The sequence below is a fragment of the Triticum urartu genome, chromosome 3A (assembly GCF_056163025.1).
Source record: "Triticum urartu cultivar PI428250 chromosome 3A, HENAU_Tu73, whole genome shotgun sequence".
NCBI lineage: Eukaryota > Viridiplantae > Streptophyta > Magnoliopsida > Poales > Poaceae > Triticum > Triticum urartu.
The window spans coordinates 649,247,536-649,319,624 of NC_141875.1; the positions used below are offsets into that span (position 1 = coordinate 649,247,536).

The 72,089-nt window shown below is 50.0% G+C and overlaps 2 pseudogenes; both read left to right on the forward strand.

The window, feature by feature from the left end:
• The first annotated feature begins 19,650 nt into the window (after window positions 1–19,650).
• On the forward strand, window positions 19,651–44,448 carry LOC147981071 (uncharacterized; annotated as a pseudogene).
• Window positions 44,449–62,785: 18,337 nt separating this feature from the next.
• Window positions 62,786–72,089, forward strand: part of LOC147981072 (uncharacterized) — an 11,303-nt pseudogene continuing 1,999 nt past the window's right edge.

The following is a 72,089-nucleotide window of genomic DNA, read 5'->3' on the forward strand; positions in this document are numbered from 1 at the left end:
CATGGTCTCATGGGCGTGTTTTATTTTGTTGAGTTGTTTCGACGTGGATAGCTACGTATTCACAGCAATCATAGTATTGCTCTGTTTATTGCTCTGTTTCAATGTGTGTACTTTGTTTTCCATTCCTATATATTCTGTTTCAATGTGTGTGTATATACGCTTTCCATTCTGTATATGTGGATGATAACAGCTAGATTCAAATTAGTATACAAAAACAGATAGAAAATGGAATTCATAATATATATATATATTAATTGTTCATTAGTTCATCACAGAATATATATATATAATATCATCAATGATGTCTACTACGTAACCTTCTTCCTGTAGACGTTGTTGGGCCTCCAAGTGCAGAGGTTTGTAGGACAGTAGCAAATTTCCCTCAAGTGGATGACCTAAGGTTTATCAATCCGTGGGAGGCATAGGATGAAGATGGTCTCTCTCAAACAACCCTGTAACCAAATAAAAAAGAGTCTCTTGTGTCCCCAACACACCCAATATAATGGTAAATTGTATAGGTGCACTAGTTTGGCGAAGAGATGGTGATACAAGTGCGGTATGGATGATAGATATAGGTTTTTGTAATCTGAAATTATAAAAACAGCACGGTCAATAATGATAAAAGTGAGCGTAAACGGTATTGCAATGCTAGGAAACAAGGCCTAGGGATCATACTTTCACTAGTGCAAGTTCTCTCAACAATAATAACACAATCGGATCATATAACTATCCCTCAACATGTAACAAAGAGTCACTCCAAAGTCACTAATAGCGGAGAACAAATGAAGAGATTATTGTAGGGTACAAAACCACCTCAAAGTTATTCTTTCGGATCGATCTATTCAAGAGTTCGTACTAGAATAACACCTTAAGTCACATATCAACCAAAACCCTAATGTCACCTAGATACTCCAATGTCACCTCAAGTATCCGTGGGTATGATTATACGATATGCATCACACAATCTCAGATTCATCTATTCAACCAACACAAAGAACTTCAAGACGAAAACAGTGCCCCAAAGTTTCTACCGGAGAGTCAAGACGAAAACGTGTGCCAACCCCTATGCATATGTTCATGGGCGGAACCCGCAAGTTGATCATCAAAACATACATCAAGTGGATCACGTGATATCCCATTGTCACCACAGATAAGCATGGCAAGACATACATCAAGTGTTCTCAAATCCTTATAGACTCAATCCGATAAGATAACTTCAAAGGGAAAAATTCAATACATTAGAGCTCCAGCTATAATAGCAAAGCTCGCGATACATCAAGACCGTATCACCTTAAGAACACAAGAGAGAGAGAGAGAGAGAGAGAGAGAGAGAGATCAAACACATAGCTACTAGTACATAACCTCAGCCCCGAGGGTTAACTACTCCCTCCTCATCATGGAGAGCGCAGGGATGATAAAGATGGCCACCGGTGAGGGATCCCCCCCCCTCCGGCAGGGTGCCGGAACAGAGTCCGGATTGGTTTTTGGTGGCTACAGAGGCTTGCGGCGGCGGAACTCCCGAGCTATTCTATTCCCCGATGGTTTTAGGTATATGCATATATATATAGGCGAAAGAAGTCGGTAAGGGGAGCCATGAGGGGCCCATGAGGGTGGAGGGCGCGCCCAGGGGGGGTGGGCGCGCCCCCTGCCTCGTGCCTTCCTTGTTGCTTCCCTTACGTACACTCCAAGTCTTCTGGATTGCTTTCGTTCCAAAAATAACTTTCCCGAAGGTTTCATACTGTTTGGACTCCTTTGATATTCCTTTTCTGCGAAACACTGAAACAAGGGAAAAACAGAAACTAGCACTGGGCTCTGGGTTAATAGGTTAGTTCCAAAAATAATATAGAAGTGTTTCATAAAGCCCATAAACATCCAAAATAGATAATATAATAGCATGGAACAATCGAAAATTATAGATACGTTGGAGACGTATCAGCATCCCCAAGCTTAATTCCTACTCGTCCTTGAGTAGGTAAATGATAAAAACAGAATTTTTGATGTGGAATGCTACCTAACATATTTATGAATGATATCTTGTTTATTGTGGCAAGAATATTCAGATCCATAAGATTCAAAACAAAAGTTTAATATTGACATGAAAATAATAATACTTCAAGCATACTAACAAATCAATCATGTCTTCTCAAAATAACATGGCCAAAGCAAGCTATCCCTACAAAATCATATAGTCTGGCTATGCTCTATCTTCATCACACAAAATATTTAAATCATGCACATCCCCGACGACAAGCCAAGCAATTTTTTCATACTTTTGATGGTCTCAAACTTTTTCAATCATCACGCAATACATGAGCGTGAGCCACGGTCATAGCACTATAGGTGGAATAGAATGGTGGTTGTGGAGAAGACAAAAAGGAGAAGATAGTCTCACATCAACTAGGCGTATCAACGGGCTATGGAGATGCCCATCAATAGATATCAATGTGAGTGAGTAGGGATTGCCATGCAACGGATGCACTAGAGCTATAAGTGTATGAAAGCTCAAAAAGAAACTAAGTGGGTGTGCATCCAACTCGCTTGCTCACGAAGACCTAGGGCATTTTTCGGAAGCCCATCATTGGAATGTACAAGCCAAGTTCTATAATCAAAGATTCCCACCAGTATATCAAAGTGACAACATAGGAGACTCTCTATCATGAAGATCATGGTGCTACTTTGAAGCACAAGTGTCGGTGTACAAAAAGAGGGGTACACTTTTTGTACCCCTATAACTCTGCACGGGCAGTCTGAGCCACGGGCACCACCACACTCAGCAAGGCAAGGGAGGTGAGCCAAGGTAAGGCCGAAGCTTAGGAGAAATAGGACGACGCCAAGACCAAGACCACAAAGAGCAAAGGGGACGAAGCGGACCCCCCCAGCAAGATCCTTGCCGGGAGGCGGTTTTAGCAAACCCGACAAGACCCTTGCCGTGGCAGCTCGCCCCACGCCCACGGAGTGAGTCACCCTTGAGTCCACTGCCCCCATAGGGAAAGGATTCGGGAGACATCCCCATGGTGGCATGCAGATCTTTGTGAAGGCATTCAAGATCAGATGATGATCCTTGGCGGGATCCCAGCCAAGGAGGACCACAAGGCCCCCGGCAAGAGCCTTGCCGGGGATGACAGCAGGAGCCATAGCAAGACCCTTGCCGGGGCCCCGGCAAGGCCCTTGCCAAGAACACCCGTAGGGCCACCATCAGGCCCACGCTAGTCAAACCTCCACTGCCGTTCGCATGCAGCTGCCGACCCAACCAGCTGGGCAGGCACGTGCGTGGCGGCATGCAGATCTTTGTGGAGACCTACCACTGCGCCACCTCAGCTGCCTGCCTGCCTACATGGCACCGCGGGCGCCGCTGGCCAGGGCGCATGTTGACACAAGAGGGAGCGGCGACGGACGAGAAAGGGCTCTCCCCCGACCCCGATAAAGCAAGGATACTGGGGCAAGACACATTAAATGCGCCTTTTCATGTAATGCGATGGATAACCTCGCATCACTGTTCCCTTTCCACCTCCTGTGTGCCACTGTGGCCACCCCATTCCTATAAAAGGAGGCCCGAGGCGACCAGGAGGAGGATTCGGCTTTTTGGAGCTCCTCACGCCCCATAGCTGGCTCAAGAACACATATATACAATCCACCAAAGCAGGAGTAGGGTTTTACGCATCCTCATGGCCTGAACCTGGATAAACGAACCGTGTGCTACCTGTTAGATCTCCTCTTCTCACGACCCCGCGCCCCGCAACCGTAGCAGGGATTCTTGTGATCCCATAGGTGTCGTTCATCACCGACATCTTTGGCGCGCCAGGTAGGGGGCGCAGTTGTGAGAATCGGCTTTAGCATTTAGTTCGGCGCTTCTTCATCATCATGGCGCCCAAGAAGAAGACGACGGTGGCGGTTGGCCTGTCGGAAGCCGGACATCCCGTCCCCACGCGGGCGAGCAGCGGACCGTCCCAGAAAGGACCCGGGGCGCCGTTCGCGAACACCAACACCATCCCAGCAGGCGGAGTTTGGGAGACGGCGATGTTCGTGCGCCTGGTAACGGGCCGCACGCCGCCATATCCAAAGACGGAGACAGGCCCTCCGCGGGTGGCGCGGGGCCTTCCAAGATTGCTACCGCCCCGCCCGAAGGCGATGCGAGGGCCTCCAAGACTCCCACGCCGGCGCCGACGGCGCGCTCCTCTCAAACGGCGCGCGTCGAACGACGCAATCACGCCGAAGACCCCGGGCGTCGCCGCGGGAAGAGCCCCAAGCATCACTCCAGGGAGGTAGAAGGCCTGCCCGCTCGCCGAGGCGCTGGTGAAGATTGCATGCGACCGCGGGGTCGTGATAGAGCTCCTTCTGACATGGTCAGAAGTCGAAGCGCGTCGCGATCCGTGCAGGTTTCGCTGCCACCAACGCTAGCAGAAGCCCTGGCGCGCGCGCAGTTGCTCCTCAATTTTCCTCCCACTACGGGGAAACTCGACGAATGGAGAGCCACTATCCGAAGCCTTGTTGCGGTGGCCAACAAAGATGAACCGAGTCCGGTGGAGCCCCCGGGTCGACGCTCCGACGGGGTCCCACGCACCAGTGGCAGGAAAGCCGGCGGCGCCGCGACCACGGTGCACTCGCCTCCTCCTCGCCCAGTACCGCGTACGCTAGCCCGTCGCGACGTTGCGGGCGACGAAATCTCCATAGCGTCGTCCGACCCACGGACCCACTGTGACCAGGGCCAAGTCCTTCGGGAACGAGAACATGAAGACGCTCGAACCACTATCGAGAACCGGCGCGGAGCGCGCCACCAGTCAGACAGGTGAGCAGGGCCTGCTGTGAACCACCCGGCACCGGAGAGCCCTGGAGGCCTACCTTACGAGGTAGGCTGTCCGGCTTATACCCGTGAGCTACGGCAGTTCCAGTGGCCCACTCACCGCACTTTCAAACCTGACATGGGCGAAAAGTACAGCGGCAAGACCCACCCGTCCGAGTTCCTCAGCATCTACACCATTGCAATGCAAGCTGCCGGAGCTCGCGACGATAAGGTGCTTGCGAATTACTTTCCGTTGGCTCTTAAACCCAACGCCATGTCATGGTTGATGCACTTGCCGGTAGACTCTATTTCCTCCTGGTCGGATTTGTGCCATGAGTTTGTGGGCGCCTTTACTGGAGGCCACCAAGCCCATGGCCAAGCGAGCGACCTGCACGTCATTCCCCAAAAGGGAGGCGAGAGTCTCCGCAAGTATATACAGAGGTTCAGCCAAATACAGTACACTATCCCTGACGTTCACCCTGCTGCCATCATCAGCGCGTTCCATCAGAACGTGCGTAACCGCAAGATGCGCGAAGAGCTGGCAATGAACAAGGTAAAAGATGTAGCGGAACTCTATGTTCTTGCTGACAGATGTGCCCGGGCTGAAGAGGGAAGGAAGTACCCCGGCAAAGACGCCGGCGTGGAAACCGACCCCTCAGATGAAGATACTGCCGCCCCGGCGAAGAAGGGCCGGTGCCGCAACAGGAAGCGCAAAGGTAAAGCCGTGCTCGCCGTCGAGGGATCTGGTGACACCGGCTCCACCAAGAAAACCAAGGCAGATGACCCCGGCAAGGAAATTGCCGTATGTGTCGCCTGCCGGCCCTTGGCAGTTGCCGAGAAGCCAGGAAACTCCGACAAGCGATACTGCAAGATCCATCGCACCAGAGGCCATGCTCTCCAAGACTGCCGACAGGTTGAGCTCCTCGCTGAGAAGCAGAGGGCTGAATATGAGAGGCGGGACAAGGAGAAGGGCCAAGCCGGTGCTGAGGGGTCCGGCAAGAAGCGTGACGGCCAGGCGGGCCATCGCGGCAAGGATAAACAACAGGAGAGGCTCGCCCGGGGCCGTGACAAAAAGCTAGAAGACGATGATCATGAAGAGGACGACGAATCCTGCGACCAAGAGTTTTAGAAAGCTACAGAGGCCATGTGCATCGACGGTGGCGCCTCGCTGTATACTTCTCACTGCCAGCTTAAACAGTGGGCGCGAGAGATTACAGCGGTAGAGCCGTCGTTTGATGCCCAAAGGCCGCTGAAGTGGTCCAGCACACCTATCATTTTTGACACTGAGGATCACCCTGATCGCACTACTGTGGTCGGGTGCTTGCCATTGTTGCTTTCACCAACAATACGCAACCTCAAGGTGACAAAGATGCTAGTCGATGGAGGGGCCGGTCTAAACTTGATCTCGCCTGCCGTGATCGAGAAACTGCAGATTCCTGATGGAGACCTCGAAGAGACGGGCATGTTTCAGGGGGTCAACCCGGGAAGAAGCCAACCTAAGGGAAAGGTCACGCTGCCCGTGCCTTTTGGAAGCGATCTGAACTACAGGACGGAGAGGATCGTGTTTGATGTTGCCAAGATCCCCTTGTCCTACAACGGGATCCTTGGCCGCCCAGCGCTGGCCAAGTTCATGGCGGCGTCACACTACGCCTACAATACCAGCAAGCAGTTGCAGCAGCTGCCACCACTAGGGCACTTGCTCCTGCTGCTGGGACCCCGGGAAGGTAGAAGAAGAAGAAGACCGATGAGACCTCGGACACCCACTCCGGCAAGCGCACCTCTTCGGAGTGTAGCGCTCTCGTCGAGGACGTGCCAGAGAGCTCCACCGACGGAAACAAGAAACCCAGGGCCATACCGCCGGGAACCAAGAAGGTTTTTGTCAATGAGGACGGCACGGGAGGGGCTTTCACCATAAGCTCCACCCTTGACGACAAATAGGAAGACACGCTCATCACCTTCCTGCGGGCGAATGTCGATGTGTTTGCATGGCAAGCTTCCGACATCCCCGGCGTTCCCAGGGAGGTGATTGAGCACCACCTTGCTGTCTGTCCTCATGCGCGGCCCGTCAAGCAGAAGGTCAGAAAGCAAGCTTTGGAACGACAAGAGTTCATCATAGAGGAGATCCAGAAACTAGAAGCAGCGGGTTTGGTAAGAGGAGTGCTCCATGCAACATGGTTGGCCAATCCGGTCGTAGTGCGCAAGGCTAATGGGAAGTGGAGGCTGTGTATTGATTACACAGATATCAATAAGGCTTGTCCTAAGGACCCCTTCCCGTTGCCGCGCATCGACCAGATTGTTGACTCCACAGCTGGGTGTGATCTGTTGTCATTCCTCGATGCCTACTCCGGCTACCACCAGATCTTCATGACAAGAGAGGACGAAGAGAAAACAGAATTCATCACCCCATGTGGTACGTATTGTTTCATACGAATGCCTTTCGGGCGGAAGAGTGCGGGTTCGACGTTTGCAAGGGCGGTCCAGATTGGTTTTGAACCCCAGCTCCATAGAAATATGGAAGCTTATATGGATGACATAGTGGTCAAAACCAAGGACAGGGCAACCCTCATACCGGATTTGCAAGAAACATTTGCAAACCTGCGCAAGATCAATCTCATGCTAAACCATGAGAAGTGCGTCTTTGGCGTCCCGTCCGGCAAGCTTCTCGGGTTCTTTGTGTCACAGCGTGGGATAGAGGCCAATCCGGAAAAGATCAAAGCTATAGAGCAGATTGAAGCACCCAAGCGAATCAAGGATGTGTGTCGGCTTGCTGGTTGCGTCGCCGCCATGGGCAGATTCATTTCCAAGTCTGCCGAGCGCGCCCTTCCCTTTTTCAAGATCCTGAAAAAGGCGGGCCCGATGGAGTGGACGCCAGAAGCGGAAGCAGCATTGCAAGATTTGAAGAAGTACCTCTCCTCCGCGTCGATACTAGTTGCGCCTAGGCCACAGGAGCCGTTGCTGCTATGCCTGGTGGCAACGAACCAGGTGGTCAGCGCCGCACTAGTGGCGTAGAGAGAGGTTGGCAACGAGGTAATGGCAGCGACAGAGCCCAACACCACCAATGCAGAGACGACACGACTAGTTGATGTGCCGCCGAAGAAGAAAATGATGCAGCACCCGGTCTACTTTGTTAGTTCCCTCCTGCAGGGAGCTAGATCAAGGTACTCCGGCGTGCAGAAACTGCTCTTCGGCCTTCTTATGGCCTCGAGGAAGCTGCGTCACTACTTCCAGGCACACGAGGTCACTGTTGTCACTCGCCTCCCTCTGCAACGGATATTGCACAATCCAGATGCAACGAGAAGAATTGTGGAATGGGCACTGGAGCTGTCCAGCTTTGGCCTCAAGTTTGAAAGTACTTCGACGATTCAGAGCCAAGTCCAGGCAGAGTTCATTGCAGAATGGACCGCAACACCTGGCGAAGAAGCCCAAGAGACTGCTCTCCCCAGCAAGGAGACAAGTTGTAGTTGGATCATGTACTTTGATGGAGCTTTCTCCTTACACGGCGCCGGGGCTGGCGTACTGCTTGTCGCGCCCACCGGAGAGCACCTCAAGTACGTGATCCAGATGCACTTCCCCAGGGAGGTGTCAACAAACAATACGGCAAAGTACGAAGGGCTGCTTGCCGGTCTTAGGATCGCGGCGGACCTCGGAGTCAAGAAGCTCATCGTTAGGGGCGACTCGCAGCTCATCGTCAAGCAAGTCAACAAGGACTACCAGAGCCCGTTGATGCAGGACTACGTCGATGAAGAGAAAGCTGGAAGAGCGCTTCAACAGTATATAGGTTGAATATGTTCCCCGAGCGGAGAACGATATCGCCGATTACTTGTCAAAACGCGCTGCCCTCAAGCTACCTGTGGAACCAGGTACCTTTGTGCTCCAGCTAACTCAGCCATCCGTTGATCCATCAACAGAGCAGAACAAGAGGAGGAAATCAGGACCCGGCAAGTACTTTCCCGCCGAGCTCCCCGGAGCCGCCGACAAGGATGTTGCCAGGGACACTGGGCCCGCCACGGGACGGCTAGCTCCGGCGGAGCGTCAAGCTCTTGCCGTCGAGACAGCCGCTCCTATAGTGGAGGAAACGCCTTTAGTCCTCGCCTTTGAGCCCCAGGCTCCAGCATGGGCACAATATATCGTCCGATTCCTCCAAACAGGGGAACTTCCTGAAGAGCAGGAAGAAGCGGAAAAAGTAGCCTGTCGCTCTACCATGTACCAGTTCATCGATGACGTCCTTTACAAAAAGAGGCCGAACGGTGTGAAATTGAAGTGTATCCCTCTGGAGGAAGAACTGGAGCTATTGGTGGAGATACACGGAGGCATATGTGGATCCCACATCGGGTCAAGGGCCCTTGCCGGCTAGGCATTTCGGCAAGGCTTCTTCTAGCCCACCGCCCTCCAGGATGCGACGACACTAGTCACCAGGTGTGAAGCGTGTCAGTTCCATTCAAAGAAGCTTCATCAGCCAGCTCAAGCCCTTCAAACCATTCCTCTCTCCTGGCCCTTCTTGGTCTGGGGGCTCGACATACTGGGCCCTTTTCCCCGCGCTGTCGGGGGCTTTGAGTACTTGTATGTTGCAATCGACAAGTTCACAAAGTGGCCGGAGGTGGAGGCAGTGAGGAAGGTCACAGCTCAGTCAGCCGTCAAGTTCTTCAAGGGACTAGTGTGTCGTTTTGGTGTACCCAACAGGGTCATCACCGATAACGGCACACAGTTCTCAAGTAGCACCTTCATGCAGTATATCCAAGACCTCGGCAGCAAAGTCTGTTTCGCTTCCGTTGCTCACCCATGAAGCAATGGTCAAGCTGAGAGGGCAAACGCTGAGGTACTGCGAGGCTTAAGGACCAAGGCCTTTGACAGGCTGCACAAGAGTGGAAGGCGCTGGATTGATGAGTTGCCGACGGTTCTTTGGTCGATCAGGATGACGCCAAATAGAGCCATCGGCCAGACACCCTTTGCCCTGGTATACGGGGCAGAAGCAGTTCTCCCCACTAAACTCATATACGGGTCACCTCGAGTGCTCGCTTATGATGAGCTTGGGCAAGAGCAACTAAGGCAAGATGACGCAATGCCCCTCGAGGAAGATCGTCTTTGGGCGGCTGTGAGAGTAGCACGCTACCAGCAAGCCTTGCGCTGCTACCATAGCCGCAAGGTTCATGCCCGAAGCCTTGAGGAAGGCGACCTTGTCCTTCGGCGCGTTCAATCGGCCAAGAATTCCAACAAGTTGACGCCAAAGTGGGAAGGCCCTTATCGGGTAATACGAGTCACCAGGCCCGGTGCAGTCTGCCTGGAGACCGAAGATGCCGTTCTGGTGAGTAACTCCTGGAACATCGAGCATCTTCGCAAGTTTTACCCGTAAGGCGCGGCTTGCCGGGCCCCCGGCAAGCCACCTTTTGTACAAGCATTGCCGATGATGCATGTAACCCTTTGTACAAAGCCAGGCGCAGACCCTGAGCACAAATAAATGAAGCGTTGGTGCCCTAAGTTATAGCATGCATGCTAGGTCAAGTCTCGTCCTTGGTTAGGGTTGATAGTGCTTAGCGTTGACTAACCCCTAGCTTAGAGGTCGAGTGTGCGTCTCTTTGTCTTTCTTTTGTCTTCTTTGGTTCACAAGACACACGGATATCCATGCCGAACCACTTGGGGAGGAAAAGAAGATGAACAGACCAGCATCTAGCCCCCGGAAAGCCAGCATTGCCGGGGGCTGCAAGAGCAAAGATTCACCCACGGCGAACCAGGGTTGCCGGGGGCTGCATCTTCAGATAAGTTCTTCATCCCTTATCATGCATTCCATTATGGACTGAGGTATGTGAAACCTCGTTTTCCCCTAAGCTACCATGCTCCCATAACTCTAGGCCCTAGGGCTCGTTCCTGGGGCCAGGTTTGGTAGTAGTCGCGGCAGCGAGAGGATGAAACAAGGAGCCTGAACCCACCTCATCCCTGCCTCCGCCAAAGGTGTGAGAAAGGTCGAGCGAAGTGGGGAGACGGCAAGGCCTGTTGCTGGGCAAGGAAATGTTTATCTTAAAGATATCAAGGATTTACTCCTTGTCGTGGGTTTTACCCACAAAAAAAATGACCCGACAAGCATCCCTTTTTCATTAAAAACATTCCACTCAGGTACAGTCCATAGGGAATGAAAAACATGAATGATGGGATTACAAGTTTTAAATTCAGCTAAGGCCCGAAGGCTTACAAACTAAAAAGAGATAAGGTGCCCATAATCCCTTTCTTGTCCCTCTACTCAGGAGGCAGGTCAAGGAGGCGAAAACGGCAAAAGGAGCGCCTAGGCGAGCTACGGGCGGCAGAAGACACCAAGAGAACATCTCGGTGAACGTCCGAGGGCTGGATGGTGATGGCGGCGCCGGAAGCAGAGCTCAAAGACGAGGCAGCAGGACGTCAGCACGCGTCGAAGGCGTCGGTGCCCGCGTACTCCGACTTGATGGCCTTGCCGCCCGCCCTCTTCCTCTTCCACAGCCTCCCAACGCCAGCCGCCCAAGGAGACGACCCGAGAAGTTCAGGGAGCCAGCGACGCGGATGATGGGGTCGCCGGTGCCGCACGGAGCGGCACCCGACACCTAATCGGACCCGTCATCCTGCCGCCTGCGACCCTCATCGTCGCTGCCGCTGTCCTCCTCGTCACTCGCACACGAGGAGGAGTCTTCACTATCAGAAGAGCTCTCCACGCAGCACCTTGCACGGGTCCCAAAGCACCCGAAGACCTTGACAGAGAGAAGGCCACCCTCCATCAGCTTAAAATGGAGAGTGAGCCCCTCCGTCAAGCGGTGGATATGGGCAAACGTCTTCCTTCCCCGACGAAGATACATCACTTGAGGGGTGGGGAAGTCGACGCGGGCCCGCGTGCCACTGATCCCGCAGCCCCTCATGCACAGCCACAACGACTCTAGTGGATCCAGCTCCATCTCCCACGCGAATGGAGTCGGGAGACGAAGGCGACGGCGAGGCGGCCGGCGCAGCCTGACAAAGAACTCGCAAGAGTCATCCCCAACGTGGCCCTCCATGGGGGGAGGAACTGCCGGCGGAGGCGAGGCCGGCATGCCGCCCCGTCCTCCTCTTCCCCGAGGGCCTCGGCCTCGCCCACGGCCTCGCCCCCTTCCCCTTCCCCTCGCGGCTGGCTCTGCCGCCGCGGGTGCAGGAGAAGGAGGGACGCGTTGTCGAGCGGCAACCCTTGCCGCCATCGTTGAAGGACCAGGATTCCCTCTCTCCATGACGGATGGAAGGGGGTCTGAACTTGAAGGAAGGAGGAGATGAAGGAATGCGGGACGCCATCCCCCCGTTCTTTATAAAGGAATGGGGTGAGGGCTCGGCTGCCCCGCTCAGCCAATCAAGACGCGGAAGGCGCAGGGAATTGGATCCGACATGCCGCCCCAGCCCGCGGCGGCCCGGTTTCCCGCCTCCACCATTCGCCATCCCAAGCGCATGAGAGCCACGTGGCGGGCGTGCAGGACCGAAGCGACGGGTGAGGCGACCTCTCCCCACCCCGTGATCGTGGGGAGTGGACGCCTTGAAGACCACGCCTCGGCCCCGTTCAGTAAATGGGCCGCGCCTCCATGCCTCCCTTCGTTTATGGGGAAGGCGCGAACCACCCCCTTTACTACGACGTGACGCATGCATGTAGAGCTCAGCCCCACGCATGCCGCCCACGTCACACACGCCTCCCCACACCGCGCCACGCGCGGGAGTCGTGGGAAGCGCAGTGCGCGAAGAAACTTACCGCGGTAAAAACCGCCCCGCTTGCCCGCTCACCGTTTTTGGGCCTAGCCCAACGACCCGATTGCGCTTACGTGTGGCCCAGGCCCGGGGGCTCCTGTCGGTGTACAAAAAGAGGGGTACACTTTTTGTACCCCTATAACTGTGCACGGGCAGTCTGAGCCACGGGCACCACCACACTGAGCAAGGCAAGGGAAGTGAGCCAAGGTAAGGCAGAAGCTCAGGAGAAACAGGATGATGCCAAGACCAAGACCACAAAGAGCGAAGGGGATGAAGCGGACCCCCCCCTCCCCCGCCCGGCAAGACCCTTGCCGGAAGGCAGTTTTAGCAAACCCGGCAAGACCCTTGCCGTGGCAGCTCGCCCCACGCCCACGGAGTGAGTCACCCTTGAGTCCACTGCCCCCATAGGGCAAGGATTCGGGAGACATCCCCGTGGTGGCATGCAGATCTTTGTGAAGGCATTCAAGATCAGATACACCCTTTAGAAGATGATGATCCTTGGCGTGATCCCAGCCAAGGAGGACCACAAGGCCCCCGGCAAGAGCCTTGCCGGGGATGAGAGCAGGCACCACGGCAAGACCCTTGCCGGGGCCCCGGTAAGGCCCTTGCCAAGAACACCCGTAGGGCCATCATCAGGCCCATGCCAGTCAAACCTCCACCGCCGTTCGCATGCAGCTGCCGACCCAACCAGCTGGGCAGGCACCTGCGTGGCGGCATGCAGATCTTCATGGAGACCTACCACTGCGCCACCTCAGCTGCCTGCCTGCCTACATGGCACCGCGGGCGCCGCTGGCCAGGGCGCGTGTCGACACAAGAGGGAGCGGCGACGGATGAGACATGGCTCTCCCCCGACCCCGATAAAGCAAGGACACCGGGGCAAGACGCATTAAATGCGCCTTGTCATGTAATGCAAGGGATAACCTCGCACCACTATTCCCTTCCCACCTCCTGTGTGCCAGTGTGGCCACCGCTTTCCTATAAAAGGAGGCCCGAGGGGACCAGGAGGAGGATTCGGCTTTTTAGAGCTCCTCACGCCCCATAGCTAGCTCAAGAACACAAATATACAATCCACCAAAGCAGGAGTAGGGTTTTACGCATCCTCGCGGCCCGAACCTGTATAAACGAACCGTGTGCTACCTGTTAGATCTGATGTTCTCACGACCCCGCGCCCCGCAACCATAGCAGGGATTCTTGTGATCCCATAGGTGTCGTTCATCACCGACAACAAGTGTGCTAAAAGGATAGTAGCACTGTCCCTTCTCTCTTTTTCTCTCATTTTTTATTGGGCCTTCCTTTTTTATGGCATCTTCTTTCTTTTTCCCTTTTTTTATTTATTTTTCGTCCGGAGTCTTATCCCGACTTGTGGGGGAATCATAGTGTCCATCATCCTTTCCTCACTGGGACAATGCTCTAATAAAGATGATCATCACACTTTTATTTACTTATAACTCATGAATTACAACTCGATACGTAGAACAAAATATGACTCTATATGAATGCCTCTGGCGGTGTACCGGGATGTGCAATGAATCAAGAGTGAGATGTGTGAAAGAATTATGAATGGTGGCTTTGCCACAAATATGATGTCAACTACATGGTCATGCAAAGCAATATGACAATGATGAAGCGTGTCATAATAAACGGAATGGTGGTATGTTGCATGGCAATATATCTCGGAATGGCTACGGAAATGCCATAATAGGTAGGTATGGTGGCTGTTTTGAGGAAGGTATATGGTGGGTGTATGATACCGGCGAAAGTTGCGCGGTATTAGAGAAGCTAGCAATGGTGGAAGGATGAGAGTGCGTATAATCCATGGACTCAACATTAGTCATAAAGAACTCATATAATTATTCCAAAAATCTATTAGTTATCGAAATGAAGTACTACGCGCATGCTCCTAGGGGATAGATTGGTAGGAAAAGACTATTGCTCGTCCCTGACCGCCACTCATAAGGAAGACAATCAATAAATAAATCATGCTCCGACTTCATCACATATCGGTTCACCATAAGTGCATGCTACGGGAATCACAAACTTTAACACAAGTATCTCTCAAATTCACAACTACTCAACTAGCATGACTCTAATATCACCATCTTCATATCTCAAAACAATCATAAAGAATCAAACTTCTCATAGTATTCAATGCACTTTATATGAAAGTTTTTATTATATCCCTCTTGGATGCCCATCATATTAGGACTAAATTCATAAGCAAAGCAAATTACCATGCTGTTCTAAAGACTCTAAAAATAATATAAGTGAAGCATGAGAGTTCATCTATTTCTTCAAAATAAAACCACCGCTGTGCTCTAAAAGGATATAAGTGAAGCACTAGAGCAAATGACAAACTACTCCGAAAGATATAAGTGAAGATCAATGAGTAGTCGAATAATTATGTAAATATGTGAAGACTCTCTAACATTTAAGAATTTCATATATTGGTATTTTATTCAAACATCAAGCAAAGCTAAAGAAAGCAAAATGACGCTCCAAGCAAAACACATATCATGTGGTGAATAAAAATATAGCTCCAAGTAAAGTTACCGATGAACGAAGACGAAAGAGGGGATGCCATCTGGGGCATCCCCAAGCTTAGGCTCTTGGTTGTCCTTGAATATTACCTGGCGGTGCCTTGGGCATCCTCAAGCTTAGGCTCTTTCCACTCCTTATTCCATAGTCCATCGAATCTTTACCCAAAACTTCAAAACTTCACAACACAAAACTAAAAAGAAAACTCGTGAGCTTCGTTAGCGAAAAAAAAACAAAACACCACTTCAAGGTACTGTAATGAACTCATTCTTTATTTATATTGGTGTTAAACCTACTGTATTCCAACTTCTCTATGGTTTATAAAATATTTTATTAGCCATAGATTCATCAAAATAAGCAAACAACACACGAAAAACAGAATCTGTCAAAAACAGAACAGTCTGTAGTAATCTGTAACTAACGCAAACTTCTGGAACTCAAATAATTCTACCAAAATAGGAAGACCTAGATAATTTTATTATTGATCTTCTGCAATTGGAATCAGTATTTTATCATCTTCTGGTGATTTTTAACAATTGTTTTTGTGAACAGAAAGTTTCTCGAATTTTCAGCAAGATCAAATAACTATCATCCAAGAAGATCCTATAGGTTTAACTTGGCACAAATACTAATTAAAACATAAAACCACATCTAACCAGAGGCTAGATCAAATATTTATTACAAAACAGAACCAAAAAGCAAGAAACAAGAATAAAATTGGTTTGCCTCCCAACAAGCGCTAACGTTTAACGCCCCTAGCTAGGCATGATGATTTCAATGATGCTCACCTAAAAGATAAGAATTGAAACATAAAGAGAGCATCATGAAGAATGTGACTAGAACATTTAAGTCTAACCCACTTCCTATGCATAGGGATTTTGCGAGCAAACAACTTATGGGAACAATAATCAACTAGCGTAGGAAGGTAAAACAAGCATAACTTCGAAAATTTCAACACATGGAGAGGAAACTTGATATTATTGCAATATGTAGAAGCATATGATCCTCTCTCATAATAATTTTCAGTAGCATCATGAATGAATTCAACAATATAACTATCACATAAATCACTCTTTTCATGATGCATACGCATAGAATTTTTATTACTCTCCACATAAGTAAAATTCTTCTCATGAATAGTAGTGGGAGCAAACTCAACAAAACAACTTTAATGTGCAGCATAATCCAATTGTAAATTAAAATCATGATGACAAGTTTCATGGTTATATTTATTCTTTATAGTATACGTTTCATCACAATAATCATCATAAATAGGAGGCATGCTTTCATCATAATAAATTTGCTCATCAAAACTTGGGGGACTAAACATATCATCTTCATCAAACATAGCATCCCCAAGCTTGTGGCTTTGCGTATCATTAGCATCATGGGTATTCAAAGAATTCATACTAACAACATTGCAATTATGCTCATTATTCACATATTTTATGCCAAGCATTCTAATGCATTCTTGTTCTAACACTTTGGCACAATTTTCCTTTCCATCATACTCACAAAAGGTATTAAAAAGACGAAGCGTATGAGACAATCTCAATTCCATTTTTTGTAATTTTCTTTTATAAACTAAAGTAGTGCTAAAACAAGAAACGAAAAGATTCGATTGCAAGATCTAAAGATATACCTTCAAGAACTCACCTCCCCGGCAACGACGCCAGAAAAGAGCTTGATCTCTACTACGCAACCTTCTTCTTGTAGACGTTGTTGGGCCTCCAAGTGCAGAGGTTTGTAGGACAGTAGCAAATTTCCCTCAAGTGGATGACCTAAGGTTTATCAATCCGTGGGTAGCATAGGATGAAGATGGTCTCTCTCAAACAACCCTGCAACCAAATAACAAAGAGTCTCTTGTGTCCCCAACACACCAATACAATGGTAAATTGTATAGGTGCACTAGTTTGGCGAAGAGATGGTGATACAAGTGCGGTATGGATGATAGATATAGGTTTTTGTAATATGAAATTATAAAAACAGAAAGGTAACTAATGAACGGTATTGCAATGCTAGGAAACGAGGCCTAGGGATCATACTTTCACTAGTGCAAGTTCTCTCAACAATAATAACATAATTGGATCATATAACTATCCCACAACATGCAACAAAGAGTCACTCCAAAGTCACTAATAGCGGAGAACAAATGAAGAGATTATTGTAGGGTACGAAACCACCTCAAAGTTATTCTTTCGGATCGATCTATTCAAGAGTTCGTACTAGAATAACACCTTAAGACACATATCAACCAAAACCCTAATGTCACCTAGATACTCCAATGTCACCTCAAGTATCCGTGGGTATGATTATACAATATGCATCACACAATCTCACATTCATATATTTAACAAACACAAAGAACTTGAAATAGTGCCCCAAAGTTTCTACCGGAGAGTCAAGATGAAAACGTGTGCCAACCCCTATGCATAGGTTCATGGGCGGAACCTGCAAGTTGATCACCAAAACATACATCAAGGGGATCACGTGATATCCCATTGTCACCACAGATAAGCATGAAAAAACATACATCAAGTGTTCTCAAATCCTTATAGACTCAATCCGATAAGATAACTTCAAAGGGAAAACTCAATCCATTACAAGAAAGTAGAGGGGGAGAAACATCATAAGACCCAACTATAATAGCAAAGAACGCGATACATCAAGATCGTATCACCTCAAGAACACGAGAGAGAGAGAGAGAGAGAGATCAAACACATAGCTACTGGTACATAACCTCAGCCCCGAGGGTGAACTACTCCCTCCTCGTCATGGAGAGCACCGGGATGATGAAGATGGCCACTGGTGAGGGATCCCCGCCTCCGATAGGGTGCCGGAACAGGGTCCCGATTGGTTTTCGGTGGCTACAGAGGCTTGTGGCAGCAGAATTCCTGATCTATTCTATTCCCCGATGGGTTTAGGGTATATGGATATATATAGGCGAAAGAAGTCGGTAAGGGGAGCCACGAGGGGCCCACGAGGGTGGAGGGCGTGCCTAGGGGGGTGGGCGCGCCCCCTGCCTCGTGCCTTCCTCGATGCTTCCCTTACGTACAGTCCAAGTCTTCTGGATTGCTTCCGTTCCAAAAATAACTTGCCCGAAGGTTTCATTCTGTTTGGACTCCGTTTGATATTCCTTTTTTGTGAAACACTGAAACAAGGGAAAAACAGAAACTGGCACTGGGCTCTGGGTTAATAGGTTAGTTCCAAAAATAATATAAAAGTGTTTAATAAAGCCCATAAACATCCAAAACAGATAATATAATAGCATGGAACAATCAAAAATTATAGATACGTTGGAGACGTATCAATCACATATACATGATGATACTTAACTACTAAAAGGTACAATGCATAAAATTGAAAATGAACAATACTAAAACTAATAATCCCTCCTGGGGCCAGTATTCCGACAGCCCATCTGTCAGATCACGGGTTCCGGCAAAACCCTCAAGGTTCGAACACTGGGGTGCGCGCGGAGATTTCCTCCCTACCGATCTACGCCCTAGCTTGCTATGATCTCGCGGATGAACTCGACAAACTCACAGCACAAAGGACACAATATTTATACTGGTTCGGGCCACCATTGTGGTGTAATACCCTACTCCAATGTGGTGGTGGTGGTGTATTGCCTCTTGGGCTGATGATGAATAGTACAAGGGGAAGAACAACCTCCTGAGGTTGAGTTGTTCTTGTGCTTGGCGAACTTGTGTGGGTGTGATGCCTCTCAATGAGTTATCAGATGCCCTCTACTGTGGTGGCTAGTTCTACTTATATAGGCCCTGGTCCTCTCCCCAAATATTGAGCGGGAAGGGAGCCAACAACGACCAATTTGAAAGGGGACAGCTAGTACAGCTTATCCTGACAAAAGCGGTCTTCGCTTGCGAAAGGCTCTGGTGGCGACGCCGTCTTGGGCTCCATGGTGACCTCCGTCCTGCCGTCCTGCTGGTCTTGGTCTCGTTACACTAATATGGAAACCTTTGCTTGTTGCCTCGGTACTCCGCGCCTGCGCTTGCCTCCTTAACACCAAAGAGGAAACAAGGACGCTGCGCGCGCTAGCGCCCGCCTGATCTTGATCGCCATGGCTCACGTCACGAGAACCTCGTGAGGATTGCCCTACACTGATTTCTCCGCTCCTCATGAGGCAGCCTGGTGAGGCCGCTCCTGAGGAGGTCTTGTGTCGTCTGCCCCGCGAGGCTTGGCCCCTCGCGAGGGTCTCAAATATCTCGTTGATGAAGATGGGCCGTACATGCCTGCTAGCATAGCCACGCCGTGGGCCGCAGGCAGGCAAGTCTGGGGACCACCATTCCCAGAACACCGACAGTAGCCCCCGGGCCCAACGTGCGCTCGGGCTTGGCTTTGAGGCGAAGCCAAAGGTCAAGCGCGGAGTGCCGCGTGCCCCAAAAGCCTGCGGCCTGGTCGACGTGTGGAGGTTGTTTGGACGTGGGCGTCTCCGCTTCCCCATGCTGCCTCGACAACTGCTCGACTTGACAAAAGGCTGGTGTGGACAACGCTTTCCTTCACTGTTCCCTTTCGCCTTGCCTTAGATCCCCTTTCTCGCTCCTCGCTGCCGATACCTCTAGATCTTCTCCAATCTTGCTCCGCATCTGCGACCAATGGCGCCGCACAAGGTCAAGTCCTCCTCGGCGCCGACTTGGTACGAGCCAGCTCTTGAAGCGCCCAACGTCACAGAGAAGAGCCTAGCCGCTACGCGCTTGCTGACGGTGGGGGAGAGCAACGAGAGGGGGAAGACGGAGCTCCGGCTTGCCTCTGACATGCCGAAGCCTGAGGGAAGCACCTTCTTCCCCTTCTTTACGAGCGGCATCGCCGCCGGGTTGGTTCCCCCCTTCTCTGACTACTTCTATGAGGTCCTCGGCCACTACGGGCTGCAGGTGTTGCACCTTCATCCCAACTCCATCCTCCTCCTATCCATCTTCGCCTACTATTGCGAGGCGTATATGGGCGTGATGTCGTCCGTGGCTCTTTGAAAGGATTGAGAAGAGGTGTCTAGAGGGGGGGGGTGATTAGACACTAAGTACCAAAAGTTGCAGTTTTTAATTTCTTTAAGTTGAAGTGGAGTTTTGGCACAAGTTTAACAAACACAATACATATCAAGAAAGCATACAACAAGTATATGAGCAGCGGAAAGTAAAGCATGCAACTTGCAAGAATGTAAAGGGAAGGGTTTGTAGAATTCAAACGCAATTTGGAGACACGGATGTTTTTGTCGAGGTTCCGATACGTGGTGCTATCGTACATCCATGTTGATGGAGACTTCAACCCACGAAGGGTAACGGTTGCGCGAGTCCACGGAGGGCTCCACCCATGAAGGGTCCACGAAGAAGCAACCTTGTCTATCCCACCATGGCAGTCGCCCACGAAGGACTTGCCTCACTAGCGGTAGATCTTCATGAAGTAGGCGATCTCCTTGTGCTTACAAACTCATGGGTTCAACTCCACAATCTTGTCGGAGGCTCCCAAGTGACACCTAGCCAATCTAGGAGATACCACTCTCCAAGAAGTAACAAATGGTGTGTTGATGATGTACTCCTTGCTCTTGTGCTTCAAATGATAGTCTCCCCAACACTCAACTCTCTCTCACAGGATTTGGATTTGGTGGAAAGAATATTTGAGTGGAAAGCAACATGGGGAAGGCTAGAGATCAAGATTCAAATGGTAGGAATGGAATATCTTGGCCTCAACACAAGTGTAGGTGGTTCTCTCTCAGAAAATGTAGGTTGGAAGTGTAGGTTCGTTTTGATGGCTCTCTCCATGAATGAAGAGCAGGTGGAGGGGTATATATAGCCTCCACACAAAATCTAACCGTTACACACAACTTGCCAAACTCGGTGGGACCGAATTGATAAACTCGGTCGGACCGATTCAGCAAATCTTGCGACCATTTGGATTTTCGATGGGACCGACATGCAACTCGGTAGGACCGATAAGGTTAGGGTTAGGGCATAACGTAATCTCGGTGAGACCGATTACACAAACTCGGTGAGACCGATTTTGGTAATAATCAAACCAGAGAGTTGGTCAGGTAAACTCGGTGGGACCGATTCGCTCATTTTGGTGAGACCGAAATGTTACAAAAGGGAAACAGAGAGTTTACATTGTAATCTCGGTAGGACCGATTATGCAAACTCGGTGAGACCGATTTTGGTAATAGATGCATACAGAGAGATTGCAATCCCATCTCGGTGAGACCGATTTGCCTAGGGATTGTGGTAGTGGTTATGACATCTGAACTCGGTGGCGCCGGATAGAAAGAATCGGTGGGGCCGATTTTGACTTTTGGTTTAGGTCATATGTGGATGTGAGAAAGTAGTTGAGGGCTTTGGAGCATATCACTAAGCATTTTAAGCAAGAGCTTCATTAAGCAACACCTCATCCCTCCTTGATAGTATTGGCTTTTCCGATCGACTCAATGTGATCTTGGATCACTAAAATAGAAAATGTAGAGTCTTGAGCTTTAAGCTTGAGCCAATCCTTTATCCTTAGCATCATGAAGGGGTTCCACATCCTCTAGTCCACGCCTCTTCACTGTTGAACTTATCTGAAACATACTAGATAAAAATGTTAGTCCAACAAGAGATATGTTGACATTAATTACCAAAACCACCCAGGGAGCACCTGTGCTTTCAATCTCCCCCTTTTTGGTAATTGATGACAACATACATCAAAGCTTTATATAAAGATATAGAGAATAGCAAGTAAAGCTTTGGCAAGACATGTAACATGCATAGGCTCCCCCTACATGTATGCAATCATGTAAATATGGAATATAGGAGTATGTGATTGCATAAACATGACAGAGTAAGCAATGTTTTACATGTATCTTGGCTATATGCATCAGAGCAAATGATGTGAATATGATAAATGTACCTTCATGCTCATGAGTCATTCTTGCAAACAGTATGTACATCAGCAAGAGTTTCTCATACACATGACTGTGATGCATATACTTACCTTGTGGTCTTGAGTTGGCTTAGGATGGGATGAACCTGCGTAAATAAGGTTAGATAACACAGATACACCTACTTGCCAGAGCAAACAAGAGAAACCACAAGAGTACCTAGACTGGGATGACATGTAGAGTGAGTACTAAGTACCACATTGGATATAGACATGTCCCCAAAGGCAAAGATGTGCAATAAATTCAAGGATTTCCTTCCCTTAGATGTCTTGCTCCCCCTGAATCTAGCATGGGATACTGGGAGAAGATAGGGAACAGAAAATTAGAGCAAAATCAAAGTTCAAAGAAAAAAAGAGTTAATGCAAATGAGCAAATATGAACATGTCTTTCCCCTTTTGAAGACATGTGACTTCTCTCCTCTTGAATACCAAGCATCTGGGGTCTCTTTCTTCCCTAGAGTATTCTCTCCCCCTATAGATATGATTAAGCTTTGATGTGATCTCTCTCTCCCCCTTTGACATCAATTTCCAAGAAGGGTTCTTCTGGATTTTTGTCATGATGGGTTTGGTCCTTGAGTCACAGAACAAAGCTGCAAGTTGAATGGGATGCTGGTCGAGGACAAGATTCATTAAGTGGAGCTGGATCAAAAAGAATGCAGAAAAAGTGGCAAGATGTCTTTCCTGTAGTGAAATCGGTGACACCGAGTTGTATGGTTCAGTTGTACCGATAGGATTCGGTTGGACCGAAAGCATCAAACCGGTGAGACCGAGTTCATCGCAGAGAAAACACTTGTCACCTCAGCTCACTAGACAAGTAAGATCTCACAAGGATTTGCAAGGAATTAACTGAAAGATTTGCAAAGAATTGGATGGAGGAATGCAGAACAAAAAATAACAGAAAAGAAACTAAAAAAGGAGTCTAGATGAAGTTTTTTTGAAGAGGGAAACAAATATGCATGAGACAAATTCAAGAGCACAGAAAAGAACACAAGAGAACTTCATCTAGAATTGGTCGGTGACAAAGTCACCTATGTTAGAGTATATTGACTTAGGAGTCAAGTGAGATCACTTGATCATAGGTCATACTCATCGTTTAAGCTCAAAATGGGGTTACCATTTTTTGTTAAGGCATCTTGATGTATTCAAATCTTATTGAGTTGCTTTATCCCATTACTTGGAGTAAACCGTCTAAGATGGAATAACATACCTTGGGTGGTGGTGTTGATCATGATCATGTAGTTGAACTTGTGTGGGTTGCTCAAGGTTGATGTAGCTTATCAAGAGTTGGGAGCACCACTTGGAGTTTGAGTTCTTCTTCCTACATGGGTTAGTTTTTGCAAGGAAGAGCACTTGTGTATCCAAAATGACAACCATGAAACTCAACATAAAATTTGTCAAAGGATATGTTTGAATGGTTGCGCGGTTCCTTGTCTTCATCCACCATTGTGTAGAGACTTGGTGATATAGAAATTGCTCAAGATGTGAGTGAGTTGCAATTTCATAGATTTAGATTCATCCACGTACCTACACGGGTTAGATAACATGCAAGGTGAAAATATATCCAAGACATAAGATAGTCAACATAAGAGAAATATCAAGGATTCGTCATAGGCTCATGCCTTGCATGTATCAAATGGAGTTCCTACTCCAAGTTTGAGGCATCAATGATGTTCAATTCACCTCTTAACCTGCAAAACACTTTCTCATCAAGTGGTTTGGTAAATATATCGGCTAATTGCTTATCGGTGCGAACATGCTTAATATTAATGTCCCCTTTGGCAACATGGTCTTGAATGAAATGATGACGAACTTCAATATGTTTAGTTCAAGAATGTTTCACGGGATTGTGAGCAATCTTGATAGCACTTTCATTGTCACAAAGCAATGGAACATGTTTCACATATATCCCATAATATTTAAGAGTTTGGGTCATCCAAATTAATTGAGCACAACATGATCCAGCAGCAATGTATTCCGCTTTGGCGGTGGATAAGGATATCAAGTTTTGTTTCTTAGAAGACCAAGACACAGGAGATCTACCAAGAAATTGACAAGTACCCGAATTGGACTTTCTATCAACCTTGTATCTGGCCTAGTCTGAGTCGAAGTAGCCAACAAGATCAAAGGAAGCCCTCTTTGGATACCAAATGCCAAAATTTGGTGTATGGATTAAGTATCTCACTATCCTTTTCACGGCATTAAGATGACATTCTTTAGGAGTGGCTTGATATAGTGCACACATGCACACACTTAGCAAAATATCAGGACGTGAAGTACATAGATATAACAATGAACCAATCATAGAGCGATAAACCTTTTGATCAACCGGTTCACTGTCTTTGGTTAAATCAAGATGTCCACTAGTAGGCATGGGTGTAGTCATACCTTTGCATTCTTGCATATTGAACTTCTTGAATAAGTCCTTGGTGTACTTCGTTTGAGAGACAAAGGTACCTTCCTTAGTTTGCTTGATTTGCAAACCAAGAAAGAATTTGAGTTCACTCATTGAGGGAGTCCTGGATTAGGGGGTCTCCGGACAGCCGGACTATATCCTTTGGCCGGACTGTTGGACTACGAAGATACAAGTTTGAAGACTTCGTCTCGTGTCCGGATGGGACTCTACTTCGCGTAGAAGGCAAGCTAGGCAATACGGATATGTATATCTCATCCTTTGTAACCGACCTTGTGTAACCCTAGCCCTCTCCGGTGTTTATATAAACCGGAGGGTTTTAGTCCGTATGACAACATACAATCATACCATAGGCTAGCTTCTAGGGTTTAGCCTCTCCGATCTCGTGGTAGATCTACTCTTGTACTACCCATATCATCAATATTAATCAAGCAGGACGTAGGGTTTTACCTCCATCAAGAGGGCCCGAACCTGGGTAAAACATTGTGTCCCCTGCCTCTTGTCACGTACCATCCGCCTTAGACGCACAGTTCGGGACCCCCTACCCGAGATCCGCCGGTTTTGACACCGACATTGGTGCTTTCATTGAGAGTTCATCTATGCCATCGCCAGAAGGAAGGATGTCTCGTCTCGTCTTTAAAGACGGTACTACTGTCGAGGGAGCTTTGGCTGTCGGCCAAACTCTCCGGCTAGGCGGTTTCATCATGACCGCCTATTCGGCCGTCACGCCGACGATGACTTCTCAGGTCATCGAAAACAGCCTCCACGTCAAATCGGCACTCGCCGAACAGATGGATCCAATAGAGCTCGCCTCCTTAAACAAGCTCTTAGATCGCATCGCCGCCCTGGGAGTCGCTACGGTCTATGATCGGATTGGGCTTTAACCTGATCAAAGGGAGATTAACTCTCCACCGGTCACCCATCATATTGCAGTGGTGGAGGAACAATGCGGCGACTTTTCCTTCATCTTGAGGACCAACTATGTCCGGGTTCCCGAGCTCTCGGAGCCGGACGCCCGTTCGTGGGAAGACAACACGCAATCCATGAACTTAGAGTCAGGCAGCGGGCCAGGGTCATCGGGTTACACCCCTGAACCAGAACTTTCAAAATTGGAAATTCCCCAGCCCCTGGATCCCAGATCAGGTGAGGTTTCGGATTCAATTCCACCCACCCACCCAAACATAAGCGATCTTTCCCACATCAAGCAAGAGCCCCAGGAAACAGTACATCACTACTGGGCCAGATTCCTCCTTGCGATGAACAAGGTTAAGGACTGTCGCGAGGAAGACGCAATCTTATTTTTCCGCAATAATTGCACGGACAAGGGAATCCTTAACGCCATAAATCGCCGTGAGATAACACGCTTCACTGACTTGGCGTCCATAGTATGGAAGTACTTTGCAATGGAAAGTGCCTGGAAAACCGAAACAAACTTTTGGGATAATCCGGCCCTGAACACAAACCCAGTCCGAAATAAAAAGGGTGCATTATCACAATACACCCGGGTTAACTACCAAAAAGCAAAAGCCCTCTACGGGGCAAGGAACTGTACTGGAGGGATGGCTCAACGGACCCTGCAAAATTCATAGTACAGCGGATGCAATACCAACGCACAACCTTAGAGCATGTTGGATACTCCGGTAGGTGCCCAAAAGTATTGAGGATATACTCCTCCCAAATACCACAGAGCACCATCCCGTGGACAACAATACGGTGTTAACGGTCTTTGAGACTGTCACACCCTAGCTAGTTTAAGCATTAGAGTGTGCATCATGTTTAATTTCCCTTAAATTTGAAATGGGGAAGACAGAAACCCCAGCACCCCCTGGAAACAACTAGGGTTTACTAAAATTATTTTCAATGAACCCAAAATGCCCTTCACAAAATGTTCATCATTTCTGGATTGGGCTAAAACCCCTGGCAAAAATGGTGCACTCTTTTCTAGGACATTCTAGATTTTCTGAATTAAATCATAAGTATTTGAATTTGGACATTTAAATGCTATAAAATAATTTAAATTCTCAAATAATTCTGGAAATAAGTGTGGGCTGTTGGGAATAATCTAAACAGAGCCCCTGATTATTTTCAGGATTTTTAAAGATGTCTAGGTATTTTTAATAAAGCCCAACAGTTGCAAAAAAATAGATAAAAGAAAACAAACAAGAAAAAGAAGAGAGAGAAACTTACCAGACACAGCCCACCAGCCCACCTGGCTCGGCCCAGCCGACTGGTGCTTGCCAGTCGTCCCCCTCCTCTCGCCAGGAGGACGAGGAGCACGTGGCCGGCGCCCGCGGCCACACGCCGGCCACCTCCTGCTTCCGCCGACGCCCTGGAGGCGTCTAGGAGTGCCACGCCGACCCCCACGTCCCCCTCTCTTTCTTCCCACTCTCCCCGTGGCCTCTCTCCCTCTCTGGCTCTCTCCCCCTCTTCCTGCCGAGAGCTGCCGTTGCTGCCGACAAGCTTCACCGCAGCCACCACCGTCCATTTGCTGCCCCGACATGCCAGGAAGCTCCGCCGTCGTCGACTGCATCAAGTAGGCCGAGCCCCATGCGCTCGCCCGCCCCGGAGACGCTGCATCGAGCTCGTTCTCAACTTCGGCCACCGGAGATCCCCTTCGCTGCCCCGCTCGCTCCAGCCCTTCCCTGAGCTCGCCGTTCGCTCCCCTGCAACCACTGTGAGCTCCGCCATCGTTTCCCCCTCTCCTCGCGCTCGTCCGCGTCCTCTAACCCCCCTCTGCCATCGAAGCTGAAGCTCACCGCCGCCACCGCATGTCGCCGTCATGGCCATAGCCATGTTTGGACGCCACCGAGCACGCCTTCGTCCTCCACGCACTCCCAGGAGCCTAACGCACCACTCCCCGCGCCACGCCGTGCCCCGTAGCCTCGGTTTCATCCTCGCCCGAACTCCGGCGACCGCCAAGGTCGTCGCCGGCATCGTTCCCGGCCTCCCCGAGCCCCACTTCCTCCACCAAACGACGCGGCTCGCTCCCCGCATCACATAGCTGCTCTCGGCCATCGATTTGGTCACCGGAGACGCAAACCAGAGCCCCTCCGCCGCGTCTGACGTCGCCGGCGTCAAGCCGCCAGCGAGTTTGACTCAGTTGACCCTTGTGCGGGGCCAGGTAGACCCCCCTGAGTCTATGACAGGTGGGGCCGGTCTTCTAATTAGTTTAGGATTAGTTTAAACTAAATTTAATTAGTTTAGTCACTGACATGTGGGCCCAGGCCCCACTGACAGCTAATTATTGTTAATTTAATTCTGTTAATTAGTTGTGACACTGACAGACAGGGCCCACCAGGCAGGTTTGACCTGGCCGACCCAGTTGACCCGCTGACGTCACACCTATGTCATGCTGACGCATTAATTCAATTACTGGAATTATTCTTATATAGGAAATTCCAGAAAATATCCAAAACTTCTAAAAATCATAGAAAATCAACCATAGCTCCAAATGCAAAGATTTATATATGAAAAATGATCAGAAAAATTCAATCTATCCATCTGTAATGGTTTCATGCATGACAAAACAAGTTAACCTTGTTGTTTAAGCAGAATAAGATAATGCACTAATAAGGCCATGTTTAATGAGCTAATATTTGAATCTTTCATTCAAATGAGTTCATCCCCTTCTGTTTTAGCTTCCATTAGGCCAAGACACTTTCATCTTGCCATGTCATAGCATGCATCATATTGTTGCATATTGCCATGTATTGATTATGTTCGGTGTGTCTTTCATGGTAGGTTCTGCCTCCGAGGATAACCCCGAGTATCCGTCTGAAGGGCAGTACCCGACTACCACTACAACAGGCAAGCAACCCATTGATCATTCCGATACAAACCCATGTTCTCGCTTCTGCTCTTGTTTACTGCATTAAGACAACACGATTCAAACTGCTGTGTGCTACGGTAGTTGAACCCTTATCCTCTGCATGACCTGTCATTGCCACAGTAACTAGATGAAACCCACTAGCATGTGTAGGAGTTGGTTGAGCCATGTATGTGATTCCTACTTTGCTATGCCTGCTATGCTTAGAGTTGTGTCAGGTCTGCTTCATCTGGGTGATGGGCTAGAGTGAAATATTTATGTCGGTAATGTGAGGGATGTGTTGAACATGTTTTGGTAAAGCTATCGATGAGAGGCCATGTAGGAGTACATGGTGGGTTGTTTCATTGAGACCGTCCATAAGAACTGAGATCTGTATGTGTGATTTAAGATGCAGTTACTACCGTACATTGGGCCCGAAACCAATTGACCCTCTCGGCTTCTTTATCACCCTAGTACTCCGTCGAGGAGTTGCAAATAGTTTCTGGTGTTTGTACGTTATGTGTTGGCGGCCGTGCGTAGCGCTGACCCTATGGGTGGGCTATGTTGCGGTAGATACACCATGGCCGGGTATGCCGGGCGCCCGTTTGGCGTCTCGGGACCCTGTTCACATTGTTTGGGGCCATATGTGGATACCTCGGCCGGACTCCCTGCGGATGGAACATGGATAGGCGATAAACCTGGACTAGAGACTTAAGTGTTTAGGTAGGCCGTGGCCGACACCCTCGCTGGGCTTTTGCTTGAAGGTTGCCGAGTACATGTCGTGTAAACGGCAGTAAGTGGTGAAAGCGTGTATGAAGAAGTATACCCCTGCAGGGTTAACATCATCTATTCGAATAGCCGTGTCCACGGTAAAGGACTACTTGGTTGCCTATACATTTCATAGACAAGCTAATGGATACTACTAAAATACTCAAGATAAGTGTGAGTACCGAGGATGGCCCTCTTGTAGGATGACGAGAGAGGATCCCCGGTGGAGTATTGTGTTGGTGAGTAGTGGACTCGTGTGCGAAAACTATTTTACTAGTGGAGTGCCGTAGGATAGCTTAGCCAAGAGTCAAAGCTGGCTTGCGGCAATAACCCCACCACCTTCTTGAGAATGAGCATGTATAGTAGGTTCTGTTGTAAGACTTGCTGAGCACCTTTGTACTCATGTTTGCTTAATTACTGTTTCAGACGACAACACCGCCCCCTCCGATGGGTTCTGCGTAGACCTTGACGTCGATGAGTGACTAGCCACCCAGGTGGTGATCCTGGCCATGGAGGGCCCTATGTAGATAGACAGGCTTCGAGAAGCCTTCTTTCTTTCTAGTGTCTGTACTCAGACTAGTTGCTTCCGCATGTACTTGTATGATTGTATGACTTGAGTGTCGGGTCATGTGACCCCTATCTGTATGAACATGTTATGTATGGCTCTCTAGAGCCTTTAAATAAAGTACTTGAGTTGTAGAGTTTTGTTGTGATGCCATGTTGTATGTACTCATATCGGGCATATTGTATGTATGATTGAAATGCTTGGTATGAGTGGGATCCGACAATCTAGTTGTTTATCCTTGACAGCCTTTCTTATGGGAAATGTAGTCTAGTGTTCCTCGAGCCATAGTAGTCCGCTACAGCCCGGTTCACCGGAGTCCTGCTAGCCCAGCACTACTGCTCAGGACACTTGACTGGCCGGCATGTGTTTCACGTTGTTCCTATGTCTGTCCCTTCGGGGAAATGTCACGCGGTGACATCCGGTGTCCTGCCTAGCCTGCTATAGCCCTGGTTTCCCCGGAGTCCTGTTAGCCCAGTGCTACAGCCCAGAATCACTCGCTGATGACCGACATGCTCGATGTGATTCATGTATGCCTGTCTCCATAGGTCTGTGCCGCTTTGGGTTCATGACTAGCCATGTCGGCCCGGGTTCTCTGTCATATGGATGCTAGCGACACTATCATATACGTGAGCCAAAAGGCACAAACGATCCCGGGCCATGGTAAGGCGACACCCGTGGGATACCGTGCGTGAGGCCGCAAAGTGATATGATGTGTTACCAGCTAGATCGATGTGGCTTGGAATTGGGGTCCTGACAGCGACCTTCGCGGCAAATAATAGACGCAAGCGAACACTCCGCAGCATGGCCGAAATCTGCCACGTAGCAGCAATAAATCCTTGGAGTGACACGGCTATTACCTTCAGTGCCAGTGACGAACCTAAATTCTGAACAGCCCGAGCACCAGCCGCACTGGTCCTCAGTCCAATCGTGGACGGCTTTCGACTCACCAAGGTACTCATGGACGGCGGCAGCGGATTAAACCTCATCTATGAGGAAACTCTTCAAAAGATGGAAATAGACTGGAGCCGCATTGAGCAAAGTAGCACAACCTTTAGAGGAATCATCCCTAGTCGGGAAGCACGCTGTGCTAGGAAAATCACACTAGATGTGGTATTCGACACGCCAGATAATTACAGGTCCGAAGAAATTACATTCCAAGTGGCCCCGTTCAGCAGTGGTTATCACGCTCTTTTAGGACAGGAGGCATTCACAATCTTCCAAGCCATACCACATTACGGGTACATGAAGCTCAACATGCCTGGGCCCAACGGAATCATCACTCTCGCCAGCGATCCAGACATAGCACTCCGCGCCGAAAACAAAACAGCCGCTTTGGCCCTCGAGGCATTATCCGAAGCCCTCTCGGCCGAGGAATTAACTACGCTACGCTCCAAAGTGGACAGGGACGACGTGATACTCGACAAGAGATCCAAGTCCACCTCTTTTAAACCAACGGATGAAATAGTCAAATTCCAAGTCCACCCAACGAACCCTACAAAAACAGCCTCCATCGAGGCATAGCTAAGCCCCACTGTGGACGCGCACTACAGGAGTTCTTGCGTGAGAACTGGGATATATCCGCCTGGCATCCCTCAGACATGCCAGGAATCCCACGCAGGCTGGCCCAGCATAGCCTGAATATCCTAAAGGGATTCAAGCCGGTCAAACAAGCTCTTCGGTGTTTCTCTGAACCTAAGAGACAGGCCATGGGAGAGGAACTAGCCAAGTTATTGGAGGCCGGATTCATCAAAGAAATAAAACACCCGGACTGGCTAGCAAACCTGGTGATGGTACCAAAGAAGGACAAATCCTGGCGCCTTTGTGTCGACTTCAAAGACCTCAATAAAGCTTGCCCAAAGGATCCCTTCCTCCTCCCACGCATCGATCAAGTCATTGATGCTACCGCAGGACACGAGACATTGTGTTTCCTCGACGCATACTCCGGTTACCATGAAATAAAGATGGCGGAGTCCGACCAAGCTGCAATGGCATTCATCACGCCATACGGTCCCTTCTGTTTTAACACAATGCCTTTTGGGCTCAAAAATGCCGGCGGAACATATCAGCACATGATTCAGACATGTCTGGAGAAACAAATCGGCAAAACAGTAGAGGCATACGTAGACGATGTGGTCGTCAAAACCAAACACGTCAACTCTTTGATAGACGACTTGAGGCTCACATTCGACAACCTCCAAACATATGACATCAAGCTCAATCTGGAAAAATGCGTTTTCGGCATACCAGCCGGAAAGCTCCTGGGATTCATTGTCTCCAGTAGAGGTATTGAAGTTAATCCGGTGAAAATCCGAGTGTTGTCACAGTTGGCTACCCCAACAGACCTCAAACAAATCCAGAAGCTAACTGGATGCATGGAGGCTCTAAGCCGCTTTATCTCCCGCTTGGGAGAAAAGGCTTTACCCCTTTATCGCCTCCTTCGGTGCACCGAACACTTCGAGAGGACGGACGCGGCCACAGCCAGATTGGAAGAAATAAAGGCCATTCTAGCAACCAACCCGTTCCTGGCCGCACCAAACATCGGGGAACAAATGATGTTGTATATTGCGGCAACTCATCAAGTTGTAAGCGCGGTGCTCGTTGTTGAACGGGAAGCGGACGGACACGAATTCCCTCTTCAAAAGCCGGTATACTATGTATCCACTGTCCTCACTCCATGCAAATCACGGTACCCGCATTACCAAAAAATAGCATATGCGGTATTCATGGCATCACGGAAACTGCGACACTACTTTCAAGAGTGTTCGATTACAGTAGCCTCGGAAGTGCCACTTAATGATATTATCAACAATCGCGACGCTACGGGCCGGATTGCCAAATGGGCCATTGAGCTCCTCCCATTCGACATAACATACAAACCTTGCCAAGCCATTAAATCACAAGTACTGGCCGACTTCGTCGCCGAATGGACAGAGGCCGAACTCCCTAAAGAGTATGGCGCATACTCCCAATCGATCATGCACTTTGACGGTTCTAAAATGTTGGCCGGTCTAGGGGCTAGCGTCGTCCTGACGTCCCCAACCGGAGATACCGTTCGGTACATACTGCAAATATTGTATACAGATTCCAACCATGCAGCCAAATACGAAGCTCAGTTGCATGGCCTTCGGATGGCAGTCTCCATGGGCATTCAACGCCTGGAGGTGCGTGGGGATTCAAACCTTGCAATATCCCAAATAAACGGAGATTTTGACGCCAAGGATCCGAAAATGGTGGCCTATTGAAATGTCGTCCTAAAAATGTCAGCTCGGTTCGAGGGACTCGAATTTCACCACGTGGCTTGGGAAAACAATCAGGCGGCAGATATCCTCGCCTGCATCGGCGCAAAACGCAACCCGGTCCCTCCCAACATATTTCTGGAAAGGCTCTTCAAGTCATCCGTAGCGTGGGAAGGGGACACCAGTAACAACAGTCCGGACCTGGCCAAAATACCCGATACCGAACTCTCTGACACAATCGGAGGCTCTGCCACCGACATAACACCTTCAGCCCACGAAATAATGGCCATTATTGCCCTGTGGACAGAACCATTCCTGGCCTACCTAACTAGACAGGAACTTCTGGAGGACCAAAATGAGGCATGCTGCATAGTGCAGCGATCCAAGTCCTACAGGGTCCATGAGGGAGAATTGTACAAGAAAAGCACTACCGAAGTCCTTCAAAGGTGCATCTCCGAAGAGGAGGGGCGGAATCTTTTGGCAGAAATTCACACCGGACTCGGTGGTCATCACGCCGCTGCCCGGGCTCTTGTAAGCAAGGCCTTCCGTACAGGATTCTATTGGCCAACGGCCCGGGCAGATGCACAGGACTTGGTCCAACGTTGCGCCGGTTGCCAGCTCTTTGCAAATCAAAGCCGCATGCCACCCACCGCCCTCCAAACAATCCACATTACATAGCCCTTCGCGGTCTGGGGGCTTGACATGGTTGGACCCGTTAAAGGGGGAACCCACAAGAAAAAATACTTATTGGTCATGGTGGACAAATTCACCAAATGGATAGAGGCTAAACCGGTTAAAACAGCCGAATCCGGACCAGTGATAGATTTCATATCCGGGGTTGTACACCGTTACGGCGTCCCCCATAGCATCATCACTGATAACGGCACGAACTTCATGGCCGACGAGGGAAAACTCTAGTGCAGCAAAATGGGCATCAAGCTCGATTATGCTTCAGTCTATCACCCACAAACCAACGGTCAAGTCGAACGAGCAAACGGTCTTATAATGAGCGGCATTAAACCCAGATTAGTGCGTTCCTTAACGGAGTCTGACACGCACTGGGTAGTGGAGCTCGACTCCGTACTCTGGGGGCTGCGGACCATGCCGAATCGTAGTACTGGATATACACCATTTTTTATGGTGTATGGCACAGAGGCAGTCTTGCCCTGTGACATAATTCATGAATCACCTCGAGTGCGCATGTACGAAGAAAGAGAAGCCGAGCTCGACCGGCAGGACAGTCTGGACACCTTGGAGGAAGAGCACGACGTAGCCAAAGCCCGTTCCGCATTTTACCAGCAACAGGCTCACAGATACCAAAGCAGAGAAGTACGGGCCAAAACTTGTAACATTGGCGAACTAGTTCTACACCTGCCAGATAATAAAAAGAACAAGCTCGAGCCCAAATGGGAAGGTCCCTTCATTATCGACCAAGTTCTGACCGGTGGAGCGTACCGACTGCGGGATGCATCGACTAGTCGACTCGAGCCGAACCCATGGAACGCAGCCAGGCTCCGAAGATTCTATGCCTAGCACCGGACTCTATGTTAGTCCCCTCCCTTTGTCCATTTTCTGCATATGCATCATCTGTCTTGTTTCCCTTTCTTTCTTCTTCTTATTATTTCTCTAGGCTATCAAGGGTCACCTTGTGCCTCACTTGTACATTACAGATGCGCTAGCCGCACTCTCCATACCTGGGGGCTTCTTTCACAGAAGCTTAAATTATTTACCTGGGCCTCACGCCCAACACATGTGTTATACTTCCGCATGTACATTTTTTCACCATTATATGCATCGATATGACTTAAGTTTTGGCCAAGCTAGGTTGCCTGGCTCTTGTATTTATGCCCTACGTTCCCTTTAATTCGGCTAGGGCATAAGGGGAGCACCTCTGCGATTGTTACTGCCGGGTCAGCCGGATGTGTACCTCGGACTGGGTGAAGCCGAAAGCTAGCGTTCTTAAGGGAATATTCGGTCGGTGAACAAAAGATGACTTTTATTTATTATCCATATCTGCCCCCAGATGCTTTTTTCTGCGTTTCTTATCGCAGTACAGACATGCACTTTAGGGCATGCTTCCCAGGGAAAGGAAACCTTAACGGAACTATTCTCCCTGGAAGATGTTTCTTACTACCCATGTAATATAACATAACTAGTTGGGCACTTGTCTGATAAAGCACTAATGACCCCTATGCCTGGTCTCCATGCATACCCCGGTTCTTATATAACTGAGCGGGTATTCGGATTCACTCCGGACTATCGGGCCCGGAGGTTGAAGCGAAAAGGTCCGCAACGACAAATGATCTACAATCCGGCTAGAAGGCATTATACATGTCACTTTAATTACATAGTCATGCAGACTAACTAAATTCCTCTTCTATACCATCCAACAGGCGGTCTAGCTTACAATCCTGTTGGGAATACTTTGCGGCTAATTCTACTTGCCCATAAACTAAGCTAACGGGGATCTCTTTTCCGTCAGGCCCCACAGGTCCGACCTCGGCCATGTGATTTGGGCCTGCCTTGGTATACTGAGTCTTCACCATGGCCCAGGCCTCTCTTGCACCCTGTCGGCAGGCCGATATCTTCCATAATCGGAGGCGCCGCCGTGCTCCCTTGAGCTTCTCCGTAAGCTCTGCAACGCCCTCTGGCAAGGAGACAGATGGCCACAAAGCCTGGGCAACACCTTGCATCACCTGCCGAACTTATTCGTGCAGATGTGATAGCTCGGACAAAAGATCACCCGCAGACCCGAGCATTTCCTCCGCGGGACGACCCGTCAGCATACCTACAGACATAACGCTATTAATCGACTTCTTTGCCGAACTCCTTTAGTAGGATTCGTTCAAGCACTTACTAAAAATGCCACGCCAAAGCCGCTTATTCTCCTTCTCGGAGTCCGCAAGCTGGCCCCGAACGTCTTTTAGTTCAACGCTCAGCTTAACATTGGCATCTTGAAGACTGTTTTTCTCCAGCATAACCTTACTCAGCACGCGTTTGCTAGCCTCTAGCTATCGCATGACATGCCGGTCCCCCGGACTTTCTCCGGACTCATCTGCAAAATCAAATGTTAGATTTGCAGACACGCCGCACATTATATGGTAATCACCATTCTTTAAAGTAAATGTTAGTAGCGGGAGGCTTTTTCTGTTCCTACAATGCAGCAAGAGCGGCCCCCAATTGGGTCTTGCATTCCTCCAGCTCTTGGGAGAGCCTAGTATTCTTCCCTGTAAGAACCTGCACATTATAGATGATCCTTAAATCAGTTCTGCTAACTGTTTCATGTCTCATGGGCTACTAATAAATATAAATCGTCAGATTTACTCACCCTTACATCCTTTACATACTGATCCGTGGCTCTGGCTAGACCATCTTGAGCAGCACAGAGGTACGCCTCTCAAGAATTGAAGGAGTCGAATGCCTCAGGTGAGAAACAAGCGTCGCGGAGTACGGCCCGGCGGCGCCTATGATTTATGGCGCTTTCCACTTCTGAGTTTGTAGCGGACAATCTATCCGCATCCTCTATCGGGGGATTATCTGCCGCCTGCCCCATATCGCCTTCCGCCTCTATGTCCGGTCCTAGCGCCCGACTAGTGGAAGCTTGGTTGGCAGCATCGCCGGACATATTCCGGCGAGCGTTCTTTCTGTTAAAGAAACGCGGGCGTCATTACATTTCGAAAAAGACGACAACCACGGAGAAGGGTTTTTCCTATACCTTTGCGCCGGCGTCTCCGTCCTGACCGCGTTCCTTTTTGGCCTACCCGGCCTTGGCACCTCTTGTTGGCGAGATGCCACGGGTTCAGCAGGGCATCCCGAATGCCTTCCCTATAAAAGATGCCATGTGTATATGGTGGGTGAAGTGCCTAAAAGGGGATCCTAGTTTTGGAGTTGGGACTTTTTGATTTTTCTTACCCGCGATGCAGGAAGCAGTCTGGGATAGTCGGCCGTAATGGCCACCGGGGCCTCGTCGCAGCTTAACTGATAGAACTGCCGGTCTATAAGTTCCACGGAGATAACCGGATCTTCTTATAGTCCGGAATCGATGGCCCGGTCAGGGTCCTCTGGTTGTGGAGAAGGGTTCCTGACCTCCTTTATGGCTTTTCGCAGCTCCTTCCGCAAGGTGGCAAGGTGAATACTTACGACTAAGAATGCGGGAAAAATGGGAGCAGGGAAATATAACTTACCCAGCTTGGAGGATTGTACATAGAGAATCCATCCCGTGGCTTGATGCGGGTGAACTCCTCTTCCTCGCCCTTAAACAGTTCGGACAGAATCTTCACTAGAGCGGCAGCATTGTCCGGACCCTTACGCCCGCAATGGGTTGCGGCATCCGCCCCGTTATAACACCACAAGGGGTGCCCACGATATTGGAGTGGCTGCACTCCCCGCATTATGCAAATCGACATAACTTCGATTATTGTCAATCCGGATCGAGCTAGTGCTTTGATTTGGTTCATCAGATAGAGGACTTCTCCGTTGTCTTTCACCTGGGGGCTCCGTGGGCGCCAACTTCAGCGCTACTTCAGAGGAGCATTGTTGAACTCGGGAAGACCCCGCCGAACAGGGTCCGGAAGGGGGATGTCCTCCATATAAAACCATTCTGAAGGACAGTCTTCGGACGACTTCTTTGGGGTACCGGACAAATATCCGGTATCGGTGATGTGCCATACTTTGGCTCCGCCCACTTGATAAAGTGATTCCCTCTGTGTGCGAGGGACAAGGCAAAATAGCCTTTTCCATAGCTCGAAGTGAGCCTCGCAGCCCAGGAACAACTCGTAGAGAGCAATATAGTCGGCGATGTGTAGGATGGAGGCAGGGGTGAGATTGTGTAGTTGGAGGCCGTAGAACTCCAGGAGCCTGCGGAGGAACGGATGAATTGGAAATCCGAGTCCCCTTAGTAAGTAAGGAACAAGGCAAACCCGTTCCCCTATGGAGTGACAGGGAAAGTTCTCCGCTTGCTCCCCGCCATTGTAGGTGGCGAGCGCGGCTCGAACGGGCACCATGTACGCCAGAGGGAGAAATCCCTTAGTCTGCAGCTCGAGTAGTCGACTGTGCGGGATTGAACACCTCTCCCAAGCACCGGGCTTAGGGCTACGGGTGCGGGAGGAGGGGCTGCAGAGGTTGGCCATGCTGGAATGGATCTTTCCAAAGCACGCTTTGATGAATTCTCGCTGGGGGAGGATGATATGGATTGGATCTAAGAATCCCCATCCCTTTAATAGATAATTTATTTATCTGGCTAGGGGGGCGAATGTAAAAACGCCCTGGCGCCTCGTATTCATTCGACGCGTGGGAGATAGCCCTTATTGGGCACAGAAGCCAAGAGGTTCAACATTTATGGAGCCGGACACTGCTTACGAACACCTGAAAGATGGAGAAGAACCCGCCCTGCAATGCCGAAGACAACACCACGCGCCAGACTCATCATCATTGAAGCCTGGTTCGGGGGCTACTGAGGGAGTCCTAGATTAGGGGGTCTCCGAACAGCCGGACTATATCCTTTGGCCGGACTGTTGGACTATGAAGATACAAGATTGAAGACTTAGTCTCGTGTCCAGATGGGACTCTACTTGGCGTAGAAGGCAAGCTAGGCAATACGTATATGTATATCTCCTCCTTTGTAACCGACCTTGTGTAACCCTAGCCCTCTCCGGTGTCTATATAAACCGGAGGGTTTTAGTCCACGGACAACATACAATCATACCATAGGCTAGCTTCTAGGGTTTAGCCTCTCCGATCTCGTGGTAGATCTACTCTTGTACTACCCATATCATCAATATTAATCAAGCAGGACGTAGGGTTTTACCTCCATCAAGAGGGCCCGAACCTGGGTAAAACATTGTGTCCCCTGCCTCCTGTTACCATCCGCCTTAGACGCACAGTTCAGGACCCCCTACCCGAATCCGCCGGTTTTGATACTGACACTCATCATAGAGATCTCAAACTTTTCCGACATTAGCTTTCCAAACTTCTCACTAACATGAGGGTTAGTTTATCCAAATATAATATCATCAACATAAATTTGGCGCACAAATAGTTCTCCATTAAACCTTTTAGTAAAAAGAGTAGAATCTAATTTTCCAATTTCAAAGCCTTTTTCAATAAGGAACTTGGTCAAGCATTTATACCATGCTCTAGGAGCTTGTTTAAGACCATAAAGAGCTTTGTGAAGTTTGTAAACATGATTAGGTTTCTTAGGATTGACAAATCCGGGAGGTTGCTTAACATAAACTTCCTCCTCAATTTCACCATTTAGAAAAGCGCTTTTAATATCCATTTGGTACAAGGTGATATCATGATGATTAGCATAAGCAAGTAAGATGCGAATGGACTCAAGTCTAGCAACGGGGGCATATGTCTCACCATAGTCCATACCTTCGACTTGAGTGTAGCCTTGGGCGACTAGGCATGCTTTGTTGGGGATGACTTGACCATCTTCATCTTGCTTGTTGCGAAACACCCATTTGGTACTGATGATGTTGTGGTTGTTGTCGGGCTTCTCGACCAATGTCCATACTTGATTTCTCTCAAAGTTGTGTAGCTCTTCATGCATAGCGTTTATCCAATCTGGATCTTCCAAAGCTTCTTCAACCTTCATAGGTTCAATGATAGAGATGAATGAGTAATGTTCACAAAAGTTGGCTAAACGAGTTTTAGAGCGAGTGATTCTCCCGGTTTGGATATCATTGTAGATTTGCTCAACGGGATGATCTTTGGCAATTCTTGCTTGAACTCGTGAAAGCTTTTGCTTGGGTCTTGGTTGAACATCTTCTTCATCTTGTTCTTCTTCTTGGCCTTCTTCATTGTTGACGTTGTCATTCTCTTGTCACGGTGGAGAAGGAGGTTGTTGATGTTCATCTTGGTGTGCTTCCTCGTTTTCTTCTTCTTGATGTGTCCCACTTGTGGATGCTTCCATATCAATTCTTGGTTCACCTTGTCGTGAGGTAGAGGCTTCCACTTGGACTGACGAGGTACTCTCCTTTACCTCCGTTGGACGAATCTTGCCAATAGACAAGTCTTGAATTGCTTCCGAAGGGTCTTTGTCTCCTACATCAATTGGCAATTGCTCTACTTGGGAGCCGTTAGATTCATCAAACTTCACATCTACTGTGTCTTCAACCTTTTGGGTGAAATTGTTTTCGACACGGTAATTGTGAGAGTTTGAGCCATAACCAAGTAGGAAACCTTCATGAGATTTAGGAGCATATTTAGAACGATGATGCTTATCAAGAATGTAGCACTTTGAGCCGAATGCTCGAAAGTATCCAACTTTGGGTTTGATACCGGTGAGAAGCTCGTATGCCGTCTTGCCGAGTAGCTCGTGAAGATACAAGCGATTTGTTGCTAGACAAGCTGTCTCAACTGCTTCCGCCCAAAAGTGCTTTGGCGTATTGTGCCCATCAAGCATCATTCTTGCCATCTCAATAAGAGTCTGATTCTTCCTCTCAACTACTCCATTTTGTTGAGGTGTGTACGTAACTGAGAACTCATGTGAAATCCCTTCTTCGTCAAGAAAGGTATCCACATATGCGTTCTTGAACTCTGTTCCGTTGTCGCTTCAGACCTTCTTGATCTTCATGTCAAATTGATTTTGGGCCTTCCTAGCGAAGTTCTTGAAGATCTTTTGGACCTGCGATTTTTCATCAAGAAAGAACATCCATGTAAATCTTGAAAAATCATCAACTATGACTAGTCCAAATGAGTTACCACGAGACTCTTGTAGGCACTTGGACCAAAGAGATCCACGTGAAGAAGCTCGAGTGGTCTTCTTGTGGTCATGATGTTCTTCGCGCGATGACTTCCTCCAACTTGTTTCCCTGCCTGACAAGCACTACAAAGTCTATCCTTGTCAAATATGACATCTTTTATTCCAAGGATATGATCACCTTTAATAAGCTTATCAAGATTTCGCATACCCACATGACCTAGCCTTCTATGCCACAGCCAACCCTTAGAAGATTTAGCAATTAAGCAAATTCTAGGTTGAGACTTTTTAGTGAAATCAACAATGTAAAGATCACCTCTACGTATACCGGTAAAGACCATTTTATGATTGTCTCTGCGAAACACTTGGCAATCTACTTTAGTGAATAGGACATTGAAACCGAAATCAGCAAGTCTAGAAACTGAAAGTAAATTGTACCCAAAAGATTCAACGAGCATGACATTTTGTATGGAGCTATCATGTGACATGGCCACCTTACCAAGGCCAACCACCTTACCCTTTGAGTTATCACCAAAAGTGACATATTTTCGAGGGCCGCCGTTTTCAGCAAGCTCACGGAACATATCTTTATCTCTGGTCATATGATCAGTACATCCACTATCAAGGACCCATTACTTTCCTCCGGCCATGTAGCCACGAAGGTTTTCCATAAGACCAAAGTATCTCATTGCATCATCAAGATCATAGTGACTATCATCATCCTCATCATAGTATCCATGTTCAACAGCATCTTGTGATTGATCAATTGCTAGAGAGGGTAATTCATTAGATAAATGATCATTTATATGATTGTCTTTATGGATTCTAATAGCTTCGGAAATGATATTGCTAATGATTCCAACATCTCCTATGTCACGCATGAGATTGGTAAGCTCAAATAAACAATCACCAAAGCTAGGATCACTAGAATTCATCTTACTGAAGGCAATAGACTTATGGAGAATTTCATCTAGATTTTTTAAGGAATAATCTAGAAATCGTTCCTCAAGAAATCTCCATATAGTATAAGCAAAATCAAGAGTAGGCAAACTACCAATCAAATTTTTGGGCAATCCTCTTATGATAAGATTGATGGTTCTAAGATTGCGAATCATGTCAAGATCCTCTTCGGGTGTGGGATGCAAGGAATCAACATGAGGTGCACAAGGGCTAGCAATATACTTGTTCAAGTGATATTCATTGAAAATCTCAAGCATTTCATTTTTCCACTCATGAAAATACTCTCCATCAAGAATAGGCACTGTATGTCTAAGGCTCCCCAAAGTAGACACATCCATCTTCCTCCAAAGGTGTTTAAACCAATGCAATGCAGATCAATGCTCTGATACCAATTGAAAGGATCGAGAAGAGGTGTCTAGAGGGGGGTGATTAGACACTAAGTACCAAAAGTTGCAGTTTTTTAATTTATTTAAGTTGAAGTGGAGTTTTGGCACGAGTTTAACAAACACAATACATATCAAGAAAGCATGCAACGAGTATATGAGCAGCGGAAAGTAAAGCATGCAACTTGCAAGAATGTAAAGGGAAGGGTTTGGAGAATTCAAACGCAATTTGGAGACACGGATGTTTTTGTCGTGGTTCCGATAGGTGGTGCTATCGTACATCCACGTTGATGGAGACTTCAACCCACGAAGGGTAACGGTTGCGCGAGTCCACGGAGGGCTCCACCCACGAAGGGTCCATGAAGAAGCAACCTTGTCTATCCCACCATGGTCGTCGCCCATGAAGGACTTGCCTCACTAGCGGTAGATCTTCACGAAGTAGGTGATCTCCTTGCCCTTACAAACTCCTTGGTTCAACTCCTCAATCTTGTCGGAGGATCCCAAGTGACACCTAACCAATCTAGGAGACACCACTCTCCAAGAAGTAACAAATGGTGTGTTGATGATGAACTCCTTGCTCTTGTGCTTCAAATGATAGTCTCCCCAAGACTCAACTCTCTCTCACAGGATTTGGATTTGGTGGAAAGAAGATTTGAGTGGAAAGCAACTTGGGGAAGGCTAGAGATCAAGATTCAAATGGTAGGAATGGAATATCTTGGCCTCAACACAAGTGTAGGTGGTTCTCTCTCAGAAAATGTAGGTTGGAAGTGTAGGTTCATTCTGATGGCTCTCTCCACGAATGAAGAGAAGGTGGAGGGGTATATATAGCCTCCACACAAAATCTAACCGTTACACACAACTTGCCAAACTCGGTGGGACCGAATTGATAAACTCGGTCGGACCGATTCAGCAAATCTAGTGACCATTAGGATTTTCGGTGGGACCGACATGCAACTCGGTCGGACCGATATGGTTAGGGTTAGGGCATAACGTAATCTCAGTGAGACGGATTACACAAACTCGGTGAGACCGATTTTGTTAATAATCTAACCAGAGAGTTGGTCAGGTAAACTCGGTGGGACCGATTCGCTCATTTCGGTGAGACCGAAAGGTTACAAAAGGGAAACAAAGAGTTTACATTGTAATCTCGGTAGGACCAATTATGCAAACTCGGTGAGACCAATTTTGGTAATAGATCCATACAGAGAGATTGCAATCCCATCTCTGTGAGACCGAGATCCCTATCAGTGAGACCGATTTGCCTACGGTTTGTGGCAGTGGCTATGACATCAGAACTCGGTGGCGCCGGATAGAAAGAATCGGTGGAGCCGAGTTTGAATTTTGGTGTAGGTCATATGTGGATGTGAGAAAGTAGTGGAGGGCTTTGGAGCATATCACTAAGCATTTTGAGCAAGAGCCTCATTAAGCAACATCTCATCCCTCCTTGATAGTATTGGCTTTTCCTATAGACTCAAAGTGATCTTGGATCACTAAAATAGAAAATGTAGAGTCTTGAGCTTTAAGCTTGAGCCAATCCTTTGACCTTAGCATCATGAAGGGGTTCCACATCCTCTAATCCATGCCACTTCACTTTTGAACTTATCTGAAACATACTAGATAAAAATGTTAGTCCAACAAGAGATATGTTGACATTAATTACCAAAACCACCTAGGGAGCACTTGTTCTTTCACTCTTCTATGCCATTTCTTCTTCCTCCGCGTCAGCGACAATCATGTTTCCGGGTGTGCCAATTTCATCACATCCGGCAAGGCCAACTCGATCTTGAACATCGGGAAAAGAGCCGACAACATCCGGGCCAAATGGGTCATGATGGACGCCAAGTGCGTCCACCCGCGCTTGGCATTGCCGACGGAGGCGCCCAGTCAAACAAGGAGTGGGTTCGTGCAGAGCTCGCTGACGTGCGGGTGTTATGAGTGTTGGAGCAGATGAAGATCGACTTGAAGCCGGGCAATGCGAAGGCGGCCAAAGTGATTGGGGCCATGCTCCTGAGGGAGTTCTTGACGCTGCGCGTTGCTCCACTTCAGGTGCGCGCGCGCCCTTTGTGGAGGCTTCGAGATGAAGAAGACAAGGCTCGCCTGAGGGCAGGGGCCCTGCCTGACGATGAGTCGACTGCTGTCCTACGCCTCCAGGTTGGGGATAACCAAGAGTACCCGCCGAGCGCCTTCGTTCCCTTGTTCTGCCACAAGGACTAAGAGCCGATCGTGGCCTCCAGGCCAACCTTTGACGCGCGCGGGCTGGTGCCGCCGGCGCTCACTGGGTTTTCTGCCACGCTGAAGCCGGTGGAGCTGTCTTCTGACGAGTCCCGCGGGAGGGAGGAAGAAGAGGGGGACTCGGAGGCGACCCCCGAGGAAATGGGGGAGACCTCTCCCTTGAGCAAGGCCGACATCCTCCACGCCGCCCTGCCAGACGACGCCGAGCTCGACGCCCATCAGGAGGAGGAGGAGCTGCCCCTTATCCCGACAAGGGGCAGGTCATCACTGGTCTCTCAAGATGCCGCCGCCTTGATGCCTCCCGGAGCTGCCTCCAGCCCTTTCGCTGCGCCGTCTTCTGCCTCCGGAGCCCGTGTGCCCACTTCCCCTCTGAAGCTTTCGGGTTTCAGGATTCCCAAGCGGAAGGTGGACTATGTCGCGGTGGATCAGTAAGTGCTTCGAGCTTCGTCTGGTTCCTGCTTGTACTTGCTATTTTCTGACGTTCGCCTTTCGTTGATCAGGACAGTGCCTTCGGCGAAGAAAAGGAAGGAGGACGCAGCGGCCGTGCCCCCCTCTACGGAGAAAGGAGACAGAAGCACTCGCACCTCCCCAGCCCGGTCTCCCTTGCGAGGCCAAGAGGAACATCGTCGGGAGGAGTCAACCCCCGTGGCACCGCTAGCTCCAGAAACGCCAGTGCCTGGTTTGGCCGACGAGGCCCCGAAGGCTCAGGAGCCCTTGGTTTCCCAGGCTCTGGTGACGACATAGATTCCTCCTTCTGCCGCGCCACTATTCCCAGGCTCTTCTGCTTCCTCCACCACCCTGGAGCGCGTTCTATCAGAGATGGCTCAGCTGCGGGAAGATCTCTTGGGAGCGGACCCGCGCCTGGTAGCTGGGTGCCTGGAACTGGCCTCCGGCTAGCTTCACTCTGACTGGGCGGTTCGAGCGACGCTGAGCTAGGCCGCGGAGTCCTCCGAGAAGGAGAAGCAGAGAGCCGTCAAAGCCGCGGCTGATCGCGACGCAGCGCTAAAGGACGCCGAGGCCGCCCGTGGCTGCTGCCGAGAGCTGGAGGACGAGCTGAAGTGTCTGCGCGACCAACATGCGGAAGAAGCACGCGGCTGCCAGGTGAAGGAGGAGGAGATGAGGGCCCGGGAGGACGCCATCAAGAACCGTGACGCCGAGCTGGAGGAGTAAGAAAAGACGCAGGCTGCTGAGCGCAGCCGGCTGGAGGAGCTGGAGCGGGAGGCGAAGGCGAAGGAGGCCGATCTTGACGCCAAGGCGAAGGTCCTGGCCGAGGACCGCATGGCCTTCGCTGATCTCGAGGAGAGATCTCGCGCGTCACTGAAGACGCTCTACGAGAAAGGCTTGGAGAGGCTGCTGGCCACCAATGAGGACGGCCCTGCCCAGGTGCTTCCCTTCTTGGTGAAGGCGCTCGAGGAAGTTGTGGAGGGCAAAGGTCCCATGGCAGAGGCTCGTGTTCTTTCTTTAGCTGCGTTGACTCACGTCTTCAGCCACCTGCACCTTCGTGACCCCAACGCTTGTCTTGACGAGCTGCTAGAGCCTGTGGCTGATGAACACTGCACAGCTGCCGCCGCAGCTGTGCAAGGTCAGGTGGAGGCCCAGCTGAAGAAGTTCCGCGGCTTTGCTTCCGCGCCCTTGACCGGGGGTGACACCACTGCTGCATCTTCGGCATGTGACCAAGGCGAAGGCGACACCACCAAGGGAGGAGTGCCGCCCACAGGCATCGATGGTGTTCAGGGGTGACCTGTGGCTCCTTTCCTGTTTATTCCTGCAGCATGCATCAGACCTCGTGGAGGCGTTAAACTTGCGTTTGATATTGTGAGAACAATATGTCTTGTAATATTTGCTTCGGGATTTTGCGATTTTCCTATTTTCTTTATGTTCTGCGTCGGCAGAGCCCGGCCCCGCGCATACCTCAACCGCCATTGGGCCGACCGGAGACCACGACGAACCAAGGAGTGAGGGGCTACGTGACCAGTTAGGCTCCCGAGTCGCGATGCTTAGGAGTCCCCCTTGACGCGCAAACAGCTTATAGGAAGAATATGCAAGGATAGGTTAATGTTCTATGTTGGCAAAGCCCGGCCCCGCGCATACCTCAACCGCCGTTGGGCCCACCGGAGACCAGGACAGACCAAGGAGTGAGGGGCTATGTGACCAGTTAGGCTCCTGAGTCGCGATGCTCAGGAGTCCCCCTTGATGTGCAAACAATCTCTGTACCTTTGCCCTCGCCGAGGCTCGGCACGGGAGGGGCGCGCGACGACCGGGTCCGGGAGACCTATTTGGGCGGCGTACGCTTGGGCGTGACCTGAGTGTAGCCCCCGTGCCTAGCCCCCTCGTGCGACTCTCCCGAGGGGATGCGTTGCGGTGAGGCCGGACGCTGAGCTCTGGGGCTCCCTGAGGTTGGTACGGCCGTGAGGCCACCCTCAGTTGTTTATCAACAGCACGGGGCATAGTGCTTCCGCTTCTGCACGGGCATAGCCGCTCCTCGGCAGTGTCGACGGCCAGCGCGGAGCATGGTGCTTCCACTTGGGCGTGGGAGGGGGGCTCCCTCTGGGGAGAGCCCCCGGGGCGTGTACAGCCCCGCCCTGACACGTGGCTTGCACGGCAGGGCTAGACGAGGTGTATCTTGGCACTCGTGAGCCAGTGCGGGACTCACGAGGCCCTACCTCAAGGCAGGTTGTGCCTGGTCTTGGTTCTTGTTCGCTGTGCTTGTCCTGCGAGGTGGTCAGACAACCTGCGCCAAACGAATCTCCCGAGGTTATCGCGTGAGAGGGCCGAGCACCAACGGCCCCGGGGGGTGACGTGAACGGGGCCAGCCCGCTAGACAGAGCTCGGCCATTGGATTTATCGACGCTGCATGGACGGTCCCGAGTACAGACGTCGTGCCTAGCCTACTCACGCGAAGGATCCTGAAGAAAGATGGCCGACGCGTGGCTCCCGTGATGGGCGACGATTGAGCAGGTAACAGTCATAGATAAGCTAAGCATGGGAAGCGAACAAGCGCAGGTAAATGCAGGGAAGATACATGCCACTGGGTCAGGCCCGAGCGGCTTGGGGATGATGCAGCACTAGGGGCGCCTCCAATAGAGTAGCGAACGACATGAATAAAGAGAGATACGTGCCACAGGGACGGACCCACGCGGCCTGGGAATGATGCAGCCCGAGGGGCGCTACAAGATGAACAAACTTGGAAAATGTCACCTAGTTCTGTTGATGAAGAGATGTCGGGGCGGCTGAAGGTACGCGGCGAAGGGATTGCTCCTCACGAGCCACCGGGGCCCTGAACCTCGGGAGGCTCTGGGGACTCGGGTGGTACCCTGAGGACCTTCTCCATCTCCATCAGCACTGCATGGTGCCTGGCCTCCTAAGCCGCCAGGATGAGCCGCAAGTTGCACTGATAGGCTGACGACACGCTCAGCAAGCCGAAAGGCATGCGAATGCAGCTATGTGGTGGACTCTCGCAACGGCCCGCGCGCGAAGGCCAGAAAAGCTCCTGAGAAGCGGCCATGTTGAGCCCTGAGACGTCGATGCAGACGCGCAGCCCGACATCCTCACCTGGATGGGGAGCGGCGCCTCGCGAGTGGCGGTCTCCGCGCATGGCCCTTGCATCTTGCAGTTCCTGAGTGGTCTTGGTGATGAACTCCTGAGCGGCGGGCACCCCTCGCCCTGTGTCCTCCTGAGAGAAACATACAGTGAAGAACGCCTCCAAGTGTTGCCCGAGCGCCTCCCTCGTGATGTTGGAAAGGTTTGAGGCCTTCCAGAACAGAGCCCCCGAGCCCTGCCTGAGGAGGGCGCTGGGCGCGCCTTCCTATGCGATGGAGGGAGGCGCCCCTGGAGCGGGCGCTGATCCTGACGAGGACCCAGCTGCGATGCCACCCTCCTGAGGTTGGGCACGATGCAACTGCTTCTTCTTCTTGGACATGGCCTCTGGAGGGGCCTCGCCCTTGCTGTCGGGGTCATCGATTACTGCAGCTTGAAAGGCACGCTCGAGGGAGCACACCACATCTCTTTCTTCAATGGGACCGTGATGATTCCGCCGCTTCCTGGCATCTTGAGGACATTGTAGCCGTGGTGTGTCACCGCCATGAACTTGGCCAGGGCTGGATACCCAAGGATGGCATTGTATGGCAGACGGAGGTGCGTGACGTCGAAGTCGATGAGCTCGGTGCAGTAGTTCTTGCGTTTTCCGAAGGTGACAGGGAGGCGGACCTACCCTGTCAGGACCCCGATTCCAAGTCACATCGATCTAGCCGATAACACCTCATATCACATTGCGGCCTCACGCACGGTATCCCCACGGGTGTCGCCTTACCATGGCACGGGACCGTTTGCGCCTTTTGGCTCACGTATATGATAGTGTCGCTAGCATCCATATGACAGAGAACCCGGGCCGACATGGCTAGTCGTGAACCCAAAGCGGCAAAGACCTATGGAGACAGGCATACATGAATCACATCGAGCATGTCGGTCATCAGCGTGTGAATCCGGGCTGTGGCACTGGGCTAACAGGACTCTGGGGAACCCGGGCTGTAGCAGGCTAGACAGGACTCCGGAAGTCACCGCGTGATATTTCCCCGAAGGGACAGACATAGGAACAAAGTGAAACACATGTCGGCCAGTCAAGTGTCTTGAGCAGTAGTGTTGGGCTAACAGGACTCCGGTGAACCGGGCTATAGCGGACTACTATGGCTCAAGGAGCACTAGACTACATTTCCCCATAAGAGAGGCTGCCAAGGATAAACAACTATATTGTCGGATCCCACACATACCAAGCATTTCAATCATACACACAATATGCTCGATATGTGCAAATACAACATGGCATCACAACAAAACTCTACAACTCAAGTACTTTATTTAAAGGCTCCAGAGAGCCATACATAACATGTTCATATAGGTAGGGGTCACATGACCCGACACTCAAGTCATACAAGGATACAAGCACATGCCGAAGCTAATAGTCTGAGTACAGAAACTAGAAAGCAAGAAGGCTTCTCGAAGCCTGTCTATCTACATAGGGCCCTCCATGGCCAGGATCACCACCTGGGTGGCAAGTCATTCATCGACGTCGAGATCTACATAAAACCCATCGGAGTGGGCGGTGTTGTCGTCTCAAAACAGTAATTAAGCAAACATGAGCGCAAAGCTACTCAGCAAGTCTTACATTAGAACCTACTATACATGCTCATTCTCAAGAAGGTGGTGGAGTTATTGCAGCAAGCTAGCTTTGACTCTTGGCTAAGCTATCCTACAGGACACCACTAGTAAAATAGTTTTCGCACACGAGTCCACTAATCACCAACACAATACTCCACCGGGGATCCTCCCTCGTCGCCTACGAGAGGGCCATCCTCGGTACTCACACTTATCTTGAGTCTTTTAGTAGTATCCATTAACTTGTCTATGAACTGTATAGCCAACCAAGTAGTCCTTTACCGCGAACGCGGCTATTGGAATAGATGATGTTAACCTTGTAGGGGTGTACTCCTTCATACGCGCTCTCACCACTTACCATCGTTTACACGACATGTACTCGGCAACCTTCAAGCGGAAGCCCAACGAGGGTGTCGGCCACAGCCTACCTAAACACTCAAGTCTCTAGTCCAGGTTTATCGCCTATCCAGGTTCCATCCGCAGGGAGTCCGGCCGAGGTTTCCACATACGGCCCCGAACGATGTGAACAGGGTTCCCGAGACACCAAACGGGTGACTCGGTACACCGTGCCATGGTGTATCTACCGCATCATAGCCCACCCCTAGGGTCAGCGCTACGCACGGCCGCCAACACATAACCTAAAAACACTAGAAACTATTTGCAACTCCTGGACAAAGTACTAGGGTGATTAAGAAACCAAGAGGGTCAATTAAGGATCCCAATGCATGGTAGTAGATTATTCTTAAAATCACACATACAGATCTCAGTTCTTAGGGACGGCCTCGACGAAACAACCCACCATGTACTCCTACATGGCCTCTCATCGATACCTTTACCATGTCAAGTTCAACACATCACTCACATTACCGACATAATCATTTCACTCTAGCCCATCACCCAGATGAATCAGACCTGACACAACTCTAAGCATAGCAGGCATAGCAGGGTAGGAAACACAAGCATGGCTCAATCAACTCCTACACATGCTAGTGGGTTTCATCTAGTTAACGTGGCAATGACAGGTCATGCAGAGGATAAGGGTTCAACTACCGCATCACACAGCAGTTTGAAACGTTGTTGTCTTAATGCAGTAAATGAGAGCAGAGGCGGGAACATGGGATTGTATCGATATGATCAATGGGGCTGCTTGCCTGATGGAGTGGTAGTAGGGTACTGCCCTTCAGTTGGATACTCGGAGATATCCTCAGAGGCAGAACCTACCACGAAGGACACATAGAACATAATCAACACATGACATTATGCAACAACATGATGCATGCTATGACATGGCAAAATGATGTGTCCTGCCTAATGCAATGTGAAACAAGTTGAAATGGGTCCATTTGAACCAAATATTCAAATGGAAGTTAAATTCTTATGCATAATAAGTGTGTTATCTTGTTTCACCTAAACAGCAAGGTTAAAGTGGTTTTTCATGCATGAAACCATTACAGATGGATAGATTGAATTTTTCTGATCATTTTTCATATATAACTTGTTTGATTTGGATCTATGGTTGATTTTCTATGATTTTTAGAAGTTTTGGCTATTTTTTGGAATTTCCTATATAAAAATAAATCCAGAAAATGTCTTACTGCATCAGCATTAGGTCACGCTGATGTCAGTAGGTCAACAAGCGCCGTCCGGGTCAAACCTGACCTGGGGGACCCACTGGTCAGTGACTCAGTTAGTTAAGTGAGTTAATTAGAGTTAAGCTAAATCTACTAAAAATGTCAGCAGGGCTGGGCCCACATATCAGTGGCTCAGGGTTAGTTTAGTGAGGGGATTAACACTAACAGTGGTGATTAGCACTAACTAACACCTAACTAATCTAGTTAGGGCCGACCCCACGTGTCAGGACTCGGGTGGGGCCCAGCAGGGGTCAAAGTGGGTCAACCCACCAGCGTTAAGCCGCCGGCAAGGACAGACGCGGCGGAGGGCATGGAGATTCCTCCTCCGGTGACCAAATGGCCGGCGGAGGGCATGTATGTGTTGCTGGTGAACTCGTGCGCCGAGTGGAGCTGGCGTTGTGTGCGGGGGTGGCCGGAGATGACGCCGGCGTCGAGCCAGGCGGCGGCCGGAGTTCGGGCGTGCACGGAAATGGCGTTAGGACGCACGGCAGGGGGCGCAGAGGGATGCTACGGCCTCCTGGGGGTGCACTGAGCACGGTGACACGCTCAGCTGCGGCTAGGTGACGGTGGCCACGGCGGCGGCATGGCCGGTGGAGCCAAGCTCCCGGCCATGATGGCCAACGGGGTTAGGGGCAGCTAGGGTGACGTGGCTAGGGGGAGAAGGAAGAGAAGCTCACAGGGAGTGCAGGAGTGGCCTCGGCGTGCTCGGGGAAGCACCGGAGCGAGCAGAGCGGCGAGGGGGATCTCCGGCGACCGAGGTTGAAGAAGATGGCGGTAGCGGCGTTGCAGTGCGTCCAAGGCGTCGTGGCTCGCCCGTGAGGAAGAGGAATACGTCGGTGGTGCTCGGGGACACGTCGAAGAGACGAGAGGGTGTCGATGGCCGCGGTGAACGGCGACGGTGGCGACGAGTTCCTCTCGGGAGGGGATGGGGAGAGAGCCAGAGGAGGGAGAGGGGCACAGGGAGAGTGGGGAAAATGAGAGGGGGATGAGGGAGAGTGCGTGGCACTCATAGACGACGTCCTGGGTGTCGGCAAAAGCAGGAGGTGGCCGGCGTGTGGCTGCGGGCGCCGGGCACGCGCCTCTCATCCTCTTGGCAAGAGGAGGGGGATGACTGGCGGTAGCCAGTGGGCTGGGCCGAGCTGGGCCAAGCCAGGGCGACAGGTAAGTCCTCTGTTCCCTTGTTTCTCTTTTTTTATTATGCTCTGCTTTGTGTATTGAAATGATTAAAATACCATTCCATTTCTAAAAATCCTAGAAATATTCAGAGGCACATTTGAAAATATTCTCAACTGTGTAAAAATACTTCCAAGAGAATTTGAGCACTTTAAAATATTTATAGTATTTAAAATGCCCAAATTCAAATACTTATGGCTTGTCCAAAAATCCAAAATGGCTCCTAATTTGCAAGACCATTTTTGGCAGAGGTTTAAACCAGAACCAAAAATGGTGGGCTTTTATGAAGGGCATTTTGGGTTCATTGAAAATCCAATTGTTGGAAATTAGCATTTTCAAGGGGGTGTTGGGTTTGATTAGCCCCCATTTCAAGTTTAAAATAAATTTAAACATGATGCACCTGTTCATCCAATCCTAATGCATGACTAAAAGCAGGGATGTGACAACCCTATCGGTGTGGTGGAGCCGTCGGTCACTCCTGAGAAAGGCTTGGTAGGCTGAAGCTGATCATACGGCACTTGGAGGTTGTCGAACATGTCGACGGACAGGACGTTGAGCCCTGCGCCGCCGTCGATGAGGGTCTTGGTAACTTGCATGTTGCTGATGACTGGTGAACAAAGCATCGGGAGGGCGCCAGTGGTGGCTGCGCACTTGAGCTGATCTGCCGAGCTGAAGGTGATGGCGCACTGGGACCACCTGAGCGGGCGCGTGGCCTCAAGCTTGGGGAGGACTGCATTCACATCACGAGAAAACTGTTTGAAGATACGCTGCGAGGCTGGGGCCTGGGCTCCGCCCAAGATGCAGGCGATAGCATGCGGCTCCTGGAAGCCCCCAACCCCCTCGTCTTGATGGTGGTCGTCATTCCTTCTTTGCGGTGGCGGCAGCGGGGGAAGACCGGCGTTGCCCTGAGGATGATCCTCACGAGGCAGGTCCCTCCAGGCGCCCTCACGAGGATGATCCTGCCAGCGGTCGTGCCACTCCTGGCGCGGGCCATGGCTGTCCCAGCGCCCGCCGCCACGTCCTCCACCTCGGCCGTAGCCCCGGTCGGCGCGCTCGGGGCGTCGACCGAAGCATCCTTCTTGAATGGCTCTGAGCTCTTGACAGTCGCTGGTGATGTGGGTATTCAGGTTGTGGAAGGCGTAGAACGGTCGACTGCTCTTGGATGACTCGGGCTGGTCTTTGCCTCTCTTTGTGTTCGGCTCCGCTGCGAGCACGGCTGCTCCCTTGCGCTTGACATCCTTGGCCTTGGCTTTCTTCTCCTCCGGGTCTGTAGCCGGCAGCTTGAGGAGGGAGAGGCGCCCTTCCTCCGTTCTTGCGCACTTGGTCGCTAGGTTGAACAACTCCTGAGATGTGCACAACTCCTCATGGATAGAGAGCTCTTCCTTCATCTTGACATCGCGGACGCCATCAGAGAACGTCGAGGTGATGACCTCATCCGTCACCTTGGGGATCTTGAGACGAATGTTATTGAAGCACTGGATGTACATCTGGAGGGTCTCTCCTGGTTGTTGCTTGATGCGGCGCAGGTCATCCACGGACGGCGAGCGATCGCGAGTGCCCTGGAAGTTGGCGACGAAGCGGTCGCGCATCTCGTCCCAGGAGGAGAACGAGCCTGGAGGTAGGTTCAGGAGCCACGAACAGGCGCCGTCTTTGAGTGCCATAGGGAACCAATTCGCCATGACTTTCTAGTCGCCGTTGGCCACCTCGATGCTCAGCTCGTAGAGCTGCAGGAACTCCGTGGGGTCGGGGGTGCCGTCGTAGCGAGGAGGCAGATCTGGCTTGAACTTGCCTGGCCAGGCGATGCTACGCAGCTCGGGAGTGAAGGCGCGGCAGCCGACCGTGGTCACTGGGGCCTGTCTTGGAGGTGGAGCTTGGTCCTGACGCCCACGTGCCGCCACAACGAGCGGCACGGGGCCCTGTCGCGGCAGACGATCCTGGCGCGGCGTTGCGAGGAGTGGCGGAGTGTTCTCTTGCGGTCGAGGGACTTCTTGGCAGCTTCTTTCTTCACGCGCGGGTGCCGGACGCGACGGGTCGCGTCATGGAGCCATGCACCTTGGCTCCACAGCGCCGTCTTGGGGCAGAGGCGGTGGAGGCGCCCCGTGAGCTACGTCGCCTGTAGCTGGCGGAGGGAGAGGCGGAGAGAGGGACGGCGCCGGGGAGCCCCCCGCGGCGCGGACGAGCTCGGCGATGCGGTCGAGCCAGTCCTGGTAGAGGTCGTCGACTGGGTGGTAGCACAGGAGCTCGTGCGCCATGAGTAGCGTGGCCCATGCATCCAATGGAGCGCGACGAGCGTGGGACGAGGAACTGGCTGGGGTCAGCGATGGAGTGGCGGTGCGGCCGTGCCGCCGCACCGAGGGGTGCATCAAGGATGCTTGCTGCTCGTTCCTCGCCGGGCCGGTGGCTGCGTTGGTGGCAGGAGACGGAGAACGATGAGGTGGCGCACCGACGGGAGCCGTCTATGCGACGCGGGTGGCTAGGGCAGCACGACGCTCAACACGAGCACAACGAGCGATCGCCATGGAGACTATGGAGCAACTGGATGCAAAACGACGGAAAGGAAGCTCCGACGCACCCCTACCTGGCGCACCCAATGTCGGATCACAGGTTCTGGCAAAACCCTCAAGGTTCGAACACTGGGGTGCGCGCGGAGATTTCCTCCGTCCCGATCTACGCCCTAGCTTGCTAAGATCTCGCGAACGAAGTCGATGAACTCACAACACAAAGGACACAAGATTTATACTGGTTCGGCTCACCGTTGTGGTGTAATACCCTACTCCAGTGTGGTGGTGGTGGATTGCCTCTTGGGCTGATGATGAACAGTACAAGGGGAAGAACAACCTACTGAGGTTGAGGTGTTCTTGTGCTTGGCGAACTTGTGTGGGTGTGATGCCTCTCAATGAGTTATCAGACGCCCTCTACTGTGGTAGCTAGTTCTACTTATATAGGCCCTGGTCCTCTCCCCAAATATTGAGCGAGAAGGGAGCCAACAACGGCCAATTTGAAATGGGATAGCTAGTACAGCTTATCCTGACAAAAGTGGTCTTTGCCTGCGAAAGGCTCTGGTGGTGACGCCGTCTTGGGCTCCATGGTGACCTCCGTCCTGCCGTCCTGCTGGTCTTGGTCTCGTTGCGCTGATATGGAAACCTTTGCTTGATGCCTCGGTACTCCACGCATGCACTTGCCTCCTTAGCACCAAAGAGGAAATAAGGACGCTACGCGCGCTGGCACCCGCCTGATCTTGATCGTCATGGCTCACGTCACGAGAGCCTTGCGAGGTTTGCCCTGCCTTGATTTCTCCGCTCCTCACGAGGCAGCCTGGTGAGGCCGCTCCTGAGGAGGTCTTGTGTCGTCTGCCCCGTAGCGCTTGACGTACCGATATGCCTCTTGCTTGCGGACGCACGTGGACTATCTTGCCATTTCGTTGGGCGCCCATCGGAGCTCCTTGTCGGTGGCATGCTAGGGCTTATCGAACTACCTCCACCTAGCGACGAGGCACCCAACGCCTATGACCTTCCTCGTGAGGTACCCGTCTTCGTACACCTCCTCGGCACGACGACGCGCCCGCCCCCAAAGCTCCGCCGCCTCCTTTTTCCAGGCGGCATCACGGTCTTCACAGCCCGCCTGGTACCAGGCTTCCTCCTCTGCCATCTCCTTCTTGAACACCACTTGCCTAGCTTTCTCAGCCGGCGGCAGCAACTTCCACAGACAAAGATTGTACTGGCCCCAAAATAAATTGAAAGTTGGGAGGTCCTGTCGGATGTGGGGTTCCGGCAAACCCTTAAGGTTCAAACAATAGGGTGCGTGCGAAGTCGGTCCCTCCTACCAATCTATGCCATAGCTCGCTAAGATCTCGCGGACGAACTCATAACATAGAAAGACACGTGGTTTATACTGGTTCGGACCACCATTGTGGTGTAATACCCTACTCCAGTGTGGTGGTGGTGGATTGCCTCTAGGGCTCATGATGAACAGTACAAAGGAAGAACAGCCTCCTGAGGTTGAGGTGTTCTTGTGGCTAAGGTAGGCTCTCGATCGGGTTGGATCAAGCTAAGATGAGATGCCTCTACTATGGTGGCTAGCTCTACTTATATAGGCCCTGGTCCTCTTCCCAAATATCGAGCGGGAAGGGATCCAACAACGGCGGGCAAATTTGAAGGGGGGCAGCTAGTACAAGCTATCCTGACAAAAGTGGTCTTCGCCTGCGAAAAGCTCTGGTGGTGACGCCGTCTTGGGCTCCACGACGACCTCCGCCTTGCCATCCTCCTAGTCTTGCTCTTGTAGCACCAATATATCAACGTTTGCCTGATGCCTCGGTACTCTTCGCCTGCGCTGTCCTTCTTAGCAACAAAGAGGAAATAAGGACGCTGCGCGCGCTAGCACCCGACTGGCGACTGCCTGGTATCGTTCGTCATGGCTCCCATCACGAGAGCCTCGTGAGGTTTGCCCCGCCTTGATATCTCCGCTCCTCGTGAGCCTGCCTAGCTAGGCCACTCCAGTGGAGGTCTTGCGTCGTCCGCCTCGCGAGGGTCTTGGATGCCTTGTTGATGAAGATGGGCCGTACGGCCTGCTGGCTTAGCCACGCTTTGGGCCGCAGGCAGGCAAGTCTAGGGACCCCCATTACCCGAACGCCTACAGTAGCCCCTTGCCCAAGGTGCGCTCGGGCTTGGCTTCGCGGAGAAGCCAAGGGTCAAGTTCGTAGCACTATGGGCCCCAAAAGCCCGCGGCCTCGGTTGACGCGTGGCAGTTGATTGGACGTGGGCGTCTCCGCTTCCCCATGCTGCCTCGGCAACTGCATGACTTGACAAGTCCCTGCGACCTGCAAGGAAAACCATCATTTCCTACGATTGTGGGAGACGCCAGTTGGCCTTCTCTTGCTATAAATCGGGAGGGGGGCGGAGCCCCCGCCGCCCTTCATTTCCTTGCTTGTTTGCTTCTTCCTCCTTGTTCCACTGCTTGTAGCACCACTGATGGCGCCTCGAAGGAAGTTCTCTGCCGTCGAGAAGGGAAAGGCTCCTCGCGAGGGACCCAGCGCCCAAGCGCGGTCGCGGCCGTCCGTGCAAGCATGCCGCGACCCCCGCCGTAGCCCACCGTTGTGGCGGCGCCGCGCCACGCGAAGGGGATCGTCCCAGCCATGGCGGTCCATCTGACGAGGGGAGGCATGCAATGGTGGCGCGGCCTTCCCGTCCGTGCATCCATTCAGCGGAAGTGTCACCGAAGTTCGTTGTCTGGTCGGAGAACCCGACTGGCAGCTGGCTCCAGCTTCCGCGCTTCTTCGTTGACAAACTGCCGGCCCTTGGTCCAGGGGGGCTCTGGTTGCAGGCGGATTGTTTCGGCAGCAAGGCCTCTTGGGCCGCAGTCAAGACTTCCGCCGCAGGCAACATAGCCCTGGCCCACGGCTGGCAGACGTTCTCCCCCGTGCACAGTCTGGGCAGGCGGTGCACGCTCCACTTCAGGTATGTTGGTGGGTCAACCATCTATGTGAGGGTGTTTGGGGAAGATGGTCGCCGCGCCGGGTGCTACCCCGAGACGAATGACGGTGAGAAGGTGCTCGGCCTTGGTGATGGTCGCGACGAAGGTGAAGGCGAGCCTGCCCTCAGCGACGATCGCGTCTCTTCCAGCTTCGGCGGCTCTTCCTCCGGCGACAGCTCTAGCAGCGATGGCTACGACCAGCCGCCACGCCACTGCACCCGCTTAGAAGGAGGCAGTGGGTCATCTTGTCGCCGCGCCTCCGTGAAGCGCGAGGAAAGGTCCGGCTAGGCTCAGGGTGCCGCTAAGGGCCTGCCTCCGCAGATTGCGGCAACGCCGCCTCGTTTAGCTCTTTTTCCTGCATCAAAAAATTAAACTAGTATGGGCCCAGAGGGGCGTGTATCGAACTGTGGTTCCTTAGTTATTGCATTGTGCGTGTTATCCTAATGTCGTGGTGTTATTTTTGCGCAAAGATAACTTGACCTGGCGCGTTCGGAACGTCCTCTTCCTCACGAGGCATTTGTTTCCTCGCGTCCATCTTAACATGGGGGTCTGTGCTTGCTTGGAAACTACAAAAAATTGTTAGGGGGTGAGCTAGAGGATTTGCCGTCCACCCAAGCCTCGACTTGGCGCTTTGTATCGCGTTACCCGAGGGGCACGGATTGGAAGAGATGCGCCAGCTTTCAGGCTCGAATGAGGGTGGCTCGCGAGAAGGTAGAGAAAAGAAAAGTGCTCGTGAGGGCACCTGCCTAGCCCCCTCGCGAGGTATGCGAGAGAGAGAACATGAGGAAACCAGAGCCGAAAAATGCGGTAAGAGGCTAGGGAATCAAATCAGCAATGAACACCAAGAGCAACTTCGATTAAGGAAAAGCGAGCCAACGACGGAAAGAAAATTAAAAGCCGCGTCCGACACCTGATCTATTCTTCAAGTCTTCTCACCAGCGCGGAGCTAAGTGCTCCCACTAGGCATGGGCGGGAGCCCCAGGGCCTGAGGCCGGCGCTCCTGAGACTCCGGGGCGTGTACACCCCCTACTCATTATTACGTGAGAGTGTCACGGGAGGCGATTCTTCACAGGCACCGGGCCTTCTTCACAGGCTATGGGCCTTTCTTCACAGGCTATGGGCCTTGCTTCATAGGCTCTGGGCCTTGCTTCATGGGTAGAACTTCCGGAGGTGCTGGATGTTCCAGGCGTTTTGGATAGGTGTCCCTTCTTGCGTCTCCAGGCACACGGCACCAGGCCTGGAGATGTGGATGACTCTGAGTGAAAGCTTATGCAACCCTTCCCTGGAGAGGACCCGCCTCAGGACCAGGTCACCCGCCTCGAGCGCCCTGGAGCGAATGTTGCGGCAGTGGTATCGCCGTAGCGCTTGCTGGTACCTTGCCACCCTTAATGCAGCCTCACGACGACGTTCCTCCCCCGGCACAAGATCCATCCTCCGCGTGGCTTCCTGCTACGTTTCGTCGAACGCCAGGACCCGTGCGGAGCAATGCTTGACCTCGTGAGGGAGGACAACTTTGGCTCCGTAGACGAGGAAGAATGGAGTCTCGCCCATTGGCTTGGTAGCGGTGGTGCGGATAGACCACAACACGGACTGGAGCTCGTCGTGCCAGCCCCTACCGCAGGCCTCCAGCTTCTTCTTGAAGGTCCTGGTCTTGAGGCCCCTCAAGACCTCTGCGTTGGCGCGCTCAGCCTGACCATTGCTCCTGGGGTGGGCCACCGAAGCATAGCAGATCTGCGTTCCAAGGTTAGCACACTATGTTTTGAAGAGGTTACTAGTAAACTGCGAGCCGTTATCCGTGATGATGCGGTTGGGGACCCCGAAGCGACTCACGAGGCCCTTGCTGAACTTGACGGTAGAGCCGGCCGGGATGGTATGTTCGGCTTCCACTTCCGCCCACTTGGTGAACTTGGCGCCCGTGGGAACGGGCCTAAAATGTCCAGCACCCAGACCGCGAACGGCCATGTGAGAGGGATGGTTTGGAGGCCCTGAGCAGGCTGATGAATTTGCTTGGCGTGGAATTGGCATGCTTCGCAAGACTTCACCCGCTCGGCTGTGTTGTTGAGTGCTGTAGGCCAGTAGAATCCACTGCGGAACACCTTGCCGACGATGGTCCGTGACGACGAGTGATGCCCGCAGTCCCCGCCGTGCATGTCAATCAGCAGCTCCCTTCCTTGATCGTTGGAGATGCAGCGCAACGTGACATCGTTTGGCCGCTTCCTGTATAACTCGCCGTCTTGGATGCAGTATGTCGTGGCTTGCCGGGCCATGCGCTCCACGTCCTATTCCTTCTCCGGTAGCGCCCTGTGTGTCAGGTACTCCTTGAATTTCTTGGTTCAGCATTCCCCCTGGGGCTCGAGCGCCAAGAGCAGCCGAGCTCCTGAGGTCGGGCCACAGGCCGGGGCTCCCGCGACCGGAGGCTGTGGAAGCTCCTCCCGAGGCTGAGTAGTGCTTGAAAAAGGTGGCGTAGCTGATGGCTTGAAGAGCCGCTCCTCAAAGGCACCAGGCTCTTGTGGTTTCCGCTTGGATGCTCTCCTGGTGATGTCGTCGGCTTCTTTGTTGGTGCCCCGGGGCACATGCTGCAGTTCGAGACCTGAGAACTGCTTTTCCATCTTGCGTACCTCCGCGAGGTAGGCCTCCATGTGCTCATCCTTCGGCTCGTACACCTTGTTGGAGAAGTTGACGAGGAGTTAAGAGTCGCCTCTGACGGTGAGGCGCTTCACCCCTAGAGCTGCCACAGCCTTCAGGCCAGCTATGAGGCCTTCGTATCCTGCGATATTGTTGGAGACCTTCTCGCCGTGCTGAAAGCAGAGTTGCACGGCGTAGTAGAGCTTGTCCTGGGTGGGCGAGATGAGCACTACTCCGGCTCCCGTGCCCTGGTGTGCGAAAGCGCCATCGAAATACATGACCCACACTATAAAAAAAGACACATCCGTGACATTTTGGCCGAACGAAATTTTCTTCTGTCATACATATGACACTTCTATGACGATAATTGTGATAAAACCCGGTATCATCATAGATGTGGTGGGCTCCTACTTCTATAACAAAATATCATGACAGAAAATGGGCTTTTCGTCCTGGGCAGGCCAGAGACGCAGCTGCATGAAATTCTTTGGGCCGTCCATGATGGAAAAAACTGTGGTAGAAGCGAGGGCGAGGAAAATTTCAGAGAGTTCCCGGTTACGGTGGGAGGTCGGGGGCCGAGAGATGCGCGTTTCTCTCATACACGTACGTGCGTGTGTGCAAGGCGTTGGCTCGAACAGAACCTGAGCAAGGCGTTGGGCTCTAACTAAACCTGAGAGATTGCACTGCAGGCTATGCGTTACTGAACCCAAGCGATCGGTCGATGGCTGTTAACTGAACCTGATCGAGCGATTCCTTCGTTACTGTAGCTAACTGAAGCCGATCGATTGGATGAACAGTGAGCGTTGCGGGGGGGGGGGGGTTGCATGAAAAGTGAGCGGTGGCGTTGCCTCTGGATGAACACGACCCCGTGGTGTGGAGGGCTGGATGAATAGTACACGATGGAGGGGTGCCCGTGGAGGGGTGGTTGAACAGGACCCCGTGGTGTGGAGGGCTGGATGAATAGTAGACGGTGGAGGGGTGCCCGTGGAGGGGTGGTTGAATAGGACCCCGTGGTGTGGAGGGCTGGATGAACAGTAGACGGTGGAGGGGTGGTTGAACAGTAGCCGGTGGATTAGCGCGCGGTGGAGGCTGGATGAACAGGAGCCCGTGGAGGCTGTAGGAGGTTGACGGTAGCCCGTTGAGGCTGGAGGAGGTCGACGGTGGAGATGAACAGTATCCCGTGGAGTCCCGTTATGCGGTACGCCACACCCTCTCGATGAACAGGACCCCCGTTTCGACCGTAGCGCTCCAACACAAGTCCGTTTCGTCTGTTTTGCGGTACGCCACACCTCTCCTGATCAACAGGACCCCCGTTTCGACGGTAGGAGGTCCGTTTCGTCCATTTTGCGGTACGCCACACCCCTCATGATGAACAGGATCCCGTTTCGAACGTGGCCAGTCGAACACAAGGTCGTTTCCTCCGTTCTGTGGTACGTCAGGCCTCGTTTCCATTGCCTGTTTCGTCCAAGCCCTCCCGATGAACACGACCACGCATTCCGTTCCGACCCAGCCGGTTGGCTCCCACGCGTTTCGTTGCCTCCTGATGAACACGACGCATTCCGTTGCCTCCCCATGAACACGACGCATTATGTTGCCTCCCCATGAACACGACGCATTCGTTGCCTCCCCATGAACACGACGACGACGTTGTTTCTCCGTTCTGACCCAGCCATGTCAATGAGCCCTCGCCATACTTATGCACGAGTAGGCGTTCGAGACCCCGCCCGTATGTATACGCGGCTGTATTTTCTTTCTTGCACCCTGGACGTTGTACGTACGTGTACATGCTACGTGCGCGCCTCTACTAAGACACATGCGCGCCTCTACATCCACCAGAATATATGTACGTACACGTTCGTGACCAGAATGACAACGCGGAGGCAATAATAAATTAGTTATTATTATTATATTTCCTTGTTCAAGATAATCGTTTATTATCCATGCTAGAATTGTATTGATAGGAAACCAAGATACATGTGTGGATACAGAGACAACACCATGTCCTTAGTAAGCCTCTAGTTGACTAGCTCATTGATTAATAGATGGTTACGGTTTCCTGACCATGGACATTGGATGTCGTTGATAACGGGATCACATCATTAGGAGAATGATGTGATGGACAAGACCCAATCATAAGCCTAGCACAAGATCGTGTAGTTCGTATGCTAAAGCTTTTCTAATGTCAAGTATCATTTCCTTAGACCATGAGATTGTGCAACTCCCGGATACCGTAGGAATGCTTTGGGTGTACCAAACGTCACAACGTAACTGGGTGGCTATAAAGGTGCACTACGGGTATCTCTGAAAGTGTCTGTTGGGTTGCCACGAATCGAGACTGGGATTTGTCACTCTGTGTAACGGAGAGGTATCTCTGGGCCCACTCGGTAGGACATCATCATAATGTGCACAATGTGACCAAGGAGTTGATCACGGGATGATGTGTTACGGAACGAGTAAACAAAATTGTCGGTAACGAGATTGAACAAGGTATCGGGATACCGACGATCGAATCTCGGGCAAGTATCATACTAGTAGACAAAGGGAATTGTATACGGGATTGATTGAATCCTTGACATCGTGGTTCATCCGATGAGATCATCGTGGAACATGTGGGAGCCAACATGGGTATCCAGATCCCGCTGTTGGTTATTGACCAGAGAGATGTCACGGTCATGTCTGCATGATTCCCGAGCCCGTAGGGTCTACACACTTAAGGTTCGATGACGCTAGGGTTACAGGGAAGGTATGTACGTGGTTACCGAATTTTGTTTGGAGTCCCGAATGAGATCCCGGACGTCACGAGGATTTCCGGAATGGTCCGTAGGAGAAGATTGATATATTGGACGAAGGGTTTTGGAGTCCGGAAGTGTTCCATAGGTACCGGGTGATGACCAACATGACCGAAAGGTATTTCGGGAGCCCCGACAAGTGTTCGGGGGCTTCATGGGCCAAGGGAAGGGGGGAAACCAGCCCACTAAGGGGCTGTGCGCCCCCCTCACCTAATCCCACGTGACCAGGGGGTTTGGGTGCCCCATCTAGGGTTCCCACCTCCTGGCTTGGGGGCCAAGTCACCCAAGGGGGAGATCCCATCTGCCCTGGCCGCCCCCCTCCCCAGGGGAAACCCTAGGGCGCCTCCCCCTCCCCCTTGCCCCTATATATAGTGGAGGTTTTGGGGCTTCCCAACACACGAGACTCTCTCTCCCAAGGCGCAGCCCTACCTCTCTCCCTCCTCGTCTCTCGTAGTGCTTGGCGAAGCCCTACAGGAGTACCGCGCTCCTCCACCACCACCACGCCATCGTGCTGCTGCTGGACGGAGTCTTCCCCAACCTCTCCCTCTCTCCTTGCTGGATCAAAGCATGGGAGATGTCACCGGGCTGCACGTGTGTTGAATGCGGAGGCGCCGTTGTTCGGCGCTTAGACCGGAATCGACCGCGATCTGAATCGCCACGAGTACGACTACCTCATCCGCGTTCTTGCAACGTTTCCGCTTAGCGATCTACAAGGGTATGTAGATGGACTCCCCTTCCCCTCGTTGCTATATTACTCCATAGATTGATCTTGGTGATGCGTAGAAAATTTTAGATTTCTGCTACGATCCCCTCCAGTGGCATCATGAGCTAGGTCTATGCGTAGTTTCTATGCACGAGTAGAACACAAGTTGTTGTGCTCGTCGATTTTGTCAATTTACTTGCCGTTACTAGTCTTATCTTGATTCGGCAGCATCCTGGGATGAAGCGGCCCGGACCGACCTTACACGTACTCTTATGTGAGACAGGTTCCACCGACTGACATGCACTAGTTGCATAAGGTGGCTAGCGGGTGTCTGTCTCTCCCACTTTAGTCGGATCAGATTCGATGAAAAGGGTCCTTATGAAGGGTAAATAGAAATTGGCATATCACGTTGTGGTTTTGGCGTAGGTGAGAAACATTCTTGCTAAGAAACCTATAGCAGCCGCGTAAAATTTGCAACAACAATTACAGGACGTCTAATTTGTTTTTGCAGCATATGTCGTGTGATGTGATATGGCCAAAAGGATGTGATGAATGATATATGTGATGTATAAGATTGATCATGTTCTTGTAATAGGAATCACGACTTGCATGTCGATGAGTATGACAACCGGCAGGAGCCATAGGAGTTGCCTTAATTTATTTATGACCTACGTGTCAAAATAAACGTCATGTAATTACTTTACTTTATTGCTAACCATTAGCCATAGTAGTAGAAGTAGTTGGCGAGACAACTACACGAAGACACGATGATGGAGATCATGGTGTCATGCCGGTGACGATGATGATCATGGCGCCCCAGAGATGGAGATCAAAAGGAGCAAAAATGATATTGGCCATATCATGTCACTATTTGATTGCATGTGATGTTTATCATGTTTTACATCTTATTTTCTTAGAACGACGGTAGCTTAAATAAGATGATCCCTCGCAATAATTTCAAGAAAGTGTTCCCCCTAATTGTGCACCATTGAGAAGGTTCGTTGTTTCGAAGCACCATGTGATGATCGGGTGTGATAGATTCTAACGTTCGAATACAATGGGTGTAAGCCAGATTTACACACGCAATACACTTTGGTTGACTTGATGAGCCTAGCATGTACAGACATGGCCTCGGAACACGGAAGATCGAAAGGTCGAACATGAGTCGTATAGAAGATACGATCAACATGAGGATGTTCACCGATGATGACTAGTCCGTCTCACGTGATGATCGGACACAGCCTAGTTGACTCGGATCATGTATCACTTAGATGACTAGAGGGATGTCTATCTGAGTGGGAGTTCATTATATAATTTGATTAGATGAACTTATTTATCATGAACAATAGTCTAAGTTGTCTTTGCAAAAAGGGTTGTAGATCAATAGCTCACGTTGTTGCTCCCTGTTTCAATACGTTCCTAGAGAAAGATTAAGTTGAAAGATATTGTAAGCAATGATGAGGACTAGGTCCGTTGCCTGAGGAGTGTCCTGACTACTACACAGAAGGCTTATGTCTTTGATGCACCGCTCGGTGTGCCAACCCCTCCAGCGTCGTCTGTGGATGTTATGAACATCTGAGAGATACGTCCTGATGACTACTTGATAGTTAAGTACACCATACTTTACGGCTTAGAATCAGGATTCCAATGATGTTTTGAACACCATAGAACATATGAGATGTTCCAAGAGCTGAAATTGGGATTTCAGGCTCATGCCCGTGTTGAGAGGTATGAGACCTCTGACAAGTTCTTTGCCTACAAGATGGAGGAGAATAGCTCAGCTACTGAGCATGTGCTCAGAATGTCTGGGTGCTACAATCACTTGAATCAAGTGCGAGTTAAACTTCCAGATAAGATAGTGATTGATAGAGTTCTCTAGTCACTATCACTAAGCTACTAGATCTTCGTGAACTATGACATGTAAGGGATGGAGATGATCCCGGAGCTGTTCGCGGTGCTTAAGACCGCAAAAAGGTAGAAATCAAGAAGGAGCATCAAGTGTTGATGGTTTAACAAGACCACTGGTTTCAAGCAGGGCAAGGGATAGAAGGGAAACTTCATGAATGGCAAACCAGTTGTCGCTCCAGTGAAGGAACCCAAGGTTGAACCCAAACCCAAGACTAAGTGCTTCTATTGTAAGGGGAACGGTCACTGGTAGCAGAACTACCCCAAATGCATGGTAGATAAGAAGGCTGGCAACTTCAACAAAGTATATACATGTTATTAATGTGTACCTTACCAGTACTCCTGGTAGCACCTGGGTATTGGATACCGGTTCAGTTGCTATTATTGGTGACTTGAAGCAAAAGCTACGGACTAAACGGAGACTGGCAAAGGGCGAGGTGACGATGTGTGTTGGAAGTGTTTCGAAAGTTGATGAGATCACCATCGCACGCTCCATCTGCCTTCGGGATTGGTATTGAACCTAGATAAATGTTATCAGGTGTCTACGTTGAGCATGAATATGATTAGATCATGTTCATTGCAATATGGTTATTCATTTAAGTTAGAGAATAATGGTTATTCTGTTTACATGAATAATACCTTTCATGGTCATGCACCCTATGTGAATGGTTCATTGAATCTCGGTCGTGGTAATACACATGTTCACGCCAAAAGATGTAGAGTTAATAATGATAGTACCACTTTCTTGTGGCACTGCCGCTTAGGTCATATTGGCGTAAGATGCATGAAGAAACTCCATGTCGCTGGATGTTTGGAGTCACTTGATTTTGAATCGCTTGACACATACGAGCCATGCCTCATGGGCAGGATGACTAAGACCCCATTTTCAGGTACAATGAAACAGGCAAGTGACTTGTTGGAAATCATACATGCTGATGTGTGTGATCCAATAAGAATTGAGGCATGCGGTGGACATTGCTATTTTCTCATCTTCACTGACGATTTGAGTAGATATGGGTATATTTACTTAATGAAGCACAAGTATGAAATGTTTGAAAAGTTCAAGCAATTTCAGAGTGAAGTTAAGAACCATCATAACAAGAAGATCAAATTCCTATCATCTGATCGATGGAGAATTTCTGAGTTATGAGTTTGGCAATCACTTAACACATTGTGAAATTGTTTCACAGTTGACACCACCTGGAACACCACAGCGTAATGGCGAGTCCGGACGTCGTAATCGAACCTTATGAGATATGGTGCGATCTATGATGTCTCTTACCGATCTACTGCTATCATTTTGAGGTTATGCGTTAGAGACAGCTGCATTCACTTTAGATAGGGCACCATCTAAGTCTGTTGAGACGACGTCGTATGAACATTGGTTTGGCAAGAAACCAAAGTTGTCGTTTCTTAATATTTGGTGCTGCAATGCTTAAGGCTTCAGCCAAAAAAGTTCGAACCCAAAGCGAACAAATACATCTTCATAGGATACCCAAAGGTAATAGTTGGGTATACCTTCTATCTCAGATCCGAGGGCAAATTGTTTGTCGCTAAGAACGGGTCCTTTCTCGAGAAAGAGTTTCTCTCAAAAGAATTGAGTGGGAGGAAGATAGAACTTGATGAGGTTGTTGAACCTCTACTTCAACCAGAGAGTGGGGCAACACAGAAAGATGTTTCTGTGGCACCTACGTCAGTTGAAGAGGAAGTTAATGATAGTGATCATGAAGCTTCGGATCAAGTTGCTATCGAACCTCGTAGGTCGACAAGAATATGTACTACTCCTAAGTGGTACGGTAATCCTGTCTTAGATATCATGTTGTTAGACAACAATGAACCTACGAGCTATGGAGAAGCGATGGTGGCCCCTATTCCGACAAATGGTTGGAACCCATGAAATCCGAGATAGGATCCATATATCAGAACAAAGTATGGACTTTGGTGGACTTGCCCGATGATCGGCAAGCCATTGAGATAAATGGATCTTTAAGAAGAAGACGGACGTGGGCGGTAATGTTACCGTCTATGAAGCTCGACTTGTGGCAAAGAGTCTTTTCACAAGTTCAAGGAGTTGACTACGATGAGATTTTCTCACCCGTAGCGATGTTTAAGTCCGTCGGAATCATGTTAGCATTAGCTGTATTTTTCGATTATGAAATCTGACAGATGGATGTCAAAACAAGTTTTCTTACCAGTTTTCGTAAGAAAAAGTTGTATGTGATACAATAAAAGGTTTTGTCGATCCTAAGGATGCTGAAAGGTATGCTGGCTCCAGCGATCCTTCTATGGACTAGAGAAAGCATCTCGGAGTAGGAATATATGCTTTGATGGAGTGATCAAAGCTTTTAGGTTTATACAATGTTTGCTAGAAACTTGTATTTACAAGAAAGTGAGTGGGATCACTACAACATTTTTGATAAGTATATGTGGATGACATATTATTGATCCGAAATAATGTAGAATTTATGGAAAGCATAAACAGTTGTTTGAAGAGTGATTTTCAAAGGAAGACTTGGATAAAGCTGCTTACATATTGGGCATCAAGATCTATAGAGATGGATCCAGACGCCTGATGATACTTTCAAAGAACGCACACCTTGACATGATTTCGAAGGAGTTCAAAATAGATCAGTCAAAGAAGGGATTCTTACCTGAGTTGTAAGGTGTGAAGTTGAGTAAGAATCAAAGCTTGACCACGGCAGAAGAAAGAGGAAGGACGAAGGTCGTCCCCTATGCTTTTGTCATAGGCTCTGTACGGTATGCCATGCTCAGTACCGCACCTGATTTGTGCCTTGCCACATGTCTGGCAAGAGGATACAAAGGTGATCCAGGAGTGGATAACTGGACAATGGTCAAAATTATCCTTAGAGGAATAAGGAAATATTTCTCGGTTATGCAGGTAATAAAGAGTTCGACGTTAAGAGTTATGTCGATGCAAGCTTTAACACCTATCCGGATGACTATGAGTAGAAAAACCGGATATGTATAATGGAGCAACCATTTGGAATAGCTCCAAGTGGAACGTGGTAGTAGCATCTACGATATGACATAGAGTTTTGCGAAGTACATGCGGATCTGATTGTTGCAGACCCGTTGACTATAACATCTCTCACAAGCATAACATGATCAAACCCAGAACTCATTGAGTGTTAATCACATGGTAATGTGAACTAGATTATTGACTCTAGTAAACTCTTTGGGTTTTAGTCACATGGCAATGTGACCTTGAGTGTTAATCACATAGCGATGTGAACTGGATTGTTGACTCTAGTGCAAGTGGGAGACTGTTGGAAATATGCAATTGATGCAATAATAAATTAGTTATTATTATTATTATTATTATAATATTTCCTTGTTCATGATAATCGTTTATTATCCATGCTAGAATTGTATTGATAGGAAACTCAGATACATGTGTGGATACATAGACAACACCATGTCCCTAGTAAGCCTCTAGTTGACTAGCTCGTTGATCAATAGATGGTTACGGTTTCCGGACCATGGACATTGGATGTCTTTTATAACGGGATCACATCATTAGGAGAATGATGTGATGGACAAGACCCAATCATAAGCCTAGCACAAGATCGTGTAGTTCATATGCTAAAGCTTTTCTAATGTCAAGTATCATTTCCTTAGACCATGAGATTGTGCAACTCCCGGATACCATAGGAATGCTTTGGGTGTACCGAACATCACAACGTAACTAGGTGGCTATAAAGGTGCACTACAGGTATCTTCGAAAGTGTCTGTTGGGTTGGCACGAATCGAGACTGCGATTTGTCACTTCGTGTAACGGAGAGGTATCTCTGGGCCCACTCGGTAGGACATCATCATAATGTGCACAATGTGACCAAGGAGTTGATCACGGGATGATGTGTTACGGAACGAGTAAAGAGACATGCCGGTAACTAGATTGAACAAGGTATCGGGATTCCAACGATCGAATCTCGGGCAAGTATCATACCAGTAGACAAAGGGAATTGTATACGGGATTGATTGAATCCTTGACATCGTGGTTCATCCGATGAGATCATCATGGAACATGTGGGAGCCAACATGGGTATCTAGATCCCGTTGTTGGTTATTGACCAGAGAGATGTCTCGGTCATGTCTGCATGATTCCCGAGCCCGTAGGGTCTACACACTTAAGGTTCGATGACGTTCGGGTTGTAGGGAAGGTATGTACGTGGTTACCGAATGTTGTTCGGAGTCCCGGATGAGATCCCGGACGTCACGAGTAGTTCCTGAATGGTCCGGAGGAGAAGATTGATATATTGGACGAAGGGTTTTGGAGTCCGGAAGTGGACGACACGGAGGCAGGGAAGACTCGGCAGTTGTTTCCCACGCGGAGGGGAGTACGACTGTACGAGGGTTTACTGGTTCGTCTGCCATCGCCGGAGAATAACAGCAGGTGTGGGTGAGTGGAGGGATGGCTATCACTACAAGAAATATGTCAACTTATGACCTTCTGTCAGTGACCCTCGAAGAATTGGTCATAAATTTATGACCATTTTAGACCAATTGGTCAAAAGCTGTTCAGGGGGCTCCAAACCCTAAACCATTGCGACCATTTTGGTCAGAAAGGTCGTAATTTGCTTACACGAAATGGTCACAAAGCAAACAGTGCTAGTCCGCTGCCTTATTTCTAGTTGTTAATGACCAATACAGATGGTCATAGCCTTGTAGATTGTGGTGGGTTGTGATGACCAGGCGCCATCTCATCAGTTTTGCCTATGTGTCATGTCCATGTGGCAGTTTTTGCCCTAGGTTGTGAAGCAACCTATATTTCTATCATTCCCAAAATTCCCAAAAAAATCTCATAAATTCTTTGGGGCATATCTTCATCAAATATGTAAAAATCCTTCCTTGCCTAGTTCAAAACTAATTCAACAATATTCATTTTCCTATTCTGTTCACAACAACACTTTATGAAGGAAGTGCTATTTATATATTCTTGATTGCCCTCTGAATTTTTGGGCACTCTTTCCTATCCAAATCATTACCGCATGACAAAATTCAGCTCCATTTGCCTAGCAAATCTTCCTCGGCAAATTTCCAAAGTTTTTGTCCGCCTAGAAGCATTGTGAAGGAAGTACCTTTTTTATATCTCTAAATGACATGAAATTTATACAGTTCCTTCATATGCCCAAATTATCACCCTCCTCCAAATTGCAGCTCAGTCAAATCATCTATGTGAGCCTAGGTTCAATTTATATTTTATGGCCAAATTGGCACGTTGCAAAGCAAGTGTTATATATACCCCTCCTATTACCCTCAAACGTTTCGGGCACTCTTCCATACCCAAATCATTGCCACATGCTAATATTCAGCTCAATTTTCCTAGTAAATCTTTCTCGGGAAATTTCCAAAGTTTCTACCTCGAGAGAAGCTTTGTGAAGTAAGTACTAGCTAGGCTTACCCAAATGATCTGAAAATTTACCAGCGCATGACCATACCTAAGTAACTTACCTACACCAATTTTGAGCTCATTTCATTCATCCAATCTCTCTCACTAGTTTTCCCAAGTTTCTGTCCATAGAAGAGCATTGTGAAGGAAGTACTACTTTGGCATGTCCAAATGGTATCAATTTTCTACAATGCTTTACTATGCCCAAATAACCATCCTCCACAAAATTTCAGCTCAATCCATTCATTATTTTGAGCCTGGCTTCAACATTCATATTTTTGTCCAGCGTGGTACTTTGCAAAGCAAGTACCACCTAGGATCCTCCTTTTGAGCTAAAAATTTGTGAAGACATTCTCCTTAGTAGATGATCATCCTCAACCAAAACTAACGCCCATTGGCCATGTGCATTTCCCGTACCGCTAATCAAACACTTGGCTGCTAATTCATATTTGAGCATCGATCGGTCTCCTCGTGAGAATCTTATGTTCTAATTTTCTTCCTAGCACCAACCTGGGGAGTGTCCAACCCACTAGACATACCTAGGCCGCCCAGAACACATGGCAACATTACGGTCACGCGGTGACCACGCGACGGGCATGCGAGTTTACGCGCTCTAGAGTTGGGGCCCTCGGCCACCGCCCAAACCTCGACGTATCGCCACCAAACCATGTATTTATGATTAAATAGGTCCTTATGTAACTAAAAATGATTTTTGGAAAAAATAAATAGCAAACTATGAGGCAGCTGCAGTTCAAATTTGACCCGCTTCTAGCTGAATCGGCGAAAATTTGTCTTTTTCACGAGAGGTATATCAAAAAAAATTACACCCAACCATTTTGTCAATTGTGCATTAAATATGGCCTAGTATTTTATAAAAATGATTTGGTCCAATTTTGCAACAATTATTTGGTAGTTCCTTCACAAAAACACCTCCTTTCGGGCACTCGAAAAATGGAAAATGGTTTTTTCGTGCAACGAAAATGAAAACTTCCTTAGGCAACATTGTTTTCCATTCCAATATGCACCCTTGTGCACAATATGAGATAATTTGAACAAACTATGCCATGGATGTGGCCATAAGATTGATCATTTGGCTTGAAAGCCATTGATCTCCACACATGATAACTTGTTTCTGAGAACACTTTTTTAAAATAATTGCCGTATTACAAGTTTATTATTTTTCCTAGGAACTTGTCCACATATAATGACACAATGCG